This window comes from Anser anser (genome assembly GCF_964211835.1).
Source record: "Anser anser genome assembly, chromosome: 3".
Taxonomy (NCBI): Eukaryota; Metazoa; Chordata; class Aves; order Anseriformes; family Anatidae; genus Anser; species Anser anser.
Window position 1 is genome coordinate 91,215,840 of NC_139722.1, and position 72,089 is coordinate 91,287,928.

The window sequence follows — 72,089 nt, forward strand, 5'->3', positions numbered from 1 at the left end:
CTGCCCTTACTGCATCTTATGTTATTTTTTGATAAGAATATTTTCCCTGTAAAGTCCTTAGCATCTTCCAGGAAGTACCACTATGACAGCAAATTTGCAAAATGCATCTCTATCATAGATTATACCTCAGTTTAGGCTACTGGAGAGCTGGCATTCTGATCTAATGCCTGTGCAATTACTCTGTGAAATGAGTTCCTGGGATGCTCAGTCTAGACAGGAGAGCTCAGCAAAAACCAGGGTTTCTGTTCTGTACCAAATTCTTGTACTTCTTGTGTTCCTGGGTTTATAAGAACATGAAATACTGAGCCTTTTCCACATGAGCAAAACTTCATTGCATCTTTTAAATTCAGTTAGAGTGTAGTATTTCAACTTCAGTTTTCTAAAGGAACAAGACATTTCCATACTTCTAAATCTGAATTTCGTTGCAATGACTTAAATCTTTCCCTCATTAAATTATATTTCCTTTGAGTGCTGTAGTGATGAAGATATTTGCTAGAGTGGAAAGAGAATCTATGTCTTGCACACCTATTTATTCTCATGAACCAGGCACTTTGCAGTTTTTCAGATGTTGCTTTTCTGTTCTCAACTCAAGTTGGTTGAAAATTTCTTCTCAGATCTTCTAGACACCATTTTTTACCATGCAAATGGCCACTGTAATTCACACTAATTGTCACGTCTGTTGTCAGCTTCAGCAGTGAGGCTGGTGATTAAGTGGTCATGAACGATTAAGTCTCAGCCTTAGTGATGATCACAGTGGGTCTGGGCTCAGGAATATTGCAGGGCAGAAAAAGACAAAGTTATGTGTGAGCGGTCAAACTGTATAGCATCTTGAAACCTGAGATTTAGATGGCTTGTCAGGACAAAAGTAGAATTTAAATATTGCTGAGCTGTAATCTGATGACAAATTGGATCACTTTTGGGGGCAAGTTCATGTAGTAATGAGTAAGCTACTAACATTAAAATATTAAGAAAAACAAAAAATGATTTATTTTTTTCTTTTTTCTTCTCCCCATAATTCAGTGCAAATGTGAAATGTTGATACAGTCATGTTATAACACTGTTGTCCTCTTTTGAGCAACCTGGCTTTATTTCTTGAATACCCAAACCTGGTCTATATTGTCTAGATCAAATGCAAGCAGGTTATAACAGGAGAGGCCTTTAAAGCCTCTTGCTGGTGCTTTCCTTTAAGATCAGGGATGTTTTTGTGCCATACGATCTAAGTTTGAAGTTATCTTTTCCCTTCTGACAAATTGTATTTACTATTAGATTTGAACTCCCCTGCATTTAATGATTACTAAACAAATCAAAATGCAGTTTTTGAGCTATTAGCATCAAAAGAAGGGCCTGGATAGAAATGATAGCCCTGACCCCTACAGGCTTTAGCAGGTCAAAACCCTCCAACTCCTCCTCCCCACTTCCAGCCGAGTATAAGACAACTGAAGATGAGAAAAGTGATCATTCAATGTGTCAGGTGTAAAATCTGAAACTGCGGGTGCTTGTATATTAGTTCTGTTAAGACTTAGTGGCCCATACCACAGGTTGATATTTTTCCCCAATCCTGTAAGACTGGGTAACCTGGAGTCCTGTGGAATCAGTATATCAGGAGCTTGGGCCTGGGTCTCAGCCATCATGTCATGTAAAATCACCTTCGCTCTCCTATTGTAAGGTAAGGATGTTGGAGAAGATGATCCATACAGACTAGAGGATATTAAAACTGGAAGGGATTATCGCTCAGTCCATCTGACTTTCTGCACAGCACAAACTCTGTGTTTCACTAGTCCACTTCTGTATCAATTTCGTAACTCTTGCTTGAGATATAACATATTTCAGTGGCACAAGACAATATTAGAAATATCATTGAGGGTGGGAGGAGGATTCATCCATGCCTCAGAAGTCAGGGCTATCATTGGAAAGAAAGGACAGATGGATTTACTGCTAAAGTGGTGATGTGCAGTGTTGCCATCAGCCCCGTCCCATCTCCCAGTTCTTGTGAATTCCTTTCTCCTTACTCTTAGTTTGTCCCTTCTTCTAGACATCTTCCTTGTTATGTCCAATGCACAAATATGCTCAGTTTTGTTTTCTCTACATATGCTATTACTCCACTGGCCACTTCCTCTGTGGTTGAGGATAACTGCATTGCTTAAAGGCTGCTGACAAAGGTGATGCTTTTGAAGGGTTAATTGTAGAGAGGGGCATCTCTAGCTTCTGACCAATCCCTTATTTCCAGTCTTCACAAGCTTCCTGTATTTTGTGTTTGAATAATTCACAACTTACAAACTAGGATTTATTACAAATTGGATCAAACTATGAACTCCTTTATGGGTTAAACTTCAGCCAAAACCTAGCCTAAACCCTGTCAGCTGTGTGTCCTTACAGCAGCTGGCTGTTTTCTGCAAGGTATGAGCCAACAGCCTGTGACTTGAAGCAGGAAATGCATGTCCCTTGCTTTGCCTCACTTGGCTTTTCTGGATACAACCTTTTCAGACTTGTGCTGTCTCCACATCCTTACAGTGAAGCTTCTTCAGAAATAATTTCCTTTTATTTGGTAAGCAGTTATAATTGTTTTTTCCTTAGTACATACTTCAGTTACTTTTAAGTTTCCTCCATTGTTGGTGCCGCACCTAATGATTCTCAGCACAGGCACTGTAGCTGTTAAAGATGCCACCCTTCAACAACTTCTCTGGTTCTACATTGTTTTCAGGAAGGCAATGTAATTTTTAGTTTTTAAGAATCTCTGTTGGAATGACATTTCCTTGGCTTTTAAATTTGTCTCAAAGACTCAGCACCAAGGTTTAGCGCGTTGGATGCCAATTGCAAAAGATTTTACATGAGTTGATAGGCAGCAGGATAAATGTCCAAGCTGCCTAGTATACAGCTATTCTGTGCTAGTTTTACATTGAAAAGAAAGAAATCTCTTTTTGATTGGTGCCAGTTTTTCCCTTTCTCTTTCTACCTGATAGAGCTTTCTCTGAAAATGCTATTGAGCCCAAAGTTTGCCTTTTCTCTGTTGGATTGCTGCATTATGCTAAGTTTCCAGGTTTTAAAGTACCTACCTTATGTTCCGTCTCCAATCTGTTAATTTTGCATAACTTGAATCCGAGAAAAGATGTATCTTCAGCCCTCATGTCAGATCCTTATATCATATAAATCCATGTTATGTTTTCCCAAGCAGAATATAGTTATTGCACACTAACCTTTTCTATATCACTATTGACAATTTCATCATGGATTGTTGGAATCTATTTTTTTCCTAAAATACTAAATTTAACTTTACTGATCAAGAGTGGTATTTTATACACTTTGGCATACCTTATCAATTTATTACAGCTGAAAAAACATGGAAACATTTATATTATAAAAAAAATAGTGATAGATTTCAATAGGTGGAAGCAGTTTTCAGGAACATAGGAAAGCATAAATGTATTCAAATATTTCTTTTTGGTGTTTGGAGAGAATATCCACTTACATGAATTGCATAATGTAATCATATATGATGGCACTGAAATAGTGTTTGATTTATTTATTTTTTGTCAGTAATAACTCAGAAGAAAATTACTGCTTTAAATTACTTACTAGAGGTATCAGCAGGGTCTAATTAGATAAGTGCATTCCCTCTGCATTTGACCATAGCGGAGTTACTCCCACAAAGTGGTGTCCTGGTTTGATGTCTGAAAGTAGAAAAAGTTACTGATAAATCATATAATTTGGTATTTCTCCCTCTACATCAGATATCCTTGCATGAATACATAGATTGCAGTTCATCCTCCTCTGGCCCAGAGCTGCAGAGATGTGTCAATGCCTTACCTCATTGTAATTATTATTTTCTTAGTAAGTTAAGTTTATTTATACGACAGGTACTTCAGCTGTGGCTCTACAACATGGTAGAAGGTCACTGATCATAAGGGATTTTTTTTTTTAATCCTTTTTATCTATCCTATCATGAAATTTCAGTCTAAAATGTTGAGAAACAATTTTATGCCAATTTTAAATGAGAAATTTCAATATTAAAAAATAGACTTTTCTACTTTATTTCAGGGAATGAAATCTGGAACAGCTGGCAGAAGAAGTTAGTTTCTTTTTCATGTAAGCCAACTTCTATAGTGGAACATGGCACACTTAGCCAGGAATGTGTAAACACATTCGTGCTTTTCTTTGAGGCATTCTCAACAAATTATGAGGTCTAAGACATTTGTCTCTTAAATGCACACGTCAAGTTTCGTGAATGCTGGGAAAGCTAACTTCTGCCTACAACCTTGACAGTAGTGAGGTAAAGATGTATAAAGTCCTGACATAGTCTAAAGAGAAGTCAGCACAGTTGCACTAAAAAGAAGCTAGAATAGAAGCCTTTGCATGAGGAAAGGTTAAACACAGTAGGTTTTTTGGTTTGCCAAAGAGAGGTTTGGTAGAGCTCTATACATTGAATAGTGTAGAGGAACTAGAGTACAAGTGAAAGAATCAGCTGGATGCTTTCAAATTAAGACAGGAAAAAAAGAAAGAAAAGTATCTTTCATACAATGAAACTGAAGAATTTGCTGCTTCAGATTGCTGCAGGGCTCCAAAACGTGTTTTATATATATATATATATATATCAACTTGCCAGATGTCAACGTGTGGGATCACCACACGGCTGACACGAGCAAGTCCAAGAGGTTCATAAAGCATCTAGTTGATAACTTCTTGGTGCAGGTGCTAAGAGAGCCAACTAGGAAAGGTGCCCTCCTAGATCTGTTGCTGGAGAACAGAGAGGGTCTTGTGGGAGACGTGGCAATTGGCGGCTGTCTCGGTCATAGTGACCATGAAGTGGTTGAGTTTAGAATTTATGGTGACAGAAGGAAAACTGTCACCATAACTTCAGCCCTGGATATGGGGAAGGCAGACTTCAGGCTGCTCAGGGAACTAGTCAGCAAGGTCCCCTGGGAAACTGCTTTTGAGGGCATTGACGTCCATCAGTGCTGGTCAATCTTTAAGCACTGCCTCCTAAAAGCACAAGATCAGGCGATTCCAAAATATTGGAAGTCAGGCAAGCGGGGCAGAAGGCTGGCCTGGCTGACCAGGGAACTTCTACTGGAGCTTAGGTGAAAAAAGAAAGTGTACGGCTGCTGGAAGGAGGGTCAGGCAACGAGGAAGGAATACAGGGATGCTGTTTGTGTTTGTAGGGAGAAAATTCTTGTGGCCAAAGCCCAACTAGAGTTGAAGCTGGCCATGTCTGTGGGAGACAATAAAAAAGGTTTTTTCAGATATGTGAACAGAAAAAGGAGAACCAAAGAAAACATAGGTCTGCTACTAGATGGGGAGGGTCTCCTCACAGACAATGACATAGGCAAAGCAGAGACGTTTAACGCCTTCTTTGCCTCTGTCTTCAACACTGATCATGGGCTTCGGGACCCAGGGTACCCTGAGCTGGAGAACCATGATGGTGGGAATGATAAACTCCCAACCGACCCTGAACGTGTGTGGGAATTGCTGCTCCACCTGGATCCATACAAGTCCATGGGTCCGGATGGGATTCATCCCAGGGTGCATAAAGAGCTGGCTGACATCATCGCGGGACCTCTCTCAATTATTTTTCAACGATCTTGGGAATCTGGAGAGGTCCCATTGGACTGGAAGCTGGCAAATGTGCCAATTTTCAAGAAGGGTAAGAAAGAAGACCCTAGCAATTACAGGCCTGTCAGTCTCACATCAGTGCCTGGTAAAATTATGGAGAGGATGATCCTTGAAGTTATTGAAGCACACCTGGGGGACAATGCAGTCATTGGTCCCAGCCAACATGGGTTCATGAGGGGTAGGTCCTGCCTAACAAATTTGATTTCTTTGTATGATAAGATCACCCATCTAGTCGATCAAGGGAAACCAGCTGATGTGATCTTTTTGGACTTGAGCAAAGCTTTTGACACGGTTTCCCATAGGATCCTACTGGACAAAATGTCCAGCATACAGCTAAACAAAACATCATGCGATGGGTGAGCAATTGGCTGACGGGCAGGGCTCAAAGGGTTGTGGTAAATGGGGCCACACCTGGCTGGCTGATGGTCACTAGTGGGGTCCCTCAAGGCTCCATTTTAGGGCCAGTCCTCTTCAATGTTTTTATAAATGATTTGGATGTAGGACTAGAAGGTGTTTTGAGCAAATTTGCTGACGACACCAAACTTGGAGGAGTTGTGGACTCGGATGAGGGTGGAAAGGCCTTGCAGAGAGATCTGGACAGATTGGAGAGCTGGGCGATCACCAGCCACATGAAGTTTAACAAAAGCAAGTGCCGGGTCCTGCACCTGGGACGGGGCAACCCTGGCTATATGTACAGACTGGGCAACGAGACACTGGAGAGCAGCCCTGCAGAGAGGGATCTGGGGGTTGTGGTTGACAGCAAGTTGAATATGAACCAGCAGTGTGCCCTGGCAGCCAGGAGGGCCAACCATATCCTGGGATGCATCAAGCACGGCATTGCTAGTCGGTCGAGGGAAATGATTGTCCTGCTCTACTCTGTGCTGGTGCGGCCTCACCCCGAGTACTGTGTGCAGTTCTGGGCACCACAATACAAAAAGGACATTAAACTGTTGGAGAGTGTCCAGAGGAGGGTGACAAAGATGGTGAAGGGCCTAGAGGGGAAGACATATGAGGAGAGGCTGAGGTCACTGGCCTGTTCAGCCTGGAGAAGAGGAGGCTGAGGGGGGACCTCATCGCGATCTACAACTTCCTCGTGAGGGGGAGTGGAGAGGCAGGTGACCTATTCTCCGTTATCACCAGTGACAGGACCCGTGGGAACGGTGTTAAGCTGAGGCAGGGGAAGTTTAGGCTGGACATCAGGAAGAGGTTCATCACTGAGAGGGTGTTCGCACACTGGAACAGGCTCCCCAGTGAAGCAGTCACTGCACCAAGCCTGTCTGAATTTAAGAAGCCTTTGGACTGTGCACTTAGTCACATGGTCTAAACTTTTGGGTAGACCTGTGTGGTGCCAGGAGTTGGACTTGATGATCCTTATGGGTCCCTTCCGACTCGGGATATTCTATGATCCTATGATCGATATACATATATGAATTTGTGTGTATATATATATATATATATATATTCATGGAAGACAAGTCCACCGACAGCTATGGAGTTTGAAGGTGGAGGTACAGTGGCTCAGGAAGTCTGTAAACCAGTGACTGAGGGAATCTTGGATGTTATAAAAGGGAAGTTTTACTGTAGACTTATCCTCTTCTTATATTTTTACCCATTTGTGCCATTGACCAGTGATAGATTGCTGTTCAGTATGGCTATTCAGTTATTTTTATTTTCTGTAACAACACAAGTGCATTTTTTTACAGGCTAATTCAGTCTAGCTGGGGTAATGATCCACTGTGCTTTAATAAGGGAAAATGCTATATTCTTTCCTGGATAGTGAGCAGGATTAACAAGGTTGACTACAAGAAAGTGAAAGCTTTTCTTATTATTATTTAAATAAGTGTAAAAAAAAAAAAGTGTGAGTGAAATAGAGCACCAGAAGCAGCAGCAAGTCCAGCACAATGCAGGGAAAGCTTCATTATATGAATAATAAATACAGCATATAAGATGAGAGACATGTAGGGAAAGTGCTCTATTGAACAGTTTGACTCTTGATGCTCTGAAAAACATAGGGTCTGCTCAGCAGAACTTTGAAGGTCAGTTGCCAAAATTCAGAATCAGATAGGACAAGGATGTGCATGCATTTTGCACAAGAATAAGTGGGATTTGAACACTGCTCTGCTTGCCCCAGAAAGCCATTTCCCTAATGGTTAAGAAATCTTGCTTACGGTTTAGACACATGGACATGTAGTAGAGTAACAAGCAACAACACAGCATTCAAGCTGTGGAAGACATTTTATGCTTTTACTTTCAGCCCATGGCAGTTGAGAACTATTTCAGGTTATCTTGTTTCCTATTAGAGTCGTTTAATAGTTTAGATGCATGAAAAAAGTATCGTAGGTAACAGGTTATTGTGCATCAACTGGTCTGCAGCAACTGTCTCTATGCATCCTCTTAGCCTCAAGCAGATGCAAAGTAATTCGACATAGCTGAGGACTCGGTGAAATATAGCTAAAATAACTCTCTGTCTAACACCAGAAGATAACGTAATGCAGAGAGCCTGTTCCATATTTCACCCATAGCATCAACATATTCTATGTACAACATGGAGTTAGGTCTCACAAGATCAAACTACTGGGTGCTCTGTCATTCTCATCAGTTTGATGGCCAAGGAATGGGATTCAGTTATCCTGACTGTGTGCCTTCTATTTATATAAAATGTTAACATCTCTAGGTCCAGGATGAAGGCTCTGGGGTGTGGAGACAGGACATTCCTGAAAAGAGGCCTGTCTTTGCAAACAACTTCCATCAGAAATACTTGGAAACATATCTGGATCTTCTCAAGAACGATTACAATTGTACTTCTATGTGTGGGCTAATCTGAAGAAATGAGCTTCTGCTTTTTTAGCTCACTGGCCAAAAACACCTTCTTTGCCTTTCAGCTATAGAGTACAGCAGAGCAGGATAGCAGGAAGGTGTATTTTTCTCTCTTTTTAGCTATTAATGACCTAATATAAGCTATAAAACTTTCTTCCAGATATCTTGGTGATAAGTGCCTTAGAAACGCCTGTAATGATAAATAATTCAAATGATGGTGTTCTTCATGAAGCTTTTAAAGCATATTAACCAGAAACTTATATAAGCAATGAAATCTACATTACACACACGCGCGCATATGCAAAAAGTAATGAGTAGATGCAGAAACACGTCTGCAGGAACAGAACAATTTTTTTAAACTTGTTCATTCCTCTTGTTCAGTCACTTGCTCACCCTATTCTGCTCTCCTACCTAACCAAAGCCAAAAGTCAAAGCTTCAACTCAATTTAGAAAACAGGTAATTACCATAGTCATAAATGGCAATAGTACATAACAGCAATTTTGGGGGAGATATACTACCCATGACAGAGGATATTCTGTTTAGGAGCTTTTTAAATAAAGTGGGCATACACGTGTTGCACAGATGTGGACAGAGTGTTTAAAACCCCAAAACAATCTGTTGGGTTCTTTGCATGCTGTAATGTTCATGGGTGATATCAGAGCTCTTGAGCAGGACAGACAGTTGCTATCCAGACAGCAAAAGGAGTCTGTGTTTCAAGGGCATTTGTATTCTTCAGTAAATCAGGTGAGACATTCCCAAACTGCTCTTCTCTTGAAGTCTTATATCCAGCTTGCTGACTTTCAGTGTGTTTAAATCACAGAAGTGCTTGACTGAAAGCAGAATTTTGAACTCACAACCTGGGCACTAGTAGTGGGTTTCTGACTGTTAATATGTGCTCATCTCCCTGTATGTCCATATAGACATAGGAACTTATGTCTTTATGCCTCTATATGTCTGCAGAAGCTGCACTTTGCATAAATCATTAAGTATTCACTAGGCCCAGGAGTAATACTGCCTAATTCTATAGGCCATTAACAGAGTGATTTTTTTGGAGGTACAGAGGTTCAGGTCCTGCATCTAGTGATATTCCTTGAATGTTGGATTGGGATGCTCAATTTAGGGCTCTGAGTGTTTTCCAAAGCATACAAAACATCCTTTGGGACTGCTTTTTCATTCTGTTTGCCTGTGTTCACTGTCTATGAATTAGGCTCATATCTGTAAACCCTTTACAACTATTATGTCTATAAAACATATGTCTCCAGCTGGCAACTTGTAAATGTTACGTATTTATAACAGCTTAAAAAAAATGCCCCCCTTCAGCTTTTATACAATTAATTCTGAATAAAATGATTACATGTGTGACTCAGGGAGGAAAGACACCCTCCTAACACAGATGCACACAACTTTCTGAATTGCTGGCCTTCCTCAGGAAATGAGTTTTAAATTTGTGTGGGGGAGTCTGTGACACACCTTCAGCCTATGACGAACCAGAAGCGAGACCGTTTCCTGCCAGAGTCTTTGGAATAGCAGCAGCTGCTTTTACAATTATGCTGTGTCTCCAGTGCAGATTGCAAGTAGGAATGAACGAGAACCACTGCCCTTTGCGTTGTCGCTCCAGGCATCTTTCACCATCACCTTGCAGGTTTCTGCACATACACATTTCTTGAAAGATGGCTGGCATGATCCTTACTTATGCTTTTTTTCTTGTTATGAAGCCTGAAAAGTGTAGAGAGCCTTCAAAGCCTTTTGATAGCTATCCAATACAAAGGCTGGGTTACAACCTCCATCTCAGGGAGCCTTTAAACTGTGACGCTGGGATGGGAAGACATAACAGGAGAAGAAACACCATCAGTGTGCTCTGCTTTTGCACATGATGACAGGATAACGGACATGAGGAACATGTGGTAATTCCTATGTTCAAAAGAGGTTTAAATTGCACTTATACTCTACTGAAATCTCCACCAGACATCCAGTGCAGTGAAACAGTTCCTTTAAACACAAAAAAAGTAACAGAATTGCTTACTGCATTTTCTCAGTTTCCAGGAACTAAACAGATAAAAATGGACAATAGCAAAATATGCTGTAAACAGGTATTTCATATATTGCTCCAGGGAACTGGTACAGTTCCAGGATCTCCCAGCAGCATTGACAAAGCATTTGGTATAGAGCACCTGCATTTAGGTATTTAGGTTGCCTTTTCCTCTGTCTTTGCCTTTAGGCTCACAGGGGAAAACAAACAAACAAACAAAAAACAATATTATGAAGCAAGTGTAAGATTGCTTTGGACAAACTCAGTAAGCTTCAGTGGAAGATTTCAGCAAGCTGTAATATAAGGAGCCAAATCTACATTTTTAACTTATTTGTAAGATTCATCCTTCCACCCCCCCCCCCCCCCCCCCAGCAATTTGTTCAAAGACACATCTGTTCCAAAAGCAACAGAGCAGGTATCTGACTTACACTTTACATGCATATGTATTACGAAGAAAGAACTAGCTCAGAAATCTGTGAGAAAATGGCACATGCTGTGGATTGTGACTATTTTACTAACACTGCATGCGTTGTAGGATCAGTCATGCCATTCAGTTCTCATTGGATTTTCCCTGCAACTTTCTCAAGATTCATTCTTTTTCTGGAAGAAAAACAGAAATATATTTTATAATCATTCAGTTCTCCATCAAAACCTGTTTCTACATATATGTTAAGAAAGGAATTATCCCACAGGACCTGTCCCCCTTCTCTCTCTCTCCCCCTCAGTATTTTAGACGTGTTTTCTCTCTTAGTTGAGAAACAATTGTGAGGTCAATTCCCATTAGAGCTTCAACATGATAACTTGCACCCTTCTACAATTCACACACTGAACTTCTAGTGTCTCCATTTATCTGTTTGTGTACGGGGATAGCCCTGCTGTTGTGGAACATTTTGTGATAAGTGCATGAGTAAAGTTAAAGAGAGAAGTGTAATGTATTATATGAGTCAAGTTCTTCAAGTACTGCTTTGGTGAAAATTTGCAGAAACCATATTTGAGGGGGTTTAAAGATCTCCTGTAAGGTTACATCAAACCAACTCAAACTAGACTGAGGACATGGAATTGGAGATGAGGTGTCTTTAGACAAATACACCTGTAGGTATCTGTTACTGCAGATAGTGCTGTCCTCCACCTATACAGTAGGAGTAATAATAGTCTCAAAACAAGATTAAATTAACATAGCCTGTGTTTGAAGCATTTAGGAACTACAGAAAAGCTTCTATAAAGTAATATATACTGCTTTCTGGAAGCAGGGTAACAAGGAAAAATAAAATAACGAGAGAAAAAAAATTAAATAGAGACTAGATATCTACTTGTCAGTCATGAGATTCATCTCTTCTAATTTAAATCCTCCGAAAGTTCTGTGTCTCGGCTAGTCATCCAGGGCAGGACTCAGTTAACCAGCTGTTAACTCCTACATTCTGCTATAAAAGGAGCATGGGCTGACTAGCTCAGAAGTGAACACCTACACAGTAGACACCAAAAGGTAGACAAGGTGAATCTCAGTTCTAGTCTTCCTAGGCAATCAACACATAGGGAGGACATTTTCAGGTAGCTTTGCTGGCAACTCCTAACCATTTCCCCCTGTTTTGTTGCTGAGAAGAGGTTTACAAAGGTTTGTATTTTAAATGGGTTTTAATGGAGCAGCAACAGGAAAATCCCTGCCACAGAGGTCACTTCAAATAAGTGCCCTTTCTAGAGCCTAACACTCCAAAGAGTGCTTCCAAAATAATATTCTACAAGAAATATTCTAATATATAAAAACAGATTCTCGAAAATTGTTGAACTCTCCTGATTGAAACTTTCAAAAAAATGATCTCGGAGTCATGGAATTCTGGTTAAAAGGGACTTCAGGAGACCTCTAGTTAGACCTCCTGCTCAAAGCAGAGACAGCCAATAGGTCAGGCCACATTGTTCAGGGTTTCATTCCAGAACAGAGAACAGAGACTGCATAATCTCTCTGGGCAACCTGCTCCTCCGGTTGACTGTCCTCGTGGTGAGAAAGTTTTTGCTGATAACTCATTTGGATCTCTCTTATTTCAGTTTGTTCCTATTGTCCTTCATCCTCTCACCATGTACTGCTGTGAAAAGGTTGGCTCCTTTCTTGATAACTTCCTTATAGGTACTAAGAAGTTGCTGTTAGCTGCCCACAAAGCCAGCTCTTCTCTAGGCTGAACAAGCCCCAGCCTGTGCCACTACAGGGACCCTTCCTTCCCCAGTGCAGGACTTTTCATTTTTCCTTGCTATGTTTCCTGTCAGGCCATTATTCATCCCCTCTACGTCCCTCTGAATGACAGTCCTGCCCTCATGTTTTTTAACTGTTCCCACTAACTTGGTGTCATCTGCAAAGTTCATGGCAGTGTGCTCTCCACCTCCTCCAGGCCACAGATAAAGTTTGAGAGAAAAGTTCAGGATGACAAATCTCAGCCTGTCAAAGTTGAGAAAAATTTCCAAGAAATTGACAATATTGTCTTAGTGCCAAGCAAATCCAATTTATGTCCAGACATGCCTAGTTTTGTTTCACGTCACCTAGGAATTCCATTGCAGAGATGTATGGACATAACATCTTTCAACGGAATAGAGCTTAAAAACAAAAAAAAAAAAAAGAAATTGCATTTTTTTTTCATGAAAGACAAAACTGTGTTATGAATTATGGCAGTTAATAACACAGAGCAGCACAGGAGATAAAATGGATACACAAATATATAGGAAAAAGTGATGACTACTACATCCAACAGAAAATAACATTATATATAGAGGAATTCTTTTTTTTTTCACATACAGGATTCATTTTCCTGTTGGGGAAATAGGCTTTCCTTGGTCAACACTTAGCTGTTTTAATGTCCACAAGTAATCAGTCACACAACCTTCCTTTTGCTGGATCAGAACCCAGGTGCAATAAGAAATGCTTCAGAGCTCTCTGTGTATGGGAAATTTTTACTTGCAAAGTACTAATGCTACTTCTTTCCCTAGGCTATCTTCAGAGACTTCTCAGCCAGTTTTTGAACAAGCTTGACACCATTTAAGATATTGCATGAAATCAGAGTCCAGTGTGTCTTCTTACTGATATATCACACAAGCCTTTCCAAGTTACTCATGGGATCTCTCCAGACATATGTGATTGGAAGGAAACATTGCTAGAGAATCAGAAAGATCCCAGATTGATTGTGGATCTGTCCACTAAAGTCATGAAATTCTCATTAATGTTTGATGGTACCAGCCAGCTGGTATCTAAGAGACCAAGTGCTTCAGTGTAATAAGTAGAAATACATTTTTTTTTTTGAAAGATAGCAGATATCATGCGCATGCAGTCCTAGACATGAACTGTTAAGATATCTCATCCTATCCTTATCCTTTCCTGGACCACATTATCACTACTTAATAAAGGCTGATTGCCGTGGTACACCTCCATCCATGCTTCTCTCTGTCTGATCAGAGTTGTGAGGCACCTATCGCCTAGCTGCCTTTCTCTCAGAGCGAAAGGTATCAGCCCCTCCTTACTCTGAAATGAAATCCGTGAGTAAGTCACATCACTTTCTCACTATCTCTCAGCAGAGTGCTGGCTTACTGGGAATTAATTTTTCTCCCTTCTCATTAAAAGGAACATTCAGAGCTGAAAATAAGTATTAGGGCAGAGCAAGTGACTTTGTCATACACAGGCTGCTTGTCACATGGGTCACCTAAATTACAATAATCAAGAAATGTTTAACAAAATGTCTAAATTACGATAAACAAGATCAAGACTCTTTGTCCCATATGACACTTGGCTTTTATACCATCAGATACTGTAGTTCAGGTGGGATTGACCAGAGGTTTCTATTGACTATTCTGCTGGAGAACCAGTCCCTTACCATGAAAACTCAAGGCAGAGAAGGTAGATGGGCCATATCAATGCTGGGGCTGGGGCTGCTGTGCTTTGGTTTTCCCTTTCTCCTGAAGTCTCCACTGGAGAATGGTGGAGCTCTGAGTGTGAATTAGCACACAGCTGCCTTCCCCAGTCTTTTGGCATGGCTCAGGCAAACAAAATCACCTGGGGTAGCATCTGAGACAGGTCAGGCATTTTAGACACCATGCCAGGCTACTTTTAACCATGAGGAGAGTAAGGCTTGGGAACTTTCATGTTTTGGATTGACCTCGCTACTATAGCAGCTACTGCTAATCACTGACATATTTCAAAGGTTGAAAAATCTTAGGATTTCTTGCCTTCCACGCATTATTATTATGGAGCAGACCAAAGGAGAGAGAGGAGCAGAAAGGTAGGGCTAGCCAATACTTGGAGATTATATCCTGCAATTTAGCTTAAATTGGCAATTTACCAATGTGAATACCCCCAAGTGGGCCTTAATTCTGAAGTGGGTGGTTTAATTAGCACTGTGCTCCCATTTATAATTAGGTTTCTGTTAGTTCAGTTTGAAGCATGATTTCATAATACAAAATTATTTTTAAAAATCCTGTGGGGATATTCCTGGAAAATTAATACTGTGGACTTTGATGAACTGATGCTTTTAATAGACTGTGGTATTTGGAAAGAATCTAAATCAAAGCAATAACATTACCATCCTATAAAAGTCAATGCCACATGATAATAAATCTGAATGCAAGGAGAAAGAAGAGTCGTAGGATTACCTGAGGAGAATCTGGACTGTATGCTTCTGTATTTCAACTCATAAAGCTTGAAAAATGTAAATCTGGTCAGGAAACATTGTATATATTCTTTCCTTTCCTTTCCTTTCCTTTCCTTTCCTTTCCTTTCCTTTCCTTTCCTTTCCTTTCCTTTCCTTTCCTTTCCTTTCCTTTCCTTTCCTTTCCTTTCCTTTCCTTTCCTTTCCTTTCCTTTCCTTTCCTTTCCTTTCCTTTCCTTTCCTTTCCTTTCCTTTCCTTTCCTTTCCTTTCCTTTCCTTTCCTTTCCTTTCCTTTCCTTTCCTTTCCTTTCCTTTCCTTTCCTTTCCTTTCCTTTCCTTTCCTTTCCTTTCTTCTTTTTAATGTTAACCTCAAAACAAAATTTCATGTTCCTATTCTCCAAATAGATTTTTATATCAAATTAAGATACCATTGATTTTGAAACATAAAAAATATGACTGAAAGTGAGAAATGTGCTAAATCCCACACATTCCAGCATACTGTTTGCCTTCAATAAATCTATTCTTGCTCTGTCCTATGAGACTGGAGAATTTCCTTTTTTTTTTTTTCCTTTTAATCTGATTTTCTGGTACTTACAGCACAGGGGTTGTCTATAGAATGATAAATCATTGCCGGCTGATCACAGCCAAACTAGCCATAATGTTGTTCAAGTGCAATGACAAATTAATTTTGTGTGAGGGGCAGGAGCGGAGGGGAGTCTCACTCAGATAAAATGAGGTAAAGGAGTAATAGCTTGGTGGGAAGCTTGTGATGATCAAGTATTTATAATAGGATACCCATACTGAAAACATGCTATGTTTACTGTGCTTTGTTTCTAAAAATAATACCAAAAGTGTGAATCCTTATGTTTGGAAAACATCAGAGTGTGATACTAGTAGAAACCGCTGTAACTAGCTTCTGATCTTTCACTTCTATGGGTAACCATGTGTGCATGTTGTTTTAGAGGCAGACAAGGAGATGGGATTCTTGCTCCCCAGGATCATCCAGGCAGAGCCCTTAACATGACATCCATCAACTGGGGTCAAATAGTTCATAAACTTCAAAAGGAGGTGAATAAACATATTGACGGAGACACTGGGGGGGGGGGGAAAGTCATTTGAATCCATCTCTTGGGATGTAGATAGCATGCTAGCCAGTGGTTTAACACACATATCCAACCGACATAGTCAGTCTGTTCATGTTCGAGGTGAATTGCTCTGCAGCAGTATTCCTTTTTTATAGGAATTAATTAATTAATTAATTCCTTTTTTATATTCTATTAGTGCAGGTACTGGTGGCTAGAGACTGCTAAAGCCCCTCTAGTATAAGAAGTGACTTACACTACAGTTTATCTTGGAGCTGGCCAGACCCTTTCAGAGGGCTTTTCTCCACCTGTGAACTACCATGTGCCTTTACAGCAATGGTACGTACAAGACAGTGTTTGTTGTGAGGTCTGTGTTCACCAGGCTCTGCACCTGGTGGAGGTGCTGCCTTACTTAAACAGGCAGACTTAAGCCAGGAATGATACAACTAGATGCTCTGCTTCCAGAAGAAAGGGAAATGTCTTGCACTTGCCACTGCACCCTAAGGACAAACAAAAGTCTGTAGGGATCTGCTGGGAGGAGTAGGGGCTCATCCTATTCTTTCAGGTTCTGTAAAGAATCCAGGCTGAAGGTGAGGTCTGATGGGCAAAGCTAAAGAGGGGAAAGTCTCTAGTCTCCTTTATTCCTCTTTTGCAAAAAAAAAAATGGAAATATCGAATGCCATCTTCCTTGTAGATTGGGTTTCTGCTCCGATGCAATCCCTGTAATATTCTTGCCCTCTAGCACTCTCTGCCCAGGCATACTTGCTACACTCACCACCATGGAACTGCAGGGATTATCTGTAGGTCTGTGTCAATCTGGAATCAAGACTAACTCCACCTCCCTCCCCCCCAGGAAAAACAGGCAGCAGGATTTTAGTTTGGGTTGCTATCAGTCTCGAGAGGATTTAATAGCACAAATAGTCACAAAGCATTTAATCAAATATATTCTTTTTTTTTTTTTTTTTGGAGAAGGAAAAGAAGAGAAGGTCAAAGAGCAGGGTCTACTGTGCATTTTCATTAGTCATAAACACTTTACGTGGTATTTTTTTGAAAGCATTTGGAGAGATGCCATGAGGAAAACACACAGATGGCCAAGATAATGGGAGAGTGAGCATTTTCTCCCCCTTGCTTGTTTTGCTTAACTAACCTTAGTTTAAAGGAGTAGTGGGAATCACTGCCTGCTGTAGCATGAAGAACCAGAGGACTGAGTAGCACTTGCATATTGAATGGTAATACACAGTAATATAAATACTAAACAGTTATTTAAGAAATAGTAGAACAAATGCTGAATTGTTAAAATTAATATTTGCTCTCTGTGTTCTTCCTTCTCCAGAGGGGGGGAAAAAAAAGACAAAACAAAGCCAGAACCATCCATTGTTTCTTTCCTTCCTATTGAATAATTAGTCTAAATACGTATTCCTAGTGCCACCATACATATTTGAGAGATTTCTGATCAACTGGTGCTATTATAACGAACATAAGCATTTCAAAGAACATCTCTACTTTCTGCAGCCATACAGGGGCTAAAATGCAGTCCAAGAGACTTAGGTAAATGTTAGAGGACATTTTAAACATGCACAAGCCATTCTTAATTGCAATACAACTTCTAGTATGGTCATGACAGCAGAATGTATTGGCCAGTGGAGGCTTGAAACTGAGCGACAGATCCTCATTTGACGTAAATCCTGACTCGTACCTGCAAAAGGTCTATATCATAGCTGTCTTATTACTTCCGTGCCCTTTGTCAACCTGACTGCTGGGTCACTGACATATATTTAAACCTCTAAGTTCAATTTCGTGCACTTCTGGTACAATAAGTACACGTAGACCCGGTAAATTAAGCTTCCAGCTCAGTGCCTTGGAGCAATCAAATCCCCAGTTACATAGGTCTAATTAATAGATAAATAAATTACAAGAACTGAAAGGACATTGTGATTATCCCACCTGATCTTCTCCCTGTAATAGGCCTTAAGGATTTCTGGAGTTAATTGCTTATTTCCCAAATATTTTTAAAATTTAACTCCTTATTTGATGATCAGTCTTCATGCAATTCCCTGTGGAAATGGGTAGAACTTCTTAAGCTCAAATATTTACTAAGCCTTTTCTGACATTTCTTACCCTTCTCCCTTTTGGTTAACTATAATGTCTTGGAGAATCATGACGCAAAGTTTAAGAAGATAATCATAACTTGAAGGATATTAATTTAAAAAAAATTCTAGAGGTGGGGACTCAACAACAGCCCCAATAAAATGTATCCTGTGTTTAGATAACCTAAGTGTTTAAAGTACACTTTTGAATTATATATTCCCTCTTTTTCTCTAGTGCCTTTTTTTTGATTTAAGTAGATACTTACAGACTGCTATACAGTAAACCTTTTTGATGAGCTCTTGAAATATCTTTTAGAAGGGCATGTTTTCATTTCTTTAACCATTCTCAGGGTAACTCCCTGAGCTTTCTCCAATTCTTCCATATCTTACATGGTTACAGACCCCAGAGCTGAACATGGTGTTGCAGGCAGTGCTACAAGGCTGCTAAGTGTAGATAGAGGCAATGCAACTGCTCTACAGCTGCTCGACCTGTTTATATGTACAATGGTCTAATTAGCCACTCTATTCCCTTTTACTTCACTTTCCTAACATTTTTGTTATCTGAAAACATTAATAGTTTTTTATGTTTTCTTCAGAGCTGCCAATAAAAAAAGTATTACTTGAGGGCAACTGTTAAGAGTAGACCATCTAGGCCACCTTATCTCCAACAGTGGCCAGCAAAAAAATATTTAATGAAAACTTACAAGGAATAGGTTACATTTAAAATGATATTTTTTTCTTGGTTTGCTCACATTCTCATACTCCTGAGACTTTCAGAGTCTGCAATTACATCAGGCAGATAGCTTAGGAAAAAGAATGTATCCTGACTGGATGATAGTGATAGGTGGTCTTTTATAGAAGTATAATTCACAAGTACCTTCTTGAAGCTTGCCAATTAGACAACTTTTAATTCAAGTAATATATGCCTTCTTGATTTAATGTAACTGTAATTTGATTTTAAAATTTTCATGTCATACCATACCTTTTCAAATCCAATTGAAATACATCTTATCTACTGTATTTATGAGATTTTAATTTTATCAGAGTTCTGATGTTAGTTTGACAGGATCTGGTTTTCACAAAACCACAGTGATTGGAATTAAGTATATTTCCCTCCTTTAATTTGGTTTTAATCTAGATCTGGATCAGCCTTCCCATTACTGTATTTGTGATCAGCGTCAGACTGACAATGACTCAGGTCATTTCATCTAAGTAACCTCTGGAAATCTGCTTTTTTTCCAGAACTTAAAGAAAATCAACTTTTATATCAAAGAGAACTTCTTAGTTTTTAATTCTTGTGCATACTTGTGCATAATTATATAGGTCTGCCGTTTAAATATATATTTAGTAGTAGTAGCTCTCTTATTATCTTTTTGTGTTACTGGCACAAATGAAAGTATTGAAAGACCATCAGTTGAGAAAACATTGCTTGCTCTTTTTTTTTTTTTTTTTTTTTCCCCAAGAACAGAAATATTTACTCAGTGCACATGTCCCTTGCACTTCTTTATCAATGTTTGCATTGTTTCCTGGTAGGAATAAGCCAGGACTGTGTTCATGTTTTTTTTTTTTTTTTTGGTCACCAAAATCTTTCTTATCTGCTAAATCTCACAGTCTACACATTTTTCTGTTATCCTTTTCCTCCCCCATTAACTTTCTGCAATTGCTAATATCTGAGTTTTATTTATTGCTATCAAGTTTTCTTTTATTCTGTGTTCACTTAATCTTTGCAGCCCCTTTCTCTAAACCAGACTGTTTTTAATTTCTTTTCAGCTGTGGGCAGCAGAAACACCCCCATAACAGAGACTAGGAGTGAAAAAACTATTGGATTAGATTTTGATGATAATTAGCTGTATGAATGTGGATTCTGCTCATATTGCATCAAAACAGTAGCATCCTTTTCTCCCTGTGATACCTCCAGGTGTTTTAACCTTTAAATTACTGGAACACATGCAGAATAGTACTCTCAGGAAATCCTACATTACTTTGAGGGTTTTTTCAAAGGCATCACATACTAATTCAAAGCATATCACAGTGATTTTTTTTTTCAGTACCCTGGAAGCAAATTCACTCACTTAGAATTCAATGGATTAATCTTTTATGAAAACTAATTAACATTTTGCCACCTGACTGAGCAAGTCAATTCTATTATGGCACCTTCACCTTTAGTGGCAAGACAGAAGAAGAAATTATGTGGTGTTCTGCTGTATGGTCATATGAGAAATATATAAATAATGAAACTGTTGCCACTAAGAATATATGTATGATATGTATATCATCATTGCTTAAAAATCCCTCAAAAACACTTGTAAAATATTTGCATGCTGTTTGTTGGATGGAACAATTTGCTTTATTTAACAGATGTTTTCAGGTAGGGAATTCATAACTAAAGTTTCTGTTTCTGTTTGTCTTTCTTATATGGACTGTGCACCTGGACAGAGACTGTGTTCTCACACCTTGCCATAATAGGCTTGGGAGTTGTTCAACATTTGAATGATCTTTATCGATGAATAGGAACTAGTATAATATCCTTTAGCATCACAAGTAACAAATCTGGCAAGACTCCAAGTGTCAAGTCATAATGATGTGCTTTGAAACAAAAGAGGTCTGGTTTCCTATCAGTTACAAAATGGTTATAATGATGTCAGTTTTTCAGGTGAACTGAGTGAGGTTCAAGCTGTGGCATTCGAAACCACACTCGAGGTCTGAAGAGGTTGCAGGAAGAGAAAACACCTCTATTTGAATACTGCATGGACTTTGTACTTCAATAAATAAAGCTACTCCAAATGTCAGAAGTTTATCTGGTTAAAAAAAAAAAAAAAAGTCATATCTTCTAGAAAGAAATATTCCTTTACTGGAGACAGCAATTCACAATGTTGACAAAAATGTCATTGACATTTTAAGCATTTTTTGACAGATTCTTTTCATCTGGGTTTTCTACTCATCTTCAGCTTAATGCAGCTCTTCCTGGCAGAGTTTCCCTCTGTCTTTTTGTAAATTAAACCTGAATATATCAAGGCTGTGCAGAGGTTGAGCACAATGAAAGACTGTGAGGGAAGCAGCTAATGCAAAGTAATTTGGGTAGCAAAGCTTTGCTAGCTAAGAAAAAGATAAAAGGGAAAAGCGAGAAATGTTATTTTAGCCAAACCCATTTCTCTGTCCTTGATTTGAATCCATCCGAATGTTACAGAACCTTAATAGGTAATCAATATCTGCACTTCATTCCCTCAGTGCTTATAAATGGCTTACACTTTATTCCATGTCCTGAAACCCAAATCTGAAAGTTGAATATGTGTGAATGATTCATAGATTTTGGGGACTGATTATTGCTGGGGGAAGAAAGGGGATTCAGCAGTGATACATATAGATTATTGTAGAATCAGTATGTTTTTTCCTCAAGGGTTAGCATTTATAAAAGTAAAGTAGGATAGTGCAATATAGTCAGAAATGAAACCAGAAACTCTTCAGATATTTGGTCTAGACCAGACACTTTCGAAATCTTTCTAAGTGGCTTCCTGTGAACACTTGATTGCTCTTTGTCTTGCTTTCCCACCGGAAATATAAACATTGCAATAAGTATGATGTGGGGACTTCTGTGAAGCATGCATGCAATTTTAGGAAGGGTTAGTGATCTGTGTGGCAGGGTTGTAGATCATGGTTCCAATCCACTTACAGCTTCTACAGCACAAAGCTTTTTCAAGGGGAGAACAGATTTCATGAATAAAAACTAACACTTAGTTTTCCTTCTGCAACCGCCACACCAGGGATTTCCTTGTTTCTGGACTGCAGGATAAAGATCTTCAAGTCCTGAACTAGGACAGTCTCACTGCTGCAAGGGAGAAAGAATCAGGCCTTCTGTTTGCAGTAGGAGTATATATTTGCATTTGCTCATTCTCTTTAAGACTGATGTGAATTTTCATCCCCTCCGCAACTGGCAGTGGGTTGAGAGGTAGCAATAAAGCAATAAAGTAACTTGTTATTTCTACAGCCTAATGTGTTATCCCTTTAGAAAAGACTGTAGCAGGTCAGAAAACCACATTCCCATTCTTCATAAATTTTACATTATCAGAAATGTTTTTATCTTGAGAAAGAGAGAAAGGCCAAGAATTTAAAGGTGTTCGTCAAAATCAAATTCTGAAGTATTTTGTTTCAGAAACGCTGCAACTTGATATTCCTGAAAATAAATAAATAGATAAAAAGAAATCTGCTTCCTGAAATTCTTGAGGTCTACTTAGTCAAATTGGGCATATTTCTGGCCAATTGCTTGGTGCTCCTACGGGGTCAGATGGCTGCTGTACTTTCAGGGTAGTTGGTTCCCCAACATGCGGTGGTCATACAGCTAGGGCCACAAGAGGCCACAGGGCAGTCAGTAGCCAGGCTGAGCAATGGAAACACTGTGTTGCTCGTACTTCATTATGGATATGGGGACCAGGAGCCCATCCCAGACTCTGAGGCTTTGACCACTGTGGCAACAAGATTGGAAACAATACATTAACCTCGCTGCTTATGAAGACAAATTTCCTGAGCTAAAAATGTGGGCAGCAGCTCTAGGAGGCAAATAACCCAGAAGTTTAAAACCCCTGGGGATCTGAATGTAGGTAAACTGAATGTTTTATGCCAGATCTTAAAACTGATTTCTGGAAGAAGACAGCAGTCTTTGCCAGTCCCAAAACACACATCACGTTAGTGCCAAAAGGGTAAACATGTTCCTTTTTGAGCTTCCTGCTTTTGTTTTTACTAAAAGAAGAACCATAGAGTGACCTACAGTTCAAGTTCTCTTCTCTTTCTCATCTATTTCTGAAGTTTTGTTTCCATTTTGAAGTGAAACATCAAAGTTTTTACCCCCCTTTTTAGCAGATAAGAGAATGAGAAAGAAAAATAAGAGAAGTTGACATCTTCACACAAGACATCTGAAAATAATGAATTCTTGTTCCGTCTGATCCAGATCCATCACTCTGGAAAGTACAAGTAGATTTTGTCTATGTTTTACAGATCTTCCGAATGTGTGACTTTTCCAGCTTTCTGCAGAAGATGCCATATTTCTTGCTTTTCTCAAGGAACAGATGCAGTGTGATACCATAGTTCTGAGGTGCCCTACTTGACTGCAATGCTGGTTGGCCTCATATTTTTGTTTTTCTTGAATAAACTTCTGTAAAATCAATCTTATTAAAACACGATTTTCCTGCTCTGCATCTGACAGTTAAAAATATTTATGAGATACAAGGGACCTAGTTTCAAGTGTTAATGAGATTTAATACTGCCTCGATTCAGGATGAAGAGAGTCTGGAATTGATCTCATAGCTCTCAGTGGGGTATGTTAGCTACTACGTGACTCATCTCTGGACATTTTGACAACTCTTATGGATCAGTCCTGGAGCTTTCTGTTTGGAAGTAGAAAATTTGATACAACTTCACTGCTTTTAAAAACCAAACAAACAACATCCAGTCACTTACGAAAGGTTTCATTTGTGTTTCAGGCATGAACAAGGATGTACTCAGAAATATGAAAGATTGTCACAAATGAGAATTCTCAGCCACAGCTCTATCACAGAATAGAGATTCCATTTGCTCTAAAGTACCATTCAGACCAGCAAATGCCACTTACCGTGATGAAAAAGACAGATATAGTTAGCAAGGAAGATGCTAAAAGGGTTGAACTCAAAAACAACAACAACAAAAAAAACCACCACCAAACACCTACCACTCTGTTGCAATCCTGGAATAAAGATAGCAGATAAGGAAACAATAGCTCTCCATGACTGCATAAGATGATTTCAGGGATCTTCAAAAAATTGTATATGTATCACTTCAAACCATCTTCAAGTATAGCGTGCACTGTACTATACATAATACACTAGATGAACAAACATTAAATATCACTGAATAGCATCAATTTCAGTGGAATCATTTAATATTGATGTTTCAGCTGTGAAATATTTAAAAAGTGCACCACTTACTCATTTTAGTGCCATAAAATATTTTTGAAAACCCTGAAAGACAATGTGGATTCCTGGAAAAGGTATTCATATTTTAAGGGGTTGGATCAGATATTACTTTTGAATTTGTTTTCTGCTTGAGAAAGTAGGTAGCTGAGAAGAGGAAATATTTGTGAATACCCTACCTTAATAATTAAATAAACATACCACTTGCAGGGGAGATAAAATCTGATTCCAAGACTGGTATTCATCCAGTGCAAGAACAAAAACACAGCATGGGATACATGAAAAGAGTATAATGGAACGCTAATTTTAAATCATCAATATATTCAAGAAATTAGTGATGTCCTCAAGAATAATGCATGGAGAAAGAAAGAAAGAGAGATGAAAATACATTATTCAAATCACTCTGCTACTTCTGTCTTTGAACAATTAGACAGTGCTAATGTTTTTTGACTACCTTTTGCAATCCTGAAATATACACTTAAAGATATTTTTATCACTTTCTTTCTCATCAGGACTAGATTTTATTCTGTTAGTCTGTTTTGCATTGTTCTTTTTTGCAATACTTTTTGATATAATGGGATATCCATGTTGGGAAGCTAGTTTTGTATTTTGGTTTGAAGATGTTTATATATGGTAGTCATTTATATTTCCTTTAGATCTGAGCTCCACATTCATAAAGTAGCTGCTGAATTGACTGTACCAGTTGTATACAAATTACTTGCATACCTTGGTTTGGATGTTGCTAGTTCCACTATAGCACCATGATACCCAGAGTTATACTTATTAGGTCCTCAGGCAGGACTTCAGGCACTTTCCTCTCTTCCCGTAGCATGATGGATGACTAAATCTATCAGATGGGATGTAAGGCAATTGCCATGCCTTTAAACCGTGTCTGGGAGTCAGGGCCAGAAAGAAGATCATTTCCAGGTATCTTGGGTACAGCTTCAGGGAAGCTGTGAGGAGGTTCAAAAGATTTTAAACACTTTGTAAAGAATACTGAGATGAATGAACCTGAGGGCATTTTAAGTGTGATGGCGCCCTTTGTATACAGGATGTTGTTTGGAAAAATGAAGAACACTCATTTGAAAGAAAAGGCAGATATTTACAGATGTAGGGGGAGTATTATCTGCAAACAGAATCTTTGTTGCTGGCACTGTTAGCTTCCTCAGGTCATATTCCTCTAAGCCATTCATCATATCTATTTCCAGAGCCACTGCTGTGCTGCCCGGAAAAAGTGAAAAGAAATCCCTCACATCATAATTAATATGTGAAAGTGTATTGGAAAATATTATAAATGCCAGTCAGGGCTCAGATATAATAAAAAAGGATCTACAGGTTAAAACATGAGCAGAAAATAGCATGCAAACTAAATTATCTGGAGAATAGTGTTTCAAATCCATGCTATTCAAGTGAAGACAGATAAATGAAAAAGAAGCAAGGCTGAAAGAATCCTAGGGGTGGTCACAGAAAACAAATTAAATTACTTTGTAATGAAACACAATGGTATTAAGAATCAATGTGTTTGGAGGAAAAGGGAGAAGGAAAGGGTAAGTTGAATTTACAGATCAATCCTTGCCTGCTGCTGACTGGATAGCACTTGTGAAACAGTCCCACCTTATTTTCAGTTCTAAACCTGGGAATATCAGAAAAAGATCAGCAGACGGGAAAAAGAATATGTGGAGACATTTAGTCACTTCAAATCTGTCAGTCCTCTTTTACTTTATGCAATCTTAAATCTACGCTTTGGTTAAATCTTCCTTTCCACAGATATTCCGGCATCCTGATGTTAAGTGTCTAGCAGTACACAAAAACCCAGGGTCATCATTGCTGGGAGGCTGTATCACCCTCGGCAGTAACGGTGTTCTTGAACAGTGATTTCTTCATTGTTCCCTGGCTGTTTTCCAGCTAATGGTGTGTGTAAGCCTTTGGCCACTGGAGCCTTGCTCTGGAAGCTGTAATATTGCAAACCTTTCCAGCCTCCTTAACAAGGGAGTCCTCTTGCCAGATGAGGCAACCCTGGGCTTGCCCCCTGCTCCCAGAGCTCTTGCCCTGCCCCTGGGAAGCCCACCTTCTCTGGGGAGTGTGGCCTTCTGCTGAGGGAGGTCGGGTGGTCGTATGGCAGCTCCGTGGGCCTGCACGAAATAATCACTGCTTCTCTTTATTACGAGAAGCTTCACTGATGTTTAATCTCTGTGAAGTATTCTGAGGCCTTTGGGTGGCGATCTTCACAGGGAAAAATAATGATTGTTCCCTGCTTGCGATGCACCAAATTATCTTCTGTGGCCTGCTACGTCGCCTCCTGTGGTCTGTGATCAGGCTGCTCTGACATAGCCACGTTACCCAAAATGGAGTGGGGTGGACTGTGCAATACTGAGGCCGAACGGCATTATATAAATGGAGCAGGGAGGAAAAAGAGAAAGCCATTGGCACTGTGGTTAAAAATGTCATGTAAGCAGCCCTGGGAGACAGAGGTACAGCACCATGTCAAGATAATTACAGAGGATGGTGCCTGCTGGTGTTGCCATTATTGTTTATAAGAACACTGTCTGTTTGCGTTCATGTTCTTGTCTCTCAAGTTTGTTTCAGCATTCAAGTCCCTTTTAAAAATTAACATTAAAGAAGCCCAGAAAGGAAAAGTCACACTTGTATACACACATGCGCACACAAAATCTGACAGAATGTGATACGAGGAGTGTCAGCTCTTAGCTGTCAGTTTCCTGGCTTTTTGTCAGCTGCAATAAGACCTTATGATAATTTAAAAATGTGAACTTCTAATCTCTACTTATGTGTGCTTCTGTTGTTCATGCTTGTATAAATAGGTTTTAGACTGAAAAGCAACACTTTGCTTATGGCAGTGGTAAATAAACACAGAAAGATCTTTTCTAGAATGAGGATGCAAAGTCAGTTGGCTTCCTAAAATATCAGGTATGCGTGGCTGCTAAAAAGCAGGCAGTGTGTTGCACGTGGACATTCTCCCTTCCCCTGTGTCATTAAGCTGATGGGACTATTTATTCTAAGGAAGGACCACGCATATAAAGCAAGCTAATGCCATAAGTTAAAAGATACCAGAAAATAGAAGCAAAGTTTATGTCAGTTTATATCTGTCCTTGGTTACAAATATAGGACTTGAGCACTAAAGAGCTCTGACCAACCTTTAATGAACTCAAAGCGTCATTTTTCCAGTTTTTTACAGAGCAGTGGGTAGGCTTGCTGTCAGCTTTTTGACACAGAAGCTGACTTTTACAGGAGTAGTGATGACAGTGGCTAAGGAAGGAACAGTCATAACTTGCATGAGGTAAGCTACTGGCAGAGCTGAGAATGGAATTTGAGTCTCTTAATGTGCAGAATTATGGTCTGGTCTCTGTCACCTGCTCACTTTACAGACAAAAAATTACGTGCAATGGGAAAAAAAATAAACGTTTGATTGCTGAAGCAGTGGTTTCTGCCAGTGCAGTTGTAGCACCAGGCTATAGCTATAGCTCAGTTTGTAATAAGATGTTGAGGCCCACTGAAAAATTATACCATGTCCACCATCAAATGGTGGACTTGGCAGTGCTAGGTTAAAGGTTGGACTAGACAATCTTAGAGGTCTTTTCCAATCTAAATGATTCTATGATTCTGTCTTTGTTAATCAAGAATCACCTATTTATCGTGGCTGCATCAGTGTTGGTGCAGATGAGCTCCACATGCTCCACAAGAACTCCACATTCTGGCAAGAGAGTTCAGTGGGCACAATCCATTACTTTTGCCAACAAGTGACCTCTGATTAAGAACAGATTTAATCCTGGGTTGAGAAAAGTGCTGAGTGATGCTATAGGAGCAGAGAACCTACTGCTGTTCTTCATGTAAATTCTACAAATCCCATATATTCCACTTTGTGGAAAGCAGAATGTAGAGTTCTTGTGGGGCACTTGTCCAAGAGGGAGAATGAGCATTTACAAAAGGAGCAAAACATGGAAGGAATCAACCGTAATGATCCAAGTGCTGCCACTTAGCGTGAGTGTGGTTAAGTCTGCATTAAATCTGAACCTTCAGAGTAAGACCTGTGAGCCTGCAGTGCCTAGCATAAATGCCTCAGCAGAGCTTCCTTGCTTGTTTCACCAATTCAGTGCATGTGATTTTATTTACTTCAAAGGCCAGCCTACAGATTTATAAAAGCCTGCTATTCCCAGCTCCTGGGTTCAGGGGCCCTGTCTTCACACTTCTCCTGTGGAAAAGAAAACAGATTGTGTGGGCAGGAAGACTGCAAGGATACTCCAGCAAGTCTCTAATCTACACGGTCAGAGAACAATCTGTATGAAGTATTTCAAGATGAAATGTAATCTGCCCCACATTTTAGTCTGCATTGAAGAATCTTTTAGGTTTGCCTTTACATGGCAAAGAGCACTGTAATGTTCAAAGTGGTAGTAGGCTTCAGTCACCCCTGACTGTAAGACAAGTCTCAATAAAGAATTCATAATAAATGAAATTAATCTATTCCTTTCATATCCTTTTATTAACTCATGAGATCAGCTGACAGTTTGATCTTGAAATGCAAGTGTAACAAGAAATCCACTCTGGGATTTGCATGTTGTCATAATAATTGAGAAGGAGATTATATATCCAAAGGATTAAAAGATTTGGTAATAGTTTAGTTAAGTACAAGAGATGTTACCTGGAAAGTGATGAAGACAGTCAATACCCTGAGGGGAAGGGAGGTAGGAAGATGAGAAAGAGTTTTCAGTCCCTTTTATTTTCATTCATCTAGAGTTAATAACGATCTGAAAGAAAATTGCCTTGAATTAGTGCATTCCACGCTGCTGGCTCTGGAGCTTTTTACCCCTGGGATGTGGGATCACTTGTGCGGAGCTCAAACCATCCAAAACATTTAGTCAAAGTATTAAAAAAAAAATCTCTTTAATGAAGAAAGGTGTGGAGAAGCAATGTTTATCTTCCATTGCACAGTATTAGCCAGAAAGGTTCTTCATAGATGGCAAGGCAGAGATGAATCTAACTGAACTCCAGATATTTTGATGGATTTTATAATATTGTTACAAGTCAAGATTATGGGACAACACTCATAGACAGCCCAGGTCCCAGATAAAGTATTCTGTTGAATAGTTTTGTCTTGACTTTGACTTTGGCCTCCACTATGAACTTAGAAACTTCTAGTCTTTGAAGGAGAAACTATAATTTGGAAAATGAAATTCTAGCCATAATTATATCTCCAAATGTTTCACTCCAGGAGGAGAATGAGTATTAATGATTAGAAGTGTTTCATTGATTTTACTGTGAAAAGTCAAACAGAGTTCAGACAGGGATGGGAAGATTAGTAAAGCATTGATTAAATGCTTCAGCAACAAGCAGTGGATGGAGTTTACACCTTTATCAGTTCTGAGCTGTTTCATTTCAAAAGCAGTATAAAATCGAAATAATTGGTGCACACCATCCTTTAAATTTATGGGTTGAGTTACAAGCCTCACCAGAGTAATCTGCATAATGTTCTGACCTTGTGTTTCTTTGGCTGTTTTCATGTTTGTTACTTAGGCTTTTCTTTCTTTCATCACTGTTGAAGTCTTCACCCCACTACATCTTTCGTTATATGGATCAATTACATTGCTTTCAATGGATGATCAGTCATTTCCCTTCATCTTTGAAAGAGATGATTATTAGACTTTCTGAGGATAAAAATAATTTCTAGGCTTTCATTTATATATAAAATTTCCATTTTGTCTTGAAACAATACACTGAGTTATGAATTTAGTGCCAGGGAATTTGGCATTGATGAAAGATACTCAACTAATATCTTTATTTCTTTCTCCAGTGTTAGCAATTTCATGGCATACTTTTCTTATAAATTTCACTGATATATTTTTGGTTTGGATGTGGGACCTACAAGAAAACTTCAAGCTCACTCAGTATATTGGTGTTAAGAGGTCACACATGAAAGAGGAACCCTATTATTCATGGTGCTATCTTCACACAAACAGATAGGAAAAGACAATGTTTACCTTAAAGACATAATGGCAGGTAAAGTCTGGGAAGTACAAGGTCACAGAACAACCAGTACTCTATTCTAAATCCTTATACCCTGTTCTGGGTCTTTGTGTCCTATTCTGTTTTCTTGGCCAGTGTTTTAACTACAAGATGCACAGTAGTCCATCTCTGGAACTCGAATACTTTAAAGTTGATAGCACTGCTCTCTCATCACACAGACTACTTGCCTCTTTTATTACCTTTGAGTACCATTTCCTTGAAGACGTTCAGAAAAGCTGATAATGTTATCAGTCTGTAGTGACTGTTATTAGCCACTTCAGCTACATGTAGGAAAGAAATCCATGGAACAAAATAGAGCTGTGCCTGCTTTCTCAGTTGCTGCGTTAAGAATACTGATAACCTGTGTAAATATAACTTGCTAATTGCAATGTTGATCTTGCTTTGTTTGCTTGGTAACCGAGGAGTTGATAACCTACATTCTGACAGATGTTTTTGAGACTTCATTTTCTTATAGAAACAGCAAACCATGGCTAAAATTCTGAAAAGACAGTACTCTGTACCCATAAAATTGTTCTCCCTTCCTTCAAGTAATCTGAAGATATCTTATGCATTATAGGTTAAGGAAAACCTTGCACAAAATGAGTGTCAGTTGTTGGATTGCAGTGCCATTTGATATTGCAGACCTACACATTTGGAATTGAGATGGAAAATTATCCAGATCTCTGGATAACGGGGGGGGGGGGGGGGGGGGAGCTTGCAGTTTCTTTCCTCTAATACAGCTGTCAAAATGAGAACAAGTAGCACAGAATGGCAAGCTATGCTACCAGGTGTTACCTCTCTGCTTTTGGATTACCAATTCCCAAATAATATTAGCTATATAGCAGATTAGACTGATACGGAATGAAAGTCTCCACTGTCATAATGTTAAGATTAAAGAATCATTAATAATTATGACAGAAAAATGAGAGCAACCCATCCACCAGTTATTTATATTTTCATCTGGCTTTCTTTGTCCTGATCTCCTTGATTAGAGGATCAAGGAGACAAGGACAGTTCTTTGCTGTGTAATGGAAATGATTCTGGGTTCTCTGGGGTAGGGACTACCAGTCCAATCTGTTGCTAGTCCTGATGACATTGTATGATCTGAGAATCTGGTGGAGGGAATTATTTAAAACTGCCTGGAATACTTTACAGTACTGTAAAGTAGATGATTAATTTACTACTGAAAAGGTTGAGCATTGCTGTAAAAACAGCAATGTGCTGGACTTAGTAATATATTGTAAATATTTTACTAGACCTCCGTCTACTCCATCTAGAATGATTCCTGAGTGCCTCACAATTTTTAATGTGCTATCTTCATGTCTCACCTTCTAAGAGATATGGCACTGTATGATAATCTTCATTTTAGAAAAGGGAGTAGGGTCTCAGGAAGAATAAATGGTCAGCATAAAATCACAATGAAATTTAATGGTTAAGAGTAAGATTGGCTCCTGATATTCATGGTGTCAGGCTAATTATTTGGACATTTGTGTATGTAAAATAAAAAGATACAGTGTCTTGAATTGACTATTCAAAAGATATTCAGCATTTTCCCACCTAATGTTTGGATGTTGGGATGTGTTTTGGAACCTTTCCAAAAAGTTTTCATATGTTAATCAAAAGAGTGGAACTACAGCTTCTAGTCTCCCAGCAGATTTTGCCATATGATGATGTTCTATGGTTTCCAAACTCCACCCTAAAACTGGGTGAAAGCCTGTCTTTCCAGACTGTGCAGACTCAGTGCGGTTACACTAAGTACTGGAAGGCCACTCTAAGGTCTCCCCAGAGCCTTCTCTTCTCCAGGCTGAACAAACCCCAACTCCCTCATCCTGTCCTCAGAGGGAGGTGCTCCATCCCTCCGAACATCTCGTGGCCCAACTCTGGACTCACTCTAATTGGAAGGAAGGAAAGAAGGAAGGAAGGAAGGAAGGAAGGAAGGAAGGAAGGTAGGAAGGAAGGAAGGAAGGAAGGAAGGAAGGAAGGAAGGAAGGAAGGAAGGAAGGAAGGAAGGAAGGAAGGAAGGACTTGTACAATAATGCGGAACAGATCTTGAAAAAATTGCAACATGGTTAGTTTAGTTGACTCTTCAGGAGTCAGATACTCTTTCAGCCTCATATGATACGCTTTCATTAATCCAGCTGCCATAAGTAATATTGTCACAACACCCCAAAGTGTCTGATGTCCTCTAAAGGAAGCTGCAATTTGGACTAATTGAAGTCTTTGTAATAGTTATGTGTGGAAGGTTCTGTCCTCTCAGAAGGACTTCTAGGAATTGACATAGTCAGAGTGAATTATGACATCCCAATCATACAAAAAACAATGCACAAAGCTTTTGAAGAACTGCAACATACACTGGCTTTGAAGGCTGGTCACGTGTGATGGACAAGAAGACAACAAAGATGGCCTGCTTTGCAATTGCCTTTTTAAAACCACAGAGTGAAAGTACAAAAACCAATCTTCCTTATTTATACCCTTGTCTTTTAGCACTTTGACTTTGGTGGACAGATCCCAGTTCGTGGTTGCGTTTTGTGTGTGTGTGTTTATTTTTTGTAATTCAGCATTGCAAAGTATTTTTTTTCTGCTTTCAGTGTCTTTCTCCAAAGGCTTTGAAAGTTTAGTGCACAGGCTTTTTGCCATTTCAGCCATGCTGTCTAGTCATTCCTCTCCCAGAAACCTAATGTGTCCCAGTGCAGTTTATGGAGGGTAAAGGTATCATCTAGTTTTGTACAAAATATCACCGTTAATTGCTTTCAAATGTTAGGACCTCTGATATTTAAAGGGACATTGACAAACTGCTTGATTTCTTGTGTTGTACTGCAAACTAATCTGCTAGCTAGGTTGTTTACAGCTGAGTATACCAGAAGCTGCCTTTCTTGATTGCCATCCATTTGGAATCATCTTATCCCTCTAGTTTCCTCCAACCAGTTGAAATTTGTTGACTTCTATTGAAGCTGAGGACTGCCAGGAGGAGAATTTAGTAGAATTCTTGATTTTCTTAATTCCTGTTAATAACTTGGTGAATTCTCCCAGTCAAGACCATTTTAGGTGCCTCACTGTGCAATGCAGAGCTTAAAGATCCTGACATGTTGCCACTATATAAATTCATTTGGATCCTTGGAGGACAACTGATGGTTGAACAGTTTGTATTGAAGGTACAGCCCAGTGGAAATACCTCCATGCAGTTTTTAGAGGCTATCTTAGCACACCTGACACTCTGATTTGAATGCGTGAGAATGAGGGGAATCAGCAGGAAAGGCAAGTATGGGAAAGTGAGGGGCTGACTGAATTCCAACTTTTGATGGAACTGTCTTGGACAAAGACAGCATAAAGAGAGATGAATAACTATGAGAGAAAAGACTACAGGACAGACCACAGACCTGCTTTGCCTTTTATATACTTTAAAGCAAAACAGCAGCAAGTCCACTGATGTCAATAATTTCTTTTGGCATCAAATCAGTTATGGGGCCAACTACAAGCTAAATAAATAGCTAATAGATAAAGCTAAATATACCAGTGCTCTTTCTCTTAAGTAACTCTCAGCACATTCAGGCTTTTTCAAAAATTATTCAGCACTTTGGAGAAACAGATTTTAAACATTGAGAAATTTGAAACTTTCAGTCTACACCAGCCTATGCATCAGCCTGTTTGTGGTATGGTTCAGCTGAAAGGACAACATGGGCCCAGCTGACCTAGCCATTGGAGGGAGTCACCTATGTTGTGTTCCCACTGCCCACAGGAATGAGAACTATTGTAAGCTAGATAACCAGAGGATTTATTTCAGAAAGAAGCCAAAGGTGAGAATCAACAGAATTTTGTGTCTTAACATCTTTAAGGACCTAGCCAATTATTAGCTAATTTGCATGCCCAAATGCCTCTTCGCTAGGGCACGGTGTTTTTTTTAAATGCATAATCAACTTATAAATGAAAGCACAGAACTCACAAAATGCTTAGATAGGTTAAAGTTGATACAGACAAAGGAGAAACTGATGAGTAACTACAGACATGAGAGGTGCTTTGAGGGAAAGGGATTTCATTGTATAATTTACAGTCAGGAGAATGAAAAGAGAGGCTAAAAAGCTATGAGAACTGCTTGGCTAAATTCCTGTTAAAAACTTTGAAACTATATTCCCCATCATCTTATGGAAAAACAAAACCAACCTAACCATTTAACAGATGATCCCCTTTGCTATAAAAAGCTGCCAGCTTGTGTCATTTTGGCTCACGTACTTGGCTTGGAGATAGGAACAGCTGGAGCAAAGCAAAAGGAAAAACCCCAAAGTACTCTCTTCTTTGCTTTGCTCACAGGCACTGAGCTTTAATTAACTTCATCATCCTCTTATTAAAATCAAACTCTTCTAATGGGGCTCCCCCTTTTCCCTAGTCTTTCTATTCATGCTGCATTGATAGCAAAGAACTTCTCTCTCGGAGGCTGAAATTATCTGGATATCTCTCAAGGCATTCACAACATCCTTCAGGTTAAGATTGTCTCTGAGAAAGCCAATACTAAGATCCCACCAGAGAAAGAAGCAAAGCCTTAAAAATTCTCTTGAATGGGAATGTTATTCTTCATCTTGAAGTAATCTTCCTCTGTACTTACATGCGAACACTATTGACAGTATCGACAGACCAATGAATAGTGTTTTGGGAGTGCAGAAGAGCTCCAGAAACAAAACCAAACCAGAATTTTCTCTCCATCAATATCTGTATGTTCTGCAAATGGAAGAACTATTCCTTGCAGACTGTGCTAGTGATCTGCTCACACTAACTTCAGGCATACCTTCAGGTAATATGTACTATCGTTCCTTACTTTATTGCTCTCAGATTAAGGGCACATGAAAGAGACCCTCGGATATTCATATCTCTACCCCAACATCTGAACAAAAACTGACAGATATTAAAGGACATTATGAGCACCACTGATTATTTGCACACGCATTTGTACTGACAGTGTAAGCCCTCATATTCTAAATTGGCATACAAGCTACCAAACATCCTTTAGGGTGATGAGCTCAGTGGATAATCATATTGCTTGATAACAAGATAACATAAAAAGAAACAAGTCACATTTGGTTTCTTATTTATTGCTTGGAATTTCTTCTTTCAATTCCATCTATTCATTTTTAGTGCCTGAATAAAAGTCTACTCTCCACAGCTCCAAGTAAATATTGTTTGTTCTCCTCCTGCGCTTCCTCATCTTCCCCATAAGTCTTTGCTTTATTTAGGAAAAAACAGCATTTCAGCTCTAAAATTAGTCTTGTATCCGAGCCATAGGTTCTGCTGAGTCTGTGCACTTTGCTAGCTTCCACACATCCCTACCTGAGCATTAGTTGTCTCTAGCTGGGATTAATATGTGGTGTCAGGATTAAAAAGGAAACCCTCACCTTTCCTTGGTGATGCTGGATATGTTGGAGAGCTGGGCGATCACCAACCGCATGAAGTTCAATAAGAGCAAGTGCCGGGTCCTGCACCTGGGACGGGGAAACCCTGGCTGCACGTACAGACTGGGCGATGAGACGCTAGAGAGCAGCCTAGAAGAGAGGGCTCTGGGGGTCGTGGTAGACAGCAAGTTGAATATGAGCCAGCAGTGTGCCCTGGCGGCCAGGAGGGCCAACCGTGTCCTGGGGTGCATCAAGCACGGCATCGCTAGTAGGTCAAGGGAGGTGATTGTCCCGCTCTACTCTGCGCTGGTGTGGCCTCACCTCGAGTACTGTGTGCAGTTCTGGGCACCACAGTATAAAAAGGACATGAAACTGTTGGAGAGTGTACAGAGGAGGGCTACGAAGATGGTGAAAGGCCTGGAGGGGAAGACGTACAAGGAACAGCTGAGGTCACTGGGCCTGTTCAGCCTGGAGAAGAGGAGGCTGAGGGGAGACCTCATCACAGTCTACAACTTCCTCGTAAGGGGGTGTCGAGAGGCAGGAGACCTTTTCTCCATTAACACCAGTGACAGGACCCGCGGGAACGGGGTTAAGCTGAGGCAGGGGAAATTTAGGCTTGACATCAGGAGGGGGTTCTTCACAGAGAGGGTGGTTGCACACTGGAACAGGCTCCCCAGGGAAGTGGTCACTGCACCGAGCCTGTCTGAATTTAAGAGGAGATTGGACTGTGCACTTAGTCACATGGTCTGAACTTTTGGGTAGACCTGTGCGGTATCAAGAGTTGGACTTGATGATCCTTAAGGGTCCCTTCCAACTCAGGATATTCTATGATTCTATGATTCTATGCTTTCTCTATGGATACCTCATGTCTGACTGTGTCCTCATGATGCTAATCTGATAAACCATGACCTTTAAAAATGAGCTTTGAGATAATTCTACAGTGGATAAGAATTTAAATGAGAAAAGGCCATTCTGATTTTAAAGCTGTCGGTGTAAAAAACAACAAAATGTACGAAGGATGACTGTAGAAAGAAGTGTCTTGGGCTGAAAATCTCTGACATCCTGTCATGTGCAAATATATTTAGGTAGCTTGGAGGGACCACTCCCTGTGCATTTTCTATATTCTAAATATGTCTGCAGAAACATCAGAGAAATTGTTAGAGAATAGGCATCCACTCCTCTGCCTGTAAAGCCAGGTGCCTTCATTATCTAATCCAAACTTTTCAGCATCATTGACTCAAGGGACATCTGTGAGTATTCAGCACTTTGGGGAAAAAAAAAAATCACACCATTTATGTTTGCATTCATTCTCCCCACACATATTTGTACCTGCTTTATTTTGATGCACTGTGTATTACCCAACTGTTAAGAATCAGTGTGTCAATTCCAGTCACACTGTGATCCCTGGTGAACATGGGAGGTGCTGTGAAGCTCATGTCTTACTTGATTATAAATACCTCATGCTTAAGACTGATCCCATATGTTTTGGTGCTGTCTGACCCACTTGCTTCCAGAGACGTCTCAACTGGCTGACAGCACGGTTTACTTCCATATTTACCAGTTATATTCTCAAGCCACTTTCCTTTTTAACTTGCGTGCCCTACTGTTTGTTTACTGATTTTTGAATAAGTGTGCTATGCTCCCTTTGTACCAACCAATCCATCACATTCCAATATGAAATTAAAGTGATCACACCTCCTTTTTAATAACTGTTATTTTGCCACAGCATAAATTAAGATTTCAGTTTCGTAGGAATTTTAAGAGAATGGAGCAACATATCTCCCACTTTAGGTTTGAAGAGTAATGGAGACTGAATACTTTTCCAGATTGAACCACATTTCAAAGTTTTTAGTAGCTGTAAACTCAGAAGAAAAAAACCATACATTTTCCATTTTTTTCTGCAACCTCTTCCTGTTTTGTCTCAGTTCTTTTTGTATTGGGGATGTTGGAAAGGCTCTTCAGACCGTGGAGGAGACACTCTGTGCAGAATGGAGATGGTGGCTGCAGGAATGTAAGCAATGGGCTTAGAATCACAATAGACAAAGCTTCTAGTTTGGACCTGACTATAAGGCCCTCCTAAGATTAAATGAGCACATGGTCTTCACAAAACTAGAATTTGCATTTCAATGGAAATTCCAATTTTTCAACGATATTTCCCTGATTTGCATACATTATGAATTATGAAGTGATAAAATTTAGCAAAAAATATTATTTTTAAACTTCAAAAGGTCTGTATTAAAGCACGTTAACTACCACATCATAATAATTTGTATTTCTGAAGTAAAATGTATTTTAAACATATTCACTTCTGTCCCCAAAAATGTCAGAAAAGAACCAAATTAGAAAATCAAAATGAGACACTACATTTTTACATCAAATCACTTCAAAATGCTTTCTACAGAAAGAATTCAATCAAAATCAACACATTCTAGAACAGACAAGATAGCATTTTATCAGTGAAATACTATTGAACTGTTTCTGATTAGCAGTAGTATGCAGTTTCACTTCAGTTACAAGAGCAAGGTGATTTAGTGCAATTTTGCTCTTGTAGCACAAAATATTCTGTATGCTATGCAAAAAAAAAAAAGGGGGGGGGGGGGGGCGGTACAGGTCCTGGAAGTGAAGAGAGCAGTTTTGCAGACTCTGTCAAAAACTTCCTTAACTCCTCATGTAGTACCTGATTTCTGGAAATACCATGGGCTGAGTTTGCTAATGTTTGCAAAGCAAATTGAGACACCAAGCAAAAATCACCTTCCAAGTACTGAGTTCTAAGTATATTTAGAAAACCTGAGTCAAAGTTAGAGTTGAGAGTTGAGGTTAGAGGAGAACAGAGAATAAATAATGCCAAGAATAAAATTTTCAGAGTAAATGCACAGTTTAGTTTTAGGATAAGTGGAGGAAATTGAAATAAACTGCAGGATTAAGTAGTTGCTATAAGGAATTATATTTGTGTTGTGAACACTTTGATCTTTTCTCCTTTTAGTATCAAAAAAAAAAGTCTTTCTTAGCAATGTACCATAATAATCCTTTCCTTTACCTTGTGAACTAGCTGCTTGGAAAGGGCAGTACTCATCACAGGACTGAAGCTTGTGCAGAAGCACCCAACAGAACTGGCTGTCATTTCAGATACAAACTCTGTTGATTGTGGTCTGAGACTTAGACAGAGACTGCCCTTAGGCACTTTGAACCCTTGTATCCAGGTGCCAGTGCCACAAAGTCTCGTTCCTGAAAATTACCATACTCTGAGACATTCATAGCTTGGCTGACATTAACTTAGGCTTTGGCATGACTGGATGGTGATGGAAGGTTGTGGTGGTTCTCTCACACTTTAATTTCCCCTACTTCTAAAGTAGTCAAGGAAGGAAAATTCCCATTCCTGGAAACTAGTTTCTGGTTTAGTGATCAGCTGGTGTAGTCTGTAGGTGGAGGGTCACAGAATTTATGCTCCTGAATGCTTCACAGTTTTGGAAACTACCTCAGGTCAGCCTATCCCTCTCTCTCTCTACGTGTCAAGAATTTGCTAGTATGGGGAATTTTTATCAGCTCTATCAGTTATACCTAACACCTTTGTGTTTTGTTTGGATTGTAGACCCCAAGAATCTTGTCAGGTATGGATAGGAAACTTAGTCTATGTCTATACTGTAAGTGAAGGTGTGATTGCACAGTGGGTAGGAGTTTCCAACTCATTTTAACCTGACTCTCAGAAGGTGTACAACCTGGGACAACCTGTTCATCCTGGGACTGCCAGCTTTAAAACATTTAACACTTTGACTATTGAATCATTTCACTTACAGCTTCATCATTTAGCATCTAAGTGTATTTTTTCTTTGACAGTACAATTTGAATCCCTTTTTAGGGCTGACTGCTTCTTAATGAACAAAATAAATGTTCTAGAGCTTTAAAAGTCATGAGGCCAACAGTTTACTTTTTTTTTTTTTTTTTTTTAAGTGTGGAAATGTGGGTGTATTACTGAAAGCAGTTCATTCTTTGCGTTTAGCACAAAATGAGCTGATTTGATTTGTTTCTATTGCCACATGCTACAGGCAAAGAATAAAATTGAAAGAAAGGAACATATTGTGCCTGGGATGGGAGAATGTATTTGAATAAGAGGCAGACCCCTAATTTGATCAGGGCTGGCATTACTCCAAGTGGGTGTTATCTCAAGAATTGGAAGTTATCATGGTTTTCTTCTTGTTACGTTCTTCAAAAGAAAAGAGAAGAACAACAACAAAAATAACTTTATCATCTAAATGCAAATTTCTTTTGTTGTTGTTTGTGGGTTGGGTTTTTTGTTTTGTTTTGTTTTGTTTCATTTCATTTTGTTTTGCTTTCACTCAAGGGCTGCTGTAGCACAGTTGTCTAGGAAATGTCAGTCCAATTAAAATTTTAATTCTAAAACTATCAAGCTCTGTTGAGGGGAAGAAGTGTTTCTAGAAGACCCACACAACAACAAATGGTAACTTTTGCCTGATGTTGTAAAACTCAATGAAACGGGACTCTGCTGGATTGTATGGCACTTTCCCCATACCCAACTAAAACCTGTGATTTCTTTACAGCTCTAAAGCCCCATGATCTGGGATTGTGAAAGAGGCAAAGAGGCTTGGAAAGTTAAAATAATTCTACTTATTTGGCTGAATTTTTAAAACACTCCTTGACTTGTGCTTGGACAAGACCACTTGTCACAGACTTAAAACTAGTGGAACAAATGTGGTGACAGGCAGGATTATTCTGGGAATCACTGGGAGCAGCAACCCAAAATCTGTGAGGCATGAAGAGGGCTGAAAGCTGCTTTTTCTTTGGAGCTTTATTGTTTTGACATACTCTGTTGAAAGGTCTAGCTTATCCCTTTTAATCCTCTATTATTGTTAAAACTATTATTATGACAGTAATGTCTTAAGTGTGGACAAGGCACACAGGAATATAGGTTTATGGCTCAAAAATCTTACAAGTGTGAATACACTGTTGTGTACCAACTCAATAAACCTCAATCTTAGTGCTATGTATTGGGCTTATGTGGCAAGGCTTTGGTAGCAGGAGGGCTGCAGGGGTGGCTTCTGTGAGAAGAGTCCTGCAGCTGCCCCATGTTAGATAAGGGCCAGTTTCAGCTGGCTCCAAAAGGACCTGCTGCAGGCCAGAGCCAAGCCAATAAGCGATGTTTGTGCCTCTGTGAGAACAAATTTAAGAAAGGGGAAAAAAAAAAAAAAACAACTGCTGCAGAACAGCTGCTGTGAGAGTGAGGAGTCAGAACCAGCCCTGCAGACCCCAAGGTCAGTGCAGAAGGAGGGCAGGAGGTGCTTTGAGGCACCAGAGCAGCAGTTCCCCTGCGGCCTGTGGAGAGGCCCCTGGTGGAGCAGGCTGTCCCCCTGCAGCCCATGGGTCCCACACGGAGCAGATCTCCACGCTGCAGCCCGTGGAGGAGCCCCCGGTGGAGCAGGTGGATGTGGCCTGGAGGAGGCTGCGGCCCATGGAGAGCCCCCGCAGGAGCAGGCCCCGGGCCGGAGCTGCAGCCCGTGGAGAGGAGCCCATGCAGGAGCAGGGGGTCTGGGGGGAGTTGCCGCCCGTGGGGGACCCGTGCTGGAGCAGTTTGCTTGTGATGGATGGACCCTGTGGTACGGAGCCGTGTGGGAGCAGTTTATAGAAACATAGAATACTTTGGGTTGGAAGGGACCTAAAAAATATCTAATTCCAACCACCTGCCATGGGCAGGGACACCTGCCACTAGACCAGGTGGCTCAAAGCCCCATCCAACCTCAAAGCCCTTCCACAGTTCTCGAAGAGCTGCTGTCTGTGGGAAGCCTACGCAAGATCAGTTTGGGAAGGACGGCATCCCAGGGGAGGGACCCCATGTGGAGCAGGGGCAGAGGGTGACTGTGAAGGAGTGGTGGAGATGAAATGTTAGGGACTGACCACAGCCCCCATTCCCTGTTCCCCTGCACTGCTCAGGGGGAAGAGGTAGAATAGGGTGCATGGGAAGGCAGGTGGTTTTAGTTTGCTTTTAGTTTCTCACCACTCTGGTCTGTTAACAATAGGCAATAAATTGTATTAATCTCCCTATGCTGCATCTGTTTTGCCCATGAAGGTGATTGGTAAGTGATCACCTTGTCTTTATCTCAACCCTTGAGCCCTTTTCATGGTATTTTCTCCCCCTCTTCCTTTGAGAAGGGGGAGTGAGAGAGTGGTTCTGGTGGAGCTCAGCTGCTTGTCAGGGTGAAACCACCACAAGCCGTGACAAACACCTGTTGCTGAGCATACTGCTGTTTTCTGACCTGGGGTACTCGAATTACTGCTGCAGTAACAGTAAGAAATTTAATGTTAGATCAAAACCAAAAGTTTTCTAGAGTTTTAGAAGCTGGATTCCAGCTTTCCCCGACTGCTAGTCCAGAACCTGAGCAAAATTGTCAGAATTTGAGGAGTTGGGCTAGTGAAGAGAACTTTGCACCTTTCAGAGTAAACCCAATAATTTCTCAGATCCCCAGGCAAGATTCACTGATATTATACTGCTGAACTGCAAATGAATACAACTCATGCTAGAATTTCTGAACCTCTCTGTGACTGGACCTTTTGCAAGGCGGTGAGTTGCTCCCTAAAGCCATCTTCTGCTTCTTGGTCCTTTCCTCCTTTCTCTTCTCCTTCCCTGCCCTTTTTCCATTATTTTTTTTTTGGGGGTGGGGGGGGATCCAAAGCAGTATAAAGGCATTAAAAACGTCTTGAAGACAGCCTACTTTGGATTCATTCCACTTTTGAATAAGTTCTTTGACTATCTTTAAAAAAAAAAAAAAAAGACAGACACTTTCAACATCATTATACATCCTTTAGAGACACACAAGTTGTAAAAAGTTACTTAATCTAGAAACTCTTCAGTCAGTTTGATGACATCCTCTCTCAACAGTTTCAACCTTTCCAGATGTTTTCCCTTTCCTTCCACTTAAAAAATAGAAAGTACTTACAAGCCTGTGTGTTTTCCAATTTAGATTTCAGTTATTGTTTGTACTGTCAATTTTCAGCCAATAAAACATTCCACAGGGACTTTTCAAGGTTTCTTATGCTGAAAATAAATAGTCTCAAACTCACATTTAAAATCCATTCTAATTTTGTTTACCAAAATATTCATAAAGTGTACAAAGGCTCTCTCAAGCACACAAGCTGTACTCTGAAATTGTGCTCAGATTCAGAAGAGTGCTCCAAAAAACAGTACTTTGGAGAATGTAGATGCGCAAGTAAAAGTATTAGATAAAAGCATAAATAATGCCGATTCAGTGCCAAGTTTGTCTTGGTTGTCTGCTGAAAGAGTGCAATCCATGAGCTTTGACAACAGAGGTAAGGTTCAGTTCTATAGCTCTAGAACTGACCAAAAGATGTGAAAGGACAAAGGTTTATTCAAAGCTACTTTCTAACAATTTTAATCTAGACTGGAAGAGACCAGAATGGACAGCTGACAGCATAGGAAACTTTGATGAACTATAGCTCTCCACCTCTACTTATGAAGTTTATGGATTTTTTAGCCATTTTTGTTTGGTTAGTTGAACTTACTGAATTTATTGTAGAGGCACGCCTACATATAATTTTATCCAATGCAGGTTTTAATTGTCTATTTTTAATAGTGTCAGAACATAAATAAAATTAGCTACCTAACATACAATGTCTCTTTTATTCAAGCCATTGATGTATTCCCCATTTCCACATCTCTTTTGCTGATTTCAGGAAAGATTCGATACATTTATCATTGAAAGAATACGAGAACTTAAGAAGAAGGAGAGAGATGTATGACCTATGTAAAAAATCACTGAAAAACACTAAGTTTGCATCTACTTTATATTCAAATGCAAACAGAACTCAAGACGAAGCTATTTGAAGTGATCAAATCTTTGTATGGGAAGAGTGCTCTTTGCATATGGTGTTAACTCACAGTTGTTAGTATGCCAACTCATTTTCTGCCTGCCTAGCCTAATCTTTGGTCATCACAGTGGCCAATCACAGAGATTCAATATAAAATCAAGTAATTTCCCAGAAATCAGTTTCCTAGAAACCTCAGATATCAGCAAACTACACAGAAAAGAAGCAAAAAGCAAGGGAGTATACAGGAAAGAGTAGAGTCCTAGAAAGGGAGATGTCTTCTGATTGAATTTGTTGTTGTTAATAATAGCAGTCTGAAATAGCATGAAGTTCACCTTTGTCTTTCTGTCTTTGTTTTACGCTGGGAGACATACAACACAAGAACACACATAAACAAAAAACAAGTTGTGAAGAAGGTGACGTCCTGGTCAAGTGATGATGCATAACTACACAATGGAGAACAGGTAGAGTTTGCACAAGTTTCTTAATCATATACAAATCAGTCCAATAAACTCCCTAATCCTAACCTTCCTTAGCTTTCATTATTTCAGGCACTGTTCCCAACACAGCTCTGCTAATGCCCCTCAGTTCGACATTGCCTTGTGACTAGCTATCTCTTGCTTGTGTTCACCAGTGCTGAAAACAGCCTTGCTAGAGAATATTAGAAACTGCCCAGCATTGATTCTGTCTGTCCGGAGCCACAAAAATCTGTGTAGTTCCAGGCCTCCACTTTCTCTGGGACAATGTTGGGTATAAAACTTTGATTACAGTCCCAGCAAAGCCTTTTGGCTATTTCAGCAGATGTTGGTTGTGCAACATCTTTTCCACTCATCACAGTTTGGTGTATCATAGGTGCAGAGACCATCAAAGCAGTGGTTTGCTGAACTTTGGGAAGCTAGACCTTAGGGCTCTTAATTAGATCATAATTTTTCTATAAAACAGCTCTACCAGATATTTTCATGAACTAGACAGAAGAGCTCCATTGCTCATCCTCAAACCCTCTCTGTTTTACTAGAGCCAGATACGATTCTGAGCTTTGGGCAGATTTATTTAAACAGCTTTTGGATCCCATCTCTTTTCCACAATGCATTTCCCTGAACATGTGACAGCTGGGTTACAGCATGTGGTCTCTTTTATCAGTGCTGCCCCCTGATGCCTGTGTGTGGTAACTATGCCACAGTGTCTAATCAGACAACCCGTTAACTAATAAAATTAACTCCCCAATAGTTTCCAGAATTACAGCAGCAGCTGCGCAGCTGGCTGACTATACTTAATCACCTATTGTAGCAGCTATGCATATATTGCAGACATGTAATGACTGGGCTGCAACTTGGCTTATAGAATACCACCCACATTCAAATTAAGTTTTTATGCAATTTCTGGTTTTCATGATAGTTTATATATATATATATAGCTTATATATATATAGATACACTTTATATTTAGTACCTAATAGAGTGAAATATCTCCAGTCTGCTATCGATTTCCAAGGTGAAGCAGCCAGCCAAATCAGATGAGAGCAATTTGCCAGCTGCTGTTGAGTGATAAATATTAGTCCCCAAATGTCATGTTTCTTTGCATGGTTCCCTGGAAGAAGCTGTCAATATTTTCATCAGGCGACTGGTTCTAAATCCCCTTCAGTGGTAAGGGTTTCCCTGGGGTATTCAGCAACTGTGAACAACAATTAAGCAGCCCCAACAGAGAGCGTGTCCAGCGATTATCCAGGCAGGATGAAGAGCCGTATCAGCCATTTTCTTCTAGCTTGTAGGTGAGGAATTTGCTTGGCTTGTTAGCCTGTGTTAACATAGATGAGGGAAAATACTCTGGGTAGAAATGAGGAGGAAAACTCAATGCCATATGAGAATCAAGACTTACTTATTTTTCCTGCCACGAACCACTGATTTAAACACTACTCTAAGCATGCAACTTGAATTATGATACTAGAGGTGTGACAGAAGATTTATATTTGTTTATCAATCATTTAAAAATGCTGCTCAGTGTCTGATGAAGGTCTTTGGAAAGTTTGCTTTTAATTTATTGCAGTTTTCAGTTTGATTCAGGAGAATGCTAAAATACACAGATACATTTTCTCTTACTTACCATCTTTCTTTCTTTTTTTTTTTTTTCCAGTCTGAATTCTGCCTTATAAGGTTAAGTAACCGGAGCCAACTGCCTGCATAAACATTGTTTCTTGTATATGTGCTCTATCACCCCTTGTCTTGATGTTCCTCACTTACAAATTTATATTCACAAAAAATGATTAGTTGCAACCCAGCTCTCCCCCACAGAAGAGTACAGTGTCTTTACAGGACTCTAAGGAAGTGGCCCCAGGAAAGAGGACATGACAAACATCAACAAATTACAGCCCTCCTATTAGTTCTGTCCTGGTGCTAAACAAAAGATAGGAACTTAAGCATTATTTTAAAACACCTCCTCTTTTCTCCAGCCTCTCTCTCCCCACACTTGTCTCTCACCACAACCATACAGTCCATCATCTTTCTTCATAATATTGAATTGTTAAACTTGTCAAGTGGCAAGATTGGTTTACGGTTCTTAGGTACCTCAGTATTATATGTACAACGTGTACAATGCTTGCTGAAAAGGTGAGAGGGCAAAAAGAGGGATGGTGGAACATAACATCAAGTGAACTGATGAGTTAGGAAGTTGTTTTCTCAGCTATAGCCTAATTAAAAGCAACAGTTTGCCAGTTTCTATTTGTACCCCAGAGGAAACCTGACTCGCACTCTATCACAGCTTTTTCACTTTCTTAGAAAACTCACGGAGCTTGAACATAAAAGCAGGCACCTCTCAAAAGATCTCTTAAAAAGACAGCTGTCCCAAATTAGCCTGACTAGGAAGAAAGCAACAACACGATAAACAGGACATCTGTTTTAGAGATTGTGTTCCTTGTCAGCTCCTGGCTCTGCAGGTTGTTAATCATGTAATGGAGAAAACAGGGATGATGTTTGTTGCCACAATGAAGCCACGTTTTTCAAAGTACTTAAGTGCCAGTAAGACTTTCAGAAATAGATTTTTATTTTCCACCAGATCTAGAAATGATGCATAGGTGGGCTTTTGCAAATATTGCAACTGTGGTCTCCAAAATATGCCTTTGAAATATGACCATTGCTGCATAGGAGTGCCAGAAAGCTGTCTTCCAATGTGATACACAACACCATTTGAATCAATATCTCATGTAAAGGTGATTATGTTAAAGTCTATCTACTTCCCATGCTTGACTGAGACCTGATATAAGGACATATGAGAAATACAGTGACACTGATTAAGATATGTTTGATCACAAAGTGAAAATAGATTTTGCAATCAGTAGAGTGGGGAGACAGGGTAGAACGTTACTTAGTCTATCTTCTTCTGCTATTGGGTTTCCTATGGCCTCAGAGCTATTCTCATAGGTGCCAGGACTGAGTCACGCACGATCAGCAGATGTGACGTGTTTCCAGGTTGCATACATTTGTACATTTGCCTAGCCATGTGTGGATTCCAGCTTCACCTTGTCTCCTTCAAAAAAGTGTACAAAATGCTGCCAAAAGGAAAACATTTGGATAACAATCTAGGTCTTCTGTGACTGTGGTCAGAATCCAGTAAGTATGATGATTTAGAGACATGTTTCTGCTGCCCAATTCAAGGTGTGACCACCTGGTTCTGTTGGCTGTCTGTGTGAAAATCCATTATGGCAGAGCCCAGCTCTCTGTCATCCAAGTGTCTCACTGGCTGGCTAAAATCAGCAAGTGGCTTTGAAGCAACTGGATAAACCTAAATTCATCCAGTGGGGTGCTAGAGACAGGAAGGAAGGTAGCATTTTAATGTTGCCACATCTGTATGCACTGACAGTCTCTGCTCCCAAAAGTCAAACCGTTTTGCAGCCAGAGAGTGTTTCTGGACTCCTTTTATTCTTGATACACAAATTTATTTCAATGCCAGAAAGACATTCGTCCATCCATGACTGGGAAAGGGACCCAGTACATCATTCTCTGGCCATTTTACTATTAACCCATTCTCTGTTGGAAAGCACACATGAATTACAAAACTCCAAATGGTCCAGAACAGACTAGACCTTTTCTGGAGCTATATCACTGAAAGGAAATATATTTGCTGAGTACTCCATGCATCGCTTTGGATCCACACACAAGACATGGATCTTTATCTTGGCACAATAATGACACTACATAGAAGACCAGCTTTCAAAACTGAGCAAAAACTTGTGTTTGATCCAGGATTTGCTGGGTCAAATTTTCTGACATATATTATACAGAGATTTAGGTGAATAATCATGATCATCCTTTCTGGACTGAATATACAATTCAGTAATTTTAGCTTTCAATTTTACATACTTTTTAATGCTCCATAATACTGTTTTTATACTCTATGACACTATTTTTTTTCATTTAAAATATATATTAATAAATATTTTATATGCTGAAATAAACACTGGGAGGACAGAATCCCTTCTGCCCAAATACACATCTTACTACTTCTAATAAGACATTCTAGGAGGCCCTTCAGCAGAAGAGGGAGTTTGTGTTTTACTTCTGATTTGCCTCTCTTTTTTTTTTTTTTTTTCTTTGATTGAAACTACCATGAATGTGGAGGAATATGTTGCAGAGAATTTAATGTTAAAAAGTTATTGCAAGATTAGAAAAGGTCTATCAATCTCTAAATTTAATACGAGTGCCCGGTCTGAATTCTGTAGAATAACCTTTTTCTCATTAAGCATAGCATTTTAATGAATTAGATTTATAAGGGGCACTGGCTTGGACCTTACTGGCAATAAATTGCTTAAAAGAGTCAGACCTTTGAGCTATAGAAACCACATATTGTAGGTAATTGAGGCACATTAGTAGGACTTTTATTAATCAGAAACGATATTATCACCCTTGCAGCCTCTTGCTGAATGTTTCTATATCAGTGTTTCAGCGAATAGTGAATCAGCCTTCCAAATAATATGGCCTAAGTTGATACCATTAAAATGGATGTGCATTAAAATGTGGTGCATTTTCTTCTTTTTTTTTTTTTTTCACTGAACTACATCTCCAGAAACATAGTATGTAAAATGAAAAAAAAACAACCTATATGTTGAAATATTTGACCCAAAGTAACTTCATCCAAGTAACTCATTACACTGTCCTAGCCTTATCTCCAGGAAGTTCCTCTATAGCCAGCTGAACCAGATGATCTCTCTACATGTTCACGAAGAACCACGTCTGTTAGCATGATAGATCTTTGTCATGCACTCTGGTGAGATAAATGTGAAGGAACTCTCTGAAATGGATACTCTACCATATTAAGAGAATGATTTCTCCAGGAGAAGAATAACTGAAAAAAAAAATCTTTGTTTCCAGGGAAGCCCTATTGCTCTGAGTTTTCTTCCAGTGCGTGCATGCATACTTAGAAAATCTTTTATATATTCTGTAATACTTGTCCAATTCAACTGCGTATTTTTTTATGCAGTCTAAAAAATGGAAAATAATGAGAAAAATGGAGAAAATTATGCTTTATAGATAAAAAAGTCAGTAATCATGCCCACTAGATTTTTTTTTTTGGCAGACAAAGAAGTTAAATGCCATGTGTCCAAATTAGAAATAGACAAATTCTTAATCCATGTTCAGACTAGAATCTTCTATGTTCCCATCTCTGCTCATGACCCATGAGAGAAAATGGGAAATGTGATTCTGAACTTGACAACTATCTGAGTCAACAGGTTCAAATGGAGAGGGACTCCAACTGGAGAGGGATCACCCAAGGAAACATTTGAAATCTTCAGAAAACTTTTCGCTTTAGAAAGATTAAACCTGGGATCCCAAGTCACCCTATTTCAAATACTTTAAGCATAGCAGCACACAAGCATCCAGCTGTGGAAAGGGCAGGGGAAGCATACCACAGACAGACAGATGAAGATACAGTCTCTGATTTAGAGAGTTTCTAATTTAAAATACTGGGTGTTCTTGAATGTTAGAATAGAATCTGTGTGACCTTTATTGTGCTTTCTGTTTTGAAACTATTTATTTTTCAGACAGAAAACTTCTTAGCTGGTATTTTTCCACTGAAGCACTGAACAAACATGAATTGCCTTTCTTAAGAAAGTTTTTTCTTAAGCTTCTCTATCCTCAGTAAACATAGAAAATGATCAACCTGAGGAGTCCCAAGCTTAACCACTAACCTTATTAATTTTCAAGTCTACTTGAATCCCATTGCTGTTTGCTATGTACAAGATAGTTTCAGTTTTAGTGGGTATTGCAACGGTCTGTGTTTTGAGTGGACACCTTGGATCTATTTCTACCTCTACCTCTACCCAAAGCTGTTTTTTTTTGCTGTGATTGCTAGTGCTGTATGACAATTCATGATTTTTTTTTAAACGTTTACAAATGCAAGGTGTATTACCCTCATGGCTGATACTATATCAACTGTACTTGGACAGGATAGCTGCTCCTGCAGATTGCAAAAATGTCGAACTTCATAGTTTAAGAAGAGAACTTTCTCATGAAGGTCTATAAAATTTTAATGGGATTTTTTTATACATAACTATCCATTTTACAATAGTCTGCCTCCTCTTTTCTTCCATTTTAGCATCATGTTCTTTGAGTGTTCTCTGCATTTATATGCTCTTTTTTTTTTTCCCAATATATATGTACATGTTCCCATGTTCCCTCTACTTAATTTTATTTCTTTGTAATTTTTCATTATTTTTTTTTTCTGTGTGTAGGATTCAGTTAACCCAGTTTCTATTCACCATTTCAGTCCCTGCTTGAGCCCTTGCTTTAAAAGACCACATATGATTGACAAAAATGGATGCGGGCTTCATCTTGCTCTCTTTCCTCTCCTTTCCTGCAGTTCTTTCTTCTCAGTGGCAGTGGTATAGATATTTGAGTGCAGAAGGATAGAGAGGTGGGTAAAAGAAAGTGTTGAGCAGAACAAAGCAAGGATGCATTTGCAACTGACTCATCACTTCTTCTGAATGTGCTTGATAAGAACATAAAATCAAAAGTGGATTTCTACTAGAAGACCTGCTATTTTTGAAACTAAGATGACCTTTTAATTGTTTGAGACTTTGCAAGGTCTGCAAGTAATAGCTCAAAAGTGTCCACAGCCCATTTTGTCCTACCATTTTCTGCCTGTTTTATTATATTCTGAGCATCCTCAGTTCCCAAAGGTAACATATTAAAAATGTAAAGCATTCACATCTTATAAAATCCAGGTCCATATAGAACTCCAGCTATACACAAATTTAAAGTTTCCAGGAAATACAACAGTAACTGAATTGAGGCATCAGAGACATCATTCAAGAGACAAAGAAAAAAAAAAAGAAACGTTGAAAAACAGTTTTCACTACTGTACCATTGAGATGCTATGTCATATTCCAGGTCACCTTTTAAGGAAAGCTTCAAATGTATTCAGATCATCTGGTATTGTTCTTTTGGGATCTTACATCTTCTCCCTGTGCTTTCAACATATGTACCCTCCTCATTAAAGACCAAAGAAGTTGAGGTACAAAGAAATATTTGACTTCTCAAAGAGCTTTTCCAATAAGACAGTTTCAGAATTGGTCTGCCATATTTTCTTCTCAAGTTCTTTCAGAGCAGAGATCTTTGAGTCATTAAAGGTTTCTTCTTCCTTCTTCCTTACTTCAAAAATAACGTACAAATTTTTTTAAGAACAAATATAATCCCTGCCTGAGGTACCACCGTTGTTTCTCTGAAGGGTCACACACAAGTTTTCTGCGTAGTTCGATACAACATACAGGAGAAGGTTAGTTACCCTCAGAGGACCAGTTTCAAATTCCATTGCAGTCAATGGGGCATTCAAAGTTTGATGTCAGTAGGATTGAACTACAGTACCACCTGTTTATATGTTCCACTCCAGTGCAGCAATCACACCCGACTGAAAATATAAACACGTTTATCAATTCTAGTTTCTAGTATCTCGAGAAATGACATTAACAGAAATCACGGTAATTTTCCTGGTACCGATATGCTTCTATCACCTTTTTCTACTTTGCATCACCATTTTCTTCCTGAGATGCCACCTATGCTGATGGTAGGACAGTTTAGTGAACAGACCAGCTGTGTGTGGTACTTGTGTCTCCCTCTAGCTTCACTTTCTTTGCTGCAAAAAATGTAGTCTATGGTTGCTTGATATTAATCTCACTTATCATCAAGTTTCAGTGGTGGTCATGCTCCTTTTTTGTACTTTAAGTGTATTTCAGTCTGCCTTAATACACAGTTTTACTGTAAGCCTTTTTCCCTTTTTTCTCCTGTCTCTGTTCCTACTTTATGTGACCAACATAATGCCAGCTCTTGGGTCAGTGATATTTAGCTTTTCTTCTTAAGGCTCCCGCCTGCTCCTAGAAACACATAATATAAAGCAAACAACTGACAAGCCAATCTGTCCTTTGAGATCCTAGTGTACAGTAGTTTTCTAGTTTAGAAAATTTGAAGATTTGTCCATAAAGGCTCAGACTCAGAGTGCAAACTGATATATTTAAACTACAATCAAACTTCAAGATTATTATTGTTATTATTGTGTCTGTGTAATTATCTTGGATTCTGGTTTCTGATACTGAACACCTGATAATTAACAGCAAGGTATGGGAAAGGCTACGTAGAAGTTTGTTCATTCTTGCTTCAAGCTCCAGTCTTGAGGCCAGAAGAAAAATATAGACATCTCCAAAAGGTGCAGTGGCACACCCCTCTGCTTTCTGAGTTCTGCTTTCTTCAGACTCAGGCATCTGCTATCCTAAGTCCTTATTCTTAAACTGCAGGCGTCTTGGAAAACTACAGGCTCTTGCTTTCAACTCTTCATGACAACACTATTAAAGAGAGAAGAAAACATCCCTTTTCATAAAACATATATTTCAGCCAGAAGTCTTGTTACCCTATTGTATGAGCCCTATAGCATTTTTATTTCTGGTAATTTTGCCCAGAAGGAACATATAGGTACAGGTGGGGCAAGACTCCTGTCAAGGCCCAATTCATTTTATGACAAGAATAATTTCAGTGTATAAAAATTCTAATGGAAAGAATGAATATCACGATATAGAAGAAATGAACACAAATACATTAAGGTGCTGTTCTTGCATGTGCTTTGTTCCTCCGCAGCTCAAGCATTTGAGTAATGTTGGCTTGCAATTCAGATATTCATACTAGGAACCACGTTGCTTTCATGTGTTTGATCATATGAGTCATGGTATAGGGTTTTCGTTTTATGATTGGCTGATCGTAACTCAATTCAAATGTCAATCCATGAAGAAAGTACATTTTAAAATTGTTACTTGCAAGTATTTAGATATGCAGGCCAATAAATATATTTTGCATGAAATATTCATTTCAGAGAAACTCAGTCATAGACGTGCTTCTGGGAAACAGTCACAGACCACAAATAAAGTGCATATGAACATACAGGCACTACCCTGAAAATTGTGATTTTCCAAAGACCTGCTCAGTTACCACCTAAAATCTCTATGCACTTCAGCTTTTGCCAGAATAATCTGCTGTGACAAAAGTCTTGCTTTACTGAAGTGGATAATAGATTTAGATTTCCTCTTCTTATCTTCAGTGACTGACTAATCTCCTAGGCTTTCTAAGTTATTTCATCTTTCTTTGTCTAACCCAACTTCTTGGTATAGGTTCAGCTAGAGATGTTGACAAGTTGTGCTTTCCCTTGACTCCTTTACTGTCCTCAGTCCCCTTACCTAACTTCAAAAAAGAATGCATGGTCAAGTAATAGGGCCCTTCCTGAGCTATGGAAGGACCTACATTCATAAGCCTTCAGCCAGGGAACAGAAGAGTTTAGGCACGTAGGGATACCTTAAAATGTTAAGTAGGTTGCCTAGCCTTTAATTTAATCTTACTCCTAGATACCCATTGAGACATACTTTTTTGTCCTTTCAAAGAATCCTAGGAGAAAAGCTTTTCCTAACATAATTTAGTTTGTTCTTGAAAGTAGTAAAACAAAAGAAAAATAATAATCTGTGTGGCAGACTAGGTCTTTGTAACCAGCCATGTACTACTGACTATTTAGTTTATTTGGTTCAATAGTTTCCTCATCTTGATTTGGAAGAGGGACTCCTACTGTTCAGAGAAGTATCTTAACCCTAGAGCACTCTACATTGATGACATTCTGATGTCAAGTGCTCTGAAGCTTCCCATATAAAACTCTTCGACTGGAAATAGTAAACTATTTACTGAAACAGAACCCTATCTACCTGTGACTCTAACTACTGGTCTCCTCAGTCATTTGTATGCTCCCATTGACACAATACTTTTTATTTTTGCTACAAAATTGAAGGATTCAGTGGGAGGGAAGGAAAACGCAGTACTTCAAATTACACATGGTGGCATATAAGCACCTCCTTATATGGTGGATGTTGTAGCTTTCTTATTTAAAATGAAGGACTGTCTGGGCATAGGCCCTGGACTCTATAGAATAGTTTACAGCTCTCAAACACAAGTCAGGGGAAGTACTGCCTTTCAGCTCAGACATTAAAATCTCTTTGAGATGTAGAGTCTAAATAATTTCTCCCTTCATCCTTTTCCTCAGTTGAGTTCTGCCTTTCCTCAGTTGAGCTATCAACTTTGTTGAATTACATATTAGGTATCTTTCTTTTCCTATGTGTTACGTAGGCCTTTTTGCTCTGATCTGCACCTAAATGGCAAACCACTTACAAAATAGTGATAGAGGGGTAAATATTGCTATATGGAAATTCCCCTGGGAAAATCTGTACTCTTTAGTTGTTTTTATTTGCAATTCTAATATGACCCCTCAGCTGTGACCAGAATCTTCTTATAAGTAACTGTACCATAGTTTTAGCTTCTGCAATCCCATGAGATACGGTAGTATGGGAATGTTCGTTGGAAAATGTGGGAGGTAATGTTCTGTCACCTCTCATATTTCCCAATTGCTTTACAATAAAGGATAAAGCATTACAATGCGTCGTGCTATTACATTGTCATGTTTTCATTGGTGCTATCATTGCACAGTCCATAAATTCTTGCAATGAAAAAAGACTACTAAACTGTCGATACATACAATGTTAAATTCAATGTGTTGTCTTCCGTTTCATCTCAATTAGCAGCACCTAAATGGTTGGAACCAATTCTGCATCTTCATTTGCACTGCCTGTCTAATAGCCTGATTTACATCAGTAACACCAACACAGAATTTTAGTTAATTGGGATTTCAGTAGCTAAACAGCACTTCATTGTCCTAGCAAAACAAACACGTGTTTATGAGGTTTTAAGCAAAACTGTAAAACCTTCAAATGATGCTTAGTTTGTCAAGCAGTAAAACTGCTTTCTATTACATTTCAGTATTCCTAATTCACGCAACTCTAATGTACTCTTTGGGGAGGGGATGCCTACAGTTACAACAGTGACAGAAAAAGTGTAAACACTGCATAGAAACTCACCTGATAGATACTTCATAATAAAACTGTTCATTAGGTAGTTCTGTTGTACTGTAGAGGTGGAAACTTTTCTCATTGTGAGCAGAATTAATTCCACAGAAGCTGTGCTGTTTTATCGCAAAGGCTTAGATGCGTTGTGAAATTCACTTCTTTTTATGCTCTGCTTAAGTCCTGCTGACACCCAGAGGGACCTAGAAATAGCTTCATAGCTATATGATAGTGTTTGTTTTATTGCTACAGTATTGCCTAAGGGCTTATGCTATGATGGAGCTTTGTTTTTACTGTCATTCAGTATTGTTAATTCCAAGCATTCTAGAATGATGAGTCACACCCTTGGAAATGATGAGACAGTCTTAAAAATAATGAATTTTAAAACCGTAATAACGTGCCTTAGGGCTTTATTATTTTACCTCCAGTTTTTGAGATTAGAATGGATTTGTGTTCAACATTATTCTCCCACTTAAAACAAAACAAAACAAAAAAGCAAAACTTACATTATCAAGGTACAAGGGTGATACATTCTTGTGAATATGTGAGAGTGGCTTTTGAAGAAAATATCAAACTATGTGAGGCCTTTTCATTTCTATGAGATGTATATGTATATACACATCCATAACGTGGTGAATGTGTGATTGAGAAGTCAAGAGCTAAGGTGTTGCTGAATCAAGCAAGCAGGAAGAATGAGGAGGGATGGTGTCTTAAAGTGAACTAAACCCTCAACGTGAGTAAGTGAGATAGTCCCCATTTGGGGCTAACAGAGACAGAGCAATCTGCATGCACTGAAGCTTGGCCTGCTCTGTGTACAATTTCTAGCATGTCAGATGCAACATACAACCTTGCATAGTCTTTAGTTGCTGTTTCTCTCCAGGCACAAGTCTTGAAAGTACATCACAAAACTCAGTCCTACCCTAGGGCGATGCAGCAGAGCAGTAGGTCTTTCCCACTTCCAATTCCCACTATTACAAAGGAGAGATGAGATCCATACAGCAAACTTATAGAAGAGAAATCTGCAAGGTCTTCTAAGAAATTGTGAAGGTGTTTTTTTTTTTTTTTTTATGATTTTCAACAAGCCAAAATAGTGAACAAGGAGAAGAGGTGTATATAAGGATGGAGAGGCAAGGAGAGATGAATGTTGCAATTAAAAAGGAAAAGAAAGAAAGAAGGAAAAAAACTGCCAACTATTAGAATTTGTGATTAGAATTCAGCACAGACTCAGATGTCCTGGAAGGGACAGTTGGCATACACTATATGAGGCATCCTTAAGGCATAGCTCAGAATAAAGTGACTGATGACTGCAATAATGACCATTATTTCAATTCTGCATGTCAGCATTCAGAACTGAAAAAACACTCCTGCTTAGAGCTACAGAGAACATTAATGAAAATTCAACAGACAAAGTCAAGAATCTCATTTTACTGTTGGGGAGAGGCAGTTTAATACCCTTCACTTTTCAGAAGAAATAGAATTTCTTAAAAGTGATGACAATGTTGCAAGATGGTGACAACTTCAATGAAAGTCAAGGAAAACAGATACAATTTTTCATGAGAATACAATTAAACCCCCAACAATTGTGAAAGATATTAGTGTCAAAAAAAAACATCATGTCAAATTTTCTCTGAATCTCGAGGGGACACTTAATCAGCCTTCCACAAGAACTAATGAAAGGTGCATAGCTGAAATCCAGTGCAATTGTTTTAAAACTGCACATCAGTGTGAGGTCAAGGAATAATGATCATGAAGGTTTGATCCAGAGAGTTTTCAATTTACAATAATAATTGTTTTCTTCTGCATTCACCACTTGATTTTGCTTACAAAGGAATGTATAAAAGTTTAAATTGGAAGGAAATCCCTTATTTATTTATTTATTTATTTATTTTTTTCAGCTTGAAAATGACCATAACGTTGAAGAGTGTTGGACTTGTAGTGTGGAAGAGCAACAACTTTGAGTGATTTATAGTACATCCAGGATTGCATCCATTTGTCCACCCCAGCGTGCATTGCATTCACAACAGTAATTGCATTCTTATATGCTTTGTGAGAAATGGTGGGTGAGAAGAGGGGGGAGCCCCAGATTAGAGCTCCCACAGAGGGAAAGGCTGTAGTGGAAACTCAATGCTTGTGATGAAGTGTGTTTCCTCCAGCTGAACTGTTGCAACACTTCACTGTAGTCTCATGGCTGTGGTGACTATGGGGAAAGTAGTCACAGTCTTGCCATCTAGCCTTAAAGATCATGTTTACTTATTTATTTAGCAAAGGAATGAAAATATAAATGAAATCTGGAGACAGCATACAAATGATGAGGATGTTTTCCCAAGAATATCTTACATTATAATTCTAGGAAAAAATACTTGGAATAACAAACAAGCAAACAATAGAACTGCCACTAAAAATAAAACAAAAAAGAGGATACTAAAACTCAGGAGAGTGATATGTAAACTCGCTGGTATCTGCTTTGTGGTTTCTACAAGTGTAAATCAGTAGTAACAGCACCAGTATCACTGAAGTACCGGTCTGTGTACCTGGAGAGAGAGCAGAAATAGGCTCTGTAACATTTTAAGCATTTTTAGTTGGCTATGTTCAAACACTTCTAAAGGTGGTAAACTTCCCTGTTAAATATCCTTCCTCACAGTCACCAGTGAGTAGGAAGCCACAGAAACCTCAACGGGTTGATTAGAAAGCCAATAACTACATTTGCTCTCAGAGAAAATCTGTAGTTTCAGTCTCCTGTTACTTGTCTGTGTCTTTCTCCTTGTACTTGCTTGCTTTTTATTATCATTTATTATTATTATTATTTATTATTCTTTTGGCCTTTAGTTAAATTTGACAAGATTTCCCTGAACGCTTAATAGGCAAACTGAGGGAATTTTGATTAAATCTTTGTTCCCAGATGACATTTCATTCTGCTTTAACAGCTTCACATCTCTGCTCTATTCCCTCTAATGTTTCTATTAAGAAAAATATTAAGTCACAGAAAGTAACACATCACTGAGATGCTGACACCACCGGCAAACAGCTGTCTGACTGCATTGAAATCACTGAAATTAGTGAAGGAGATGTGATGAATTCATTTTTCTTGTCCATCCTGACTGTCACAGGAAGCACTCGGCACTTGTGCTGCTAGGAATGTTCAGATGGATAGATGTAATTTAAAGTGTAGAAAAAAAAGACTGGGCTCAAAGTGTACAGACATTTGGTAGAAGCAGTTGTGATAGGTATTAAGACTTTTTTTTTTTTTTTTCTTCGTGTGTGCATTAAAAGATGAAGCTAGAGTGTACTCACAGCAGTGGCATGACTTCTGGTTCCTCTCTGTATCTCATATCCTACACCACGGCATCCAGGTTGCTGACCATGATTCTGCCATCTTTTATTCAGGTTGTGGGTTAATTGGGTCCTGAGCTGCTCCTCACCCTGGGTACCTCCAGCTGCTGTGCTGTTAAGGCACAACATATATCATATATATCACTCATCTCAAACTCAGTTCTGCTGGCTGCTGTTGGAGCTCCTTGCTTTCTATAGAAATCTGCTTTCAGAGATGAATGCAATTTAAAATGCTGTGGAAACGTGCTGATGTGGTTGTTGTTAGCCTCTTTCTGTCTCCCTCTGAACATGAAGAGATGGACAACACAGGAACCCCTGCTGACAACTATGCAAAGCACCACTGAAAGTTAAGAATGTAGCACCTTACTTTGATAGATTATTAATCTATCTGGATTATTAGATTACTAGATTATTAATCTATCTAGATTTAAAACTGAAGAGATTGTATTGATGGTCTCTGCCTAGACTTATGGGCAGATGAGCCTGTTATATTTTATTTGCACAATACTTTTCTCAGGAATAATTTTATGGCAGATACATCTTTGCTCTGAGCTCAGGATGGCCTCCTACTAAGAGGGCAATTTTCTGCCTCTAACCTCTTTTGGATGACTTGAAACAAAACCCCAAAGTGGGAAAAGTAGTCTTCTATTCACAAAACCCACTGATACTCCTTTTCCCTGCTGTTTGATCTACTACTAGTGTCTTCAAAGTGGAGGTGGAAAGGCATTATTGGTCAGCACTACCAGTTTGAGCTAGAAACCCTCCTCTTCTCTACCTGTGTGTTGAACATTTGCTGTGGAAGGTCCTTTCCCTCAACAGAGCTGCTTTGGAAATCCCAGATGAACTCTGCTATGGCTGAGAATTTGCTGGCAGGACAAAAGAAATGACTCCTGGGAGGTAATTCACTGAAGCCAGACTCAGATCAGTAGTTACAGATGAAAAGAGTCTTATTAAGTAAATTATTTCCCTATTAGATCAAGTTATGTTCACTGATTGGAATATTATATTCCACTAATACTCATTCCTCTTTTTTTTTCTATTGATATAATTTACTTATGGAAGCAAATGATGCAGAAAACAGATGAACCCTGCCCTGAACACCTTCCTCTTTATGTAAGGAGACAAAGCAAAGAGAGAATACAAAAGGGAATGATTAAACATTTGGATTTCCATTTAATCAATATTAATATTGCAACAGGCAAGGAAGAAGAAATACCATAGGGCATCTGACTTACGAACTTAGAGAGAGAGCTTTATGCTCCAGTGCAGAAATGCTAAGGCTGAAATAATTACAGGGTAATGTTTGTGGAGGAGGTGGTTATGGCAGTAAACAGCTTTTGCACAATTGTCTGAGGCACTCGATAAACACTGACTATCAGCCTACTCTGATGCATTTAACATTATTTAAGCTATGTTGCTTGGGAAAAAAAGAATCTAGCAAAATGCTGTGTAAGTCAAAGAATAATGGAGATACCCTAACTTCCAGGTTATAGTGTCTTCTGGTACTCTGGAAGATTCACAGCAGCAAATGATCTCACAGGGCGATTTCAGCTAACACAGGCTGCCTGCCAGCCATCAGCCATCAAGGGGCCATTTCAGCACCAAATCAGGCTACTGAGGGGGAAAGGGACACGCGTGTCCTCCAACTACTTCCTCCATATGCCAAACTTTCCTGCCACCTCTACCTACCTGCCCACATTACTTTGCAGGACCTAGTCACTCCCAGCAGCATTGAGCCAAGCAATCTAAGTTCCTCTGATGGCGCAACTGTTTCTCAACACAGGAATCACATGGATGCAGCTGGGTGCACAGTGCCCACAGCACCATCTCATAACTGACTGAGTCGCAAACGTATCACAGTACTCTGCTTTTGACAGCTAACCATGCAACGTGTTTCAGCTGAGCTATAAAGACTGGTACTGATAGTCCCAGGTTCAGCTTCACAGACCCTTTCAGGGCTTCTTCATGTTTTGGTGTGTCTGTGTGTTGTTGTTTCTTTGTTTTGTTTTGTTTTTAAGGTGTATGCACAAGATCTAATTTGATAATGGTGATCCTAGATTTTTAATGGCTTTGTCATGGTATTACATCGTGATTCTCCTGCAGACAACCAGATTCATAACTCTATTGGAGTAAAATGAAGCTGTCTGGGAAAATTTTCCTGTTGGTTTCTATTGTGTAAGGAGTTCTGGGAGTTCAAACTGAAAAATATGGGTACAATTTCTAGTCTACAGATAAATAAACAGCACTGCTGTTTAACCACCCCTGATACAGCATGCTGTTCATTTTTACCAATGAGCAGCACCAAAAGGGAAAGAGGAAGAGTAGGCAACATTTATTTACTTATTTGTTTGTTTGTTTATTTATTTTAAGCAGTAATGAGACTTTCCTTCTTATTCTCATTTACTAGTGTTGTTATAAAGCAGTTCTAGCAATTTTGCAGTCTTAGGAAAAAAAATTAAAAAAAAAAATGAAGAAGAAAGAAAATAATGAAAACTAAGTCAAACTGGTAAAAAGTTTGTTTCCACAACCTCTGTGAAACAGAGCTGAAGTTCCCTGTTCTGAAGTGGGGGGAAGAATCAGGCCACATGAAAGATTTTGGTTCAGGGTGAAATTCACAGAAACAGGCTTTGATCTAATATGCTAAAATATGCAACATTTATTCTGAAAAATTGTGAACTTTTTGAAGGCAGAGGTGTGAGCTCCACTTAGACCATCTGTATGTCCCCTCTCTTTCATGGAGGCCTTCTACTGGTGCTCCTGTGAGTGAAAGACCCTCACTGAGGAAGAGGAGTAACATTCTCAGTTGCAGTGCAGTTTTATAGATTTTATACCCACTCTTCTAGTCCAGTGTCCTATATATTCAAAGGCTGCGGTTTTCACATTTGGGTTCATTCCTGTCCTAAAGAATGATTAAGTTCTGGACAGAAAATCCACGCTCAAACCCTGATCATATTGCAATCTGGCTATGTAACCTTGAGGAAAGAGGAAATTCAGATCCTCTCATACTATATCCTAAAACATTTTTGTCTGCAATCCCAAAGTGTGTAAGAGAAAGAGATCACAACTTTATGCTGCAAAAATGTGAAGTGTGAAGTGAGACTCCATAGCACAGGTCTGATAGATGATTTCAAATCTAGATGGTTCTGTATTGAGCTCTGTATGGGTGCTTTGATTGTCTTTCTACTCTTTCCCCAGTCTTCTTTCTCTCCTCGTTTTCACTTCACAGACTTAAAGCTGGAGGACAGCCACTGTCATCTCCCTTTCTGGTAGCTGCTGTAGATACTAAGGGTTGGATTAGAACAGAGGCCTCTCTAATGTTATGAGGGAACACATGCTAACAGGAGCTTTTATATTGTGGGAGGTTTTAGGCTCTGAAGCATATAGAGGAGAGATAATGCTATAAATAAAATTGGGGTCCATTTTTTTTTTTTTCCAGAGGTTCAGGCTGGTAATGAAATGTGATACAGAGCTTAGATTTATGTTAGAAGGCAATGGAGATACTACTGATGAGCTTTTTCTTGAGGTTCACCTTGGAACAAGTGCTTACATATAAACTGAAGCTGAAATTGAATAGAAGCTTAAATAAAACAGAGCACTTAACACCTGCTTGGCGAAAGCAAGGTTTCTCTCTTCTGTTTCCTCTTGCCTGTTGAGGAAAATGGGTCCTGAGTTTCTGATACTCCATTTTCAGAAAAATTTTCTGCCATTTGATTTCTGCTTGAAATCAAATTTTGGAAATTTTATACAATTCATAGACTTTAATATATGCTCATTTATACAAATTATAGTTTCAAATATATACTTTTAATTACCCACTCACTATTTTTCTTCAACTACTATGCAGACTCACATTCATACACAAAACCACAAATATATTTATGTCCGTTTATGACCAGTTGCTTCTTTTTTTTTCTTTTTTTCTTTTTTTTCCCTAAATTGATTTTTATCTGTCCCCTATTGTGCCTTTGGGATCTTCTAGGATTTGAAACAGTTCCTAACTGTCATTTTGATTTCTCTATTTATTTTTTTCCATTGGACTTAGATTACAAGTATACAGGTAGGTTATGTGTTTTCACTGTACAAAGCGGAATCTCCAAAAAGTCAGTATTTTCCACTCTAATATATAATTTAGTGTGCTGCTAAGAAATAAAATGCAACCTCTCCCTAACTAAAGGTACCTTTTGTTGCCATTATCTTGACCTCCATTTCCAGTTATATCCTGTAGATTTTTTATTAAGGAGAATGAAAAAGAGAGAGAGAGATAAAATATGTGTAACCAGGACATTCAAACACACTTCATTGGTAAGTCCAGATGCATTGCTGGCAGCACAAGATTGACTTTTTGGTGATTTTTTTCCCCCAGAGTGCATAATAAAGTGCTTTGTGATGAATGAAATAATCCACCAGTTACCATAAGAAATGCTATTCCTAAAATTTGAATTTCTGCTGACCATGTCTGTTTTGCTTCTTCAAGTATAAAATAGCCTCCTGTGTGCAGTCTACTTCTTTTCCAAGACTAATGGCTGTTTTACTTCAAAATAGCTGAACAATAGTTTACAAAGAAAGTTATCAAGGATGTTGATCAGATCTCATGGGAAAAAGCCTCTTTCTAATGCCACGATCATTTGTAAGATGTCTTTTGGAAATAAATGACCATAATTTGCAAGATAATCCATCAACATTATTGTTATAGAAGCTGTCATGGGAATTAAGGGTTTTAGAAGTAGGATCTTTATATTTATGAAAAACAAAATTACTGTTGATCAAAAATAATATAATTATATCATTTTTGATTGCAGACATTTTATTAATGACAGGTTCCCATTGTAAATGAAAGTCAGCACACACAAAAATGATGAATTTATTGATGCAGCAATACCCAAGTAAATTAATTTTGCCCAATATTAATGCCGAGTTTGACACAATCCCTGTATCAATATCTGTACCTAGAGAGTGAAGCAGATACTAGTAGTACAAATATCAGACGGAGGTGGAAGCTTTCTGGGTGCTGTGAAAAACTTTGCATTTGAAGATCTTTTGGTCTCCTGTACTTTTTGTTTTTTTTCTCTCTAGTTAAAGGATAGGATATAGCAGGCTACCACATGCTGAGGCTTTTACAAAAGCATCAGCTGAATGTGTTAGGCTTTGCTCAAATATGTAACCAAGGACAAAACTTGCTCCAGACACAGTTATTTAAACAGATAATAGACTTGAGAAATAATAAAGAATTAAAATGTGGAAACTTTTCATCTACCAGTGCGTTTACAGTGAGGAAGGGCAACACTCTCTTGCAAGATAGACTTCCTATCCCCTTCAATCACATTAGCATCCATTTCTTGCACCTGTTCTAATTTATTTATTTATTTATTACTATTATTTTTTGTAGTAAGGGTGACTAAGACTGTATAACTTATTCCAGATAAGGCCTTTTTCAGCATTTTAGTACTATAACTTTGTGTACTTGAAGTTTCGTTTTTAGGACTTGTCTATTTGTTGTTGTCTTTTTGTTTTGTTTTGTTTTGTTTTGTTTTTTGGGGGTGGGGGCGGAATGAAATGCGTGCCTCTGAAATACTTGTTGCATCTGAGGTTTTGGTCACTGGAACTCTCAGGCATTTGCACATCTGTAGATCAAATGTTCTGTGAGCTTCAGCTGACAGGTGTTCAGTTTTAGGCACTATCATTATATCTTCACTGAGAGAATTGTTGCGCACTGGAACAGGCTCCCTAGGGAAGCAGTCACTGCATCAAGCCTGTTGGAGTTTAAGAAGCATTTGGACTGTGCACTTAGTCACATGATCTGAATTTTTGGGTAGACCTGTGTGGTGCCAGGAGTTGGACTCAATGATCCTTATGGGTCCCTTCCAACTCGGGATGTTCTACGATTCTACGATTACAAAATTAAGATAATGAATATGGGTGAAACACGAATGAATATGGAAAAATCCTTTGTCAGTGAAACTTGTGGAAGCTGTGGCAGTGAGGAGACCTGCTTTTATGCTATTGGTACAAACTTCATAACTTCTTCTGTAGCACAGAAGCTAGCTGTTTGTACCACATACTAACTTTTCAAATGTCAGGTCTACTCATCTGCAGATGAAATTTTGCAAATAAATCAGAGGTAGAGGATGACCTATATGGAGTCACCATCATCTTCTAGCAACTCAGTGTAGCACAAACCCTGTCTTCCTATCAATCTGGAAAAGGACACCTCCAGCAGAAGTGACACCTACCAGCACTAAAAGCATTGGTATTTCCTGTCTCAGAGCCCTGACTGGTATCATAACCTTTGGCACCTGAACATTCCTGATAGCAGCACTGTGATCAGGAAGTTAATTAGCTAGAAAAGGGAAATATTTTCAATAATTGCTGATTACTATCCCATTGTGTAAGGAAGCAATCATGCAATGGAAATGTATGTACAAGCCTAGAGGATAGAAAAGGCCACAAAGAAGTTTATGGACATAAATCATTCCAGATACAGGAGGCTAAGAATAAAAAAGAGGCTAAATACTAACACTAAGGTGCATATTGCACTCATGAATACTCAGCTTGTTTGAAGACAGTGCTCTGTTGTGAAAGAGTAACAATCGCTTTAGTAAACTGTTGAGCCACATGTAGTGGAGAATGTTGCAAGAAAAGTAAGTGGATAAATTGTGGCCTCTAAGGTCAGCAACACAATGTGTTTTTCTCCTCAGTATTTAACAATAGCATACGGAAGAAGCGGTATTGTGAAGTTTTCTGACTGGTATGAAATTAAATGTGAAATGTTCTTTTACCTCTCCCTCTCTTTCCTGTCTTTTTTCTTTTGGTGCAGATCCTTAGCTGGAATAAAGCCTCACAAGTATGTTCTTCCTTAAGGAGCTACTTCATATTATGTCAGCCGATAAGGTGGTCTATTGATGTCAATGATTTACTTTTGAATATTGTGGTACTGATTCCAGCATGGATTTACATCTTTTGAGGATTGTATCTAGAATTAGTTCTTTATTTCAATATATATAGTTTAGAAGTGAGCAAATAATCTAAGGTAACTTGACATTTATTTTTTTTTCTACTCCTTAGGAGAATATGTAATGATATAACTTTCCATGAAGCACTATGTGCCAATAACTCTTAGTCTTTAGCTCTTCAAGAAATTAAACCCTGTAAATATTTGCAAATGATACCTGAACCTGTTCTTTAATCCGTCAAACTCACATACTGAAATCAACAAAGATGACAAACTAAATACCTAAGTAGTTGAAGCAGGTCTGTTTACCATTTATGATGTTTGGAAACCATTTTTTATTCAGTTTATCTTCTCAAGTTATTAAAACACTACTCTGGATTTGTACTTACTGAGGCTTACACTTAGATCTATATTCTTGCGCTCTGATTCCAACAATATTTTTCTTATTTTGTAAAGTGCCATTAATATTTACTCCGAGTCAGATTTTACTGCTTTTGATGGTGCTGAATAGCACTTCCTTGCCTGAACAGACAATGAGAATTCTCATACAGAGAAGTGTTATTTAGTGAGAGTGAGACATACTGATCGACTAAGAAGAATACTTGCCATTTAACAAGAAGGTATATGTTACATGTTTAAACAGTGGTACTTTATAAAAAGGTGCACGCAACATTACTCTTCAGAAAAGTGTAAGAAGACAATGTTCTTTCAAGAGCACATAACCAATTTCAGGGGAGTATCACATGTTGCCACGGAAACCAAGAACTTCAATTACTTTGTGAAACTTCTAAACAAAACATACTAAACAGACGATTAGGAGCAAACTATAAGAGTTGGTCAAATATATATTCCAAAACAACTTGTTTGCCATGTGGAGATCCCACCTAATTTGTGCCAAACCTTCATTCAGGGACATGGTATATATAACTTCATAGCTGTGGACTCACCTAGGCTGAACCCTAGTGAACCCTACTAGCTCACAGTGTATGATGGACTGCAAAAAGAAATTCAGCCTCAACAAGAGATCCCTTGGTTGATAAATCTCTGCTAACCATGAAATCAAAATGGAGTGGATGAAATCTAAGGTGTTCAGGCCTAAGAATAGCTATACTAGTAAATGAACCATATCAAGTCATTTAACAGTCTGTTTAGCTCAGTACACTGTTCTTCATGGTGTCCAGTAGACATTGAATATGAAAAAGTATACGAACAAAACAGTGTAAAATGATATTTTCTCCCATTCTTATTCCCAGGTTCTGGAAATCGTTGGTATAAGAATTTCCTGAGACAGGTGTTATAACCTCATCTTTGTGTTTAATACCCCTTGAAGAATTTTCTTGCATGAATAACTCTATTTACTTTCTTAACCATTTATAATTCTGACCCCTGTAATATCCTGAAGCAATGATATGTGAAGAGAATACTTCCTTCCTTTAGTTTAAGAGTCTTGCTCAGTCATTGTGTTGGGTTCCCTCTAGCTCATTGTGTGGAATGGCAAATAATTTTTCTCTGTTCACCTTCTCCATGCCACTCATGGTACTTTTGCTGGCTGTAATATGTTTTTTTTTTTTTCTCTTTTTCCCCAGTATTGAGATCCCTTATCTTCTTATTTGTCCTCATCTGAAATCTCCTTATCTTTCATTGGCCTTATTTAACTGCTCCCTGCCATTATAACAAGTAATGCTGCTTTCACTCTCTCTCTTTTTCCCCCCACTATTTCTCTCCCACTTCTTTCTAGTAGCCTGTTTCACTGTTTGGCTGACGCTGAGCACTGAATTGTCAGTTTCAATGAATTCCAGGATCATTTTTTTGAGAAGTAAGCATTAACTTACAGATCAACACTGTACGTGTCTAATTAAAGTTATATTTTCCTTGTGCTTCAGTTTGTATTTACTGACATTGAATTTCACCTGATGCTTTGTAGCTCAGTTACTTAGCAATAGGAGCCCTCTGCAACTCTTAGATGTCAATTCTTATTTTCACTGCCCTGGACAATTTTGTTCCACATCTTATATGAAAACCCTGAAAGGCATTGGGGCCACTTATTTTATCTTTCTACTGTAAAAATTAGCCATTTATAGCTACTTCTTCTTTCCCGTCTTTTATGCCCTCTCATGAAAGGGTCCTTTCTTATGCCCTGTGTCAATGTGTCTTCCAACAAACAGGTGGATAAAATGCTCTGCAAATCAGATCAGCTGGAATTGGATAGTGCAATGGGAAGCCCTCATGTGCTCTTGGGGTCTTCAGGAAGCTAAGAATCTGTACCAGTAGCCTAGAATAAACTCAGGAAAAACAAACAAACAAAAACAAACAAACAAAAAACCCCTCTCCTCAGCAGTGACACCATGGACTACAAATGGAAAACAGAGATAGGAAAATGAAGTCCATCAGCACTGCAGAGGGATTCAAAAATCAACAAGGGTAAAAGAACACAAGTGAGTTTCAGGCAGGGATTTCAAGAAAATAAAATGTTCTCTGTGATTCTGTGATTCTTGGGATTAGGATAAGTAGTAGGCAGTGAAATGCAGGATCAGGTTGTGCCTGGGAGCTCTTATACCTCTTGGGCCCCTCAGCCCTTCTTGCAGTTTACAATCACACAGACACTTGACACAGAAAAAGATGTTTGAGGAGAGGTAGTATCTTGTCCTCAGAAAAATCCATCCTGCTTTACAAACTGCTGTTTGCTCAGACTGATACCCCTGAAAGAGAATCCAGAAGCAGGCTGCAGCCTGAGTTAGCTGACATATAAGTCTACAGATGGCTTGTGGGCTGAAATCCCTTGTAATGGATGATAACATGGAGCACTGCTTCATTATTAAGTGCTTAATTGGTTACATGATAATTTTAGTATGATAGTTTGAACCAGTCAGTTTAAATGTTTTCATTTTTCCTTTAGCAAAGCAAATTCTTTCATTTAGATTTTTTTTTTCTCCTCAAGGTCACTGATGAGTTGTTGACTTGTGAGGGGAAAAATGCGTATCTTCAGGTCACTAGCTTTCAGATGAGGCCATCTGCTTCAAACTGGTGGAAGAAAAATGGTAGTGTCTCTTGCTGGAAATTAATAAATTGATTCAGACATGCTCAGGAAATTATATTGTGCCACAGGGAAAAATTTATTGATGACCTCATCTGGAAATCACCTTCTGCCTCAAGTCACAAAGACTCTGGAAGTATGCTGGATAAAGACATTGGAGAATAGTTACATGGGAAATCCTGCCATTGGATGTTCCAGATAATGTATGAAGGAGTCTTTTGTATCTCTAAATCTGGGATAACTGCAATTTGTAGCCATTATAATCTTTTTCTAGCTAGTCTCACTACAGATGCAAAACTTATTCCTATGCGTGTCTTATCTTCCCCTTAAATTTTTGAAAGCTATCTGCTTTAATCTTGTAAAATAGGTCAAAGAAAGGATAGGTCAGGGTTTTTTTTCAATTTACCAGTCTATTAGGTGCTTTCATGTCCCCCGTTGCATTTTCACTTGAGTGTCCTAAACCACTTCTGGAGAGATGGTACGTTGTTTTCTCCATTTCATCTGTGAGGATGAAAGGTCATACAGGATATCTCTGACACTGAACAGATCACAGCCTGGGACTTCTGAGCTCTAGCTTAAACCTTTGACCAATTGCCTATTCTGTTATTTGCAGATCCAAGAAGAATATCAGACTTGTGCAAGACTGAAAGAGGAAACAGGGTTTGTTTGTAAATCTGAGTCTCTTGCAGAAAATGAAATATAAATTTATTTGTTTATTTATTTATTTTCCCAGTGCATCCATGCATGCCTTAGACTGTCTTATTTGGGGACAGGGTAGTAAATATAATTTATTTAATTAAGTTATCCATTACATTTGCAGAGATGTATGTATGGCTAAAGATAATCAGTAGAATAGATTGATAGTAAATCCTTTTCTTTTGGTGTACGTTGTTCAGAGTAGCAATGGTGAGCAAGCATGGTGCTTTGAATAACACTTGTGATTTGAAAAGAGTTGTGGCTGCCCTGCTGCCACAATTCTTCAAAAACATTCCAGGAAATATTTAATGAGATAAAATATTAGTGAATATTTACGTTTTAGCAGTGTCATTATCCTTGTCTGATGCTGTATATACAAGCAGGTAAAAGCAGTCCCCAGCTCAAATAGCTTAATTTAAGCAGACGAGAAGAACACAGATGATGTGCTCGATCTTATCTGTCAAGGGAGGTTGACAAGAGCATAGCCCACCGAAGAAATGACTGCAGATGTGCCCTGTTCACCACCGGTCACTGGGTGAAGAACAGAGGGATGTATATAGGTTGGCTGCACCAATTTCTTCCTCACCCTGATCCTTTTCCACTTAGATATTCCTCTCATTTAGTTTGTAGTGGGGAAGAAGTCTCTCCAGCATCAAGAAGATTTTGGCAGTAGCAGAAATATACCCCAGAAATTAAAAAACACCCAGAAAAAGACAGGCACTGTATGCAGAAATAAGTGACAGCTGAATCATCCAGGCATGAATTACAACCTCTCTTGGCAGCAAAACTAAGGGAGTGGAGCATCAATCAAAGCGAGAAGAGCCATGCCCCTTGGATGTGAGACTCCTGACATGACTAGCTAGTGCCAGACAAAGCTAGGCAGACAGCCATTCTCCTAGTAATGCATTCCTGTTGAATAAAGCCTGTATCTGTGGGCTAATGGCTTGAAATTGCTCAGAGATTTAATAAAAGCTCTGAGGAAAAAGGGAAAATAATAGTCATTTAGATAAATGATAGGACTCTACCCAGAACAAAGGCATTTAATACAAATGTGTTATCATCAATGGTGGCATGTGTACTCTGCTGTAATTAGACATTTTCTACTAAGGCATCACAAAGCCAGCTGTTTGGCCCATTGTGTGTGCCTCCATTCTTCAAGTTTGCGTTGTGCACGCTAGTCATAAGGCACAAAAGACTGGTTTCATAACAAAAATATAAAAACATGCAAACATACACACAGGAAAATGGCAGGGGGAACAGGCTGGCAATCACAAAATGAGCTGATTATAGACTGATAATAATAAAAGCATAATTGTTAAATTACTGCCAGATGGACCAGGTACAGCTACTCATGAGACACCTGTTTTACTGTGGTGTGAAGCAGCTCCATTCAGACAGCATACAGTTGCAGCGTGGATGGATCCAGACAGTCGTGTTGGGATTACACACACATTATGTAGATTAGGTACCAGACGACTGTGGGGTGAACCATGTCTGCTTTAACAAGAGTGTAGATTTAAAACTTACTGCAGCTTGGAGATTTCCTACTGTGCTGGGCAAGTTCCACTAGCTAACCCTGAGTTCTTGTGAAAACAATGCCTATTTTCAGAGCGAGGTTTTGAAATTGCAATGACTCATACAGAGCCTAGGAGGTTTGATGCATATAGGATTTAATACATTTTGGCCTGGGTCCTTGTCTGGTGTAACCTGTCGAAACTAATCTGATTTATACAATACAAGGGTTTATCTTGTCATAATTCTGAATATAATAGAACAACATTGATATGAATACGATCTGTCTAAATGGAAAAACCTTAAATACACTCCTGAATACTTATAGGATATACAGATAGATTGCATCTACTAGTGACTGCATGCAGAGACCCTGTAAACAACATTGCTGAGTTGTTGTATATAACAGAGCAACTGCAGAGGAAAACACTCACTGAGCTCCTGAGTATAGCATGCTCATCCTTTGAATCCACTGATCTCATATAAATCTTTGTAAAAAACAGAAATACAGAAGACTTGGTGGAGGAAGGTCAGGCAAAGGTGAAAATACTTTCAGCAAATTCTTGTTGTAAGAAATGGTTTTCTGATCTCAAAATATGCACAGCATTATTCTCTCTTAGATGCCCTGAAAGATGTCAGTACTGATTTCATATATTTTTTTTTTAACTGTTAAAACCTTCCAGTCCTCAGAAGAGCATGTGCCGATTATCCGAGGTGTAAGAAATAAGAATCAGGTTTCCTGTATTTTGGGGTTTTATATTGTTTTCTTCAGGGTTGACTAATAAAGGAAGTACACAATTACTAATGTCATGTGTAATTAATGATACTGTGCGTGCCATCACCTCAACTATCTTCAGGGAGGGCAGCAGGGAACCAAAGCAAAAAAGTGATTTGTGTTCTGTGCCATATGGATACCAGTCAGGAGCTTTGAAAGGAACATACAGTAGTACTAATGACCTTGGCTCTCAGTTGGCATAGTTGCGTGGGGGAATGTTGTGTGTTAAGATCTGGAAAATCATGGGGCAATATTCTCTGTTTCTTCCTTTATTTTTATTTTTTTTTAATTCTTTTCATGTTGTATCTAATCATTATAAGGAAAAATAATTAGGGGATAAAGGTTACAATTTTTAAGAAACAATTCTACAAATAAACCTTCCTTCTTTCATGAACATTATTACTCTGTCTCAGTGCAGCCTGACCAAGTTCTATCTGCTAATGCAGAGTGAGCCCATGAGAACCTTGAAGCCTGTGTTTTAGACCACATGCTCTACTTTTCTGAATTCCCTGAGAAATAAGCTAGGGTTTAATTTAACAGTTTGCTCTGAAGTGGAAATTTTCACTTAGGTGATAGCTCAATACAACTCACAAATATAAGAATAGAAATAGTACTCATATGAGTTATTGTAAGCAATGGGAATATGTCAGCTATTAAAGATTGATTACAGATTACAGACCAGAAATTAAAGAGGTAGGGAAGAAATGGACTGACACAGAAATAACAGGTTGGAGTGAATTTTGATCCTCAGCTACTGAGTGTTTGTAGAAGTATTGCAGACTGATCTTGAGTCAAATCTGAAACGGAAATAGAATGGAACAAACTAAGCTGGGTAGATGTATATGTATCAAAGTGAGGGTATACATATGTAAGTACTTTGGAAGTGACCAAGGTTAAAATGACCCAGGACCTGGTGACCAAACAGCATTTGGGTGATTCAGGTGAATTATCCTTAGCTAGCATTAGGGCTTATAGTGAA

At 38.9% G+C, this 72,089-nt stretch overlaps 1 long non-coding RNA gene across 1 annotated transcript; it reads left to right on the forward strand.

Moving 5' to 3' along the window:
• Positions 1 to 40,731: 40,731 nt before the first annotated feature.
• LOC310897746 lies at positions 40,732 to 58,144 on the forward strand. The gene is made up of 3 exons (XR_014582529.1): positions 40,732 to 42,145; positions 43,776 to 43,871; positions 56,710 to 58,144. It is a non-coding gene; the product is annotated as an uncharacterized lncRNA (long non-coding RNA).
• Positions 58,145 to 72,089: the final 13,945 nt, after the last annotated feature.